Raw genomic sequence first — 72089 nt, 5'->3', positions numbered from 1 at the left:
ACACTTAAAGTCCGCACCTTAAGCAAGGAATGAACACCGAACTGATTTAGACGACTTGTCTTCGTCAACGGCGATAGAATACCCTAAAACAAGGATAGAAATGAGATACAACAACACCAAAACTAATCTAAGCTCTAACACGGGTTAGGTTTAGGTTAACTTACCCCAAAAGAACTCAGAACCGTCAGAAGAACGATTCAAAGTGAAGGTTCAAAGATGAAGAAGAACAAGGAAGAATCCGAGATGATTCACCAACTAATCTCTCTCACTATCTCTCTCTTTTCCACTCTCTTTCCAAACTAGGGTTAGAGAAAATTCGTATGGAAAAGAGAGCTAGGGTTTAAGGACTATAAATAGGCCTCAACTTGATGAAAATAACCCCAGGGTCAATGTATACTTAGCTTATAACCAAAGCATGCCTTTCTCGATCCAACGAAGCACTTCTGATGGGCCTATAACCACGAAAGGTCGGACTTAAGCTCATTGACCATGGATCTAGGTCGGGCTGAGTTTTCGTACCGACCGGCTCTTCAGATCAGCCGTGGCGCACCACACTCAATTCAACGGTCACGGAATCTCAATCAGGTCCATAAGCACTAAGATATGCCTGGGCCACCTTCCCTGATCAGAGGGTGAAATTGGGTCAGAATCCAACGGTCAGATAGCTTAAAATCGTCGCGCAAGCGACACGACTCAGATTTCATAAAAACTTATTAAATTCTAACCGTTCTCACACTCTTCACTCCGAGCTCAAACAAATCGACCCAGAACATCACATGGACTTGATTTTCGAGGTGATGGTCAAGCCCAACTCGGTGACGGCAACAGCTTAAGATCATCGCTATCGGACTTTCGACGCACGGTCCAGGTCTGATCCAAATCTTTCAAAAATTCTCCAGAACAACTGGATTTAGCGATGGATCCCAGGTTTCAAAGTAACGTAGTGCTAACTAATCTACAAGTTTGGAACCATGCAGATACAATTTAAAGTGATTGATGTGAATTTCACAAGCAATCGAGTATAACGCTAATTACCCCAAAAACAACTACTTAAGGAAAGATTAGCACAAAAATTCCAAGGTCGTTACAAAGTCAGAGTGTTATTTCCTTTTGCCACATGGAAGCATGTGGTGACCATTTTTTCGCTAAGAAAAAACCACTGCAAAAATCTTATTGTGTGGTTTTTACTGGCCCACCATGTTTAAAGACACCCATACTTTCTATGTTGCTTATGTTAGATGTCAAAGGTTGGGAAGAGTGTCCCGGCGTAATATGATGCATTTATCCCCAATTTTACTATTAAAGATATTTAATTGTTGGGGTATTGATATTATGAGCCCATTTCCATCTTCTTTTGGATTTCTTTATATATTGGTTGGTGTGGATTATGTTTCAAAGTGGATTGAGGCAGTTCCAAATAGGACCAATGACAACAAAGTGGTTATATGATTCCTCAAGGAAAATATTTTTTCTAGATTTGGAACTCCAAAGGCCATCATTAGTGATGGCGGGTCTCACTTTTGCAATAGGACATTTGAAGCTTTGATGAAGAAATATGGCATAAGTATAAAGTGAGCACCCCATACCACCCACAAACGAGTGGGCAAGTTGAGATTTCTAATCGGAAAATCAAACACATTTTAAAGAAAATTATAAGGCCAGATAGGAAGGATTGGTCCCTCAGACTATCTGACTCTTTATGGGTTTATATGACTACTTATAAGGCCCGTTTGGAATGTCCCCATACAGATTGGTGTATGGGAAAGCTTGCTACTTGCATGTGGAATTGAAACATAGAGCTACTGGGTAATAAAGAAATTAAACTTTGATATGGACCAAGCAAGTGGATAAAGGAAATTAGAATTAAATGAATTAGAGGAGCTGAGGAGAGACTCTTATGAAAATTTTTAAATCTACAAAGAAAGGACCAAAGCTTTTCATGACAAAAACATCCTCATGAAGAATTTTGAACCTTAGCAAAAGGTCCTATTGTACAATTCCCGTCTCTATTTCTTTCTGAAAAAATTAAGATCAAGATGGACAGGCCCTTTCATTGTGAAGAATGTTTATACTTATGGGGCTGTTGCAATCGAGAATCCACGTAATGGCAATGTGTACAAGGTTAATGGTCAAAGATTGAAACCTTATGTGGAAAACTTTCATTTGGGAGAGGAGTCTGTCCCTCTTCATGAGCCAGAATATTTAGATTAATGCTCTTAGTCTGACGGAGCATTTATGTAAGATTTGTATCATATTCAATTTTCTTTTTAGTGTCATCTAGCAGGTGAGTTCTTCATAGTAGGTACTATCCACCCTTTCTTTTATTTTTATTGTTCTCTGCATTACATTATCATTATATTGGGGACAATGTAGATTTTAGGTTAGGGGGTGTGGATAGTCATCCATGTGAGTTTTTATTTTTTTTTTCAATTTTTTTTAAGGTTTCAGTTTATTTTTTTATTCTTTTAAGTTTCAGTTTATTTTTTAGGTTCAAGTTTAATTTTTAGGTTTATGGGGAAATTTTTTCAACATTTTCCAAATAATATGTTTATATACAAGAATGTGAACATGATATTATGTGAATTCCAAAGGCAAAGTTAATACTTAGTCTAAGTTGATAGTAGTCAGAATTCTGATAACTGAAAATTATAAATTTGACTTTGATTATCTTATCACTAGTTTAAAGTGAGTTGTAATTTGATGTACTGAATTCACAATACACCCTAGCTACTAAGTGAGGAATATAATATGTGAATTAGAATAACAAATTTTGATTTAAACAAGGTTAAATGAACTAGTACCATTTATATGCTTAAAAGTGAGAATATTAAAGGAAAAAAGTGATGGAAAAAGAAATTTTTATTATAGAGCATTAATGTAATGATCGTAACAAGCGTGTCAATAATCCGGAGTAAGGATACCTAAATATCCATTACTGTTACCATTACAAGTATGATACCTTAGGTTATGAAGCAACCCGATGGGAATCTTCATCTAAGAGTAGTTTATAATAATGAAGATATGATGATAAAAGAAGAATGACGTGAAAGAAATGAGATAACTAAAGATTTCATATTCTTGGGATAATTGAAAGGAATTAGGATAGGGAACATGCATATTTCTCAAAGTTAGACTAGTGTCACCAAGCACCTAATTATATTAGATCATAACTATTCTAAATTTCGATTAGGTCTTTGAACTCAAGGATGTAATGGATTAGGAAATTGAGATTCTAACTAACTTTAGACTTAGGGTAAGTATTGTTTTGTTTTAGTATTCATATGATGAATAGATGCATAATTGTATAATTTTTTGAGTGTTGAACTATTTTTCAAGTTTTCAATGTTTGTGGGTAACATTTCTGGAAACCCTCACAAGACTATAACTCGTCCGCTAGGGACAACCTAGAGGTTTTAAGGCTTGTTGTCTATGCTAAATGCAATCGAGATTACATGCAAAAGTGGTATAGTTAGAATTTTTTTTACATTTTAATTTTGTTTCTAAAATTAGTTTTTATTCTTTTTTTTATTTTTCTTCACTTATTTTGCTCGGGACTAGCAAAATGCTTGTTGGGGGGGTGTTGAGACTCAAATAATACATTATCTCCCCCATTTATATCTTAGTTTTATGAACATGAATCAGCTTAATGTTCTATTTTACTCATGTTTGTGTTGTAAGGTGAATTTAAGAGCTTTGATTGAAAAGGGTGCTAAAAGCATGGATTTGATGCTCAAGAATCACCAAGGTAAAGGATAGATCTTAGGAAACCAAGATTGAAAAATTCACTTGCCAAATATCCAAAAAAACCAAGTGAGGAATGAAGAGAATTAAAGATTTGAAGTAAAGAATCGTGAAATTGTCATGAAAAAGTGTATTCTAAAACTTTAAAGTCTATTTTGGAAAACTGTGCAGAGTGAAGTCTATTTTAGCAAACTGCATAATTTTGAGGCAGTTTCTAGAGTTTTTCAACTTGTTGTGAAAGTTGGAGTTCCCTACTTACAAATAGGGTTTTTCAGGGCATTCCTAAGCATGATTAAAGGCATTCCAAAGCAAGATCTAGGGTTTTTAGAGAGTTTTATAGTTTTAATTTATTTTTCTTTACAAAATTTTAGATATTTATTCTTTCTTATTGCTTTCTTTCTCTATTCTAATTATGTTTTTCTAAGTTCCCTCTAGCCTAAGTTAGAAGGGAAGCACATTGGTTTAATGTTTTCATAGTTATGATGATTGATTATTTTAATAAGGAGAAGAATAATATATGCATGTTATCTACTGTTTAGGTTTAGTTTTTTATCCTCATGTGAGATTCATATATTTCCATTATATGAGATCCACATTAATGGGTAGGCTTACCTTAAATCAATTAATTTCCTAGATAGGAGAGGTTCTCAACTAACTACATTTCTTTGATATTCATTATCTTATAGATATGAATTCTTAAAATCACTGTTGCTTGAGAATATATTTAATGGTGCAAATCCATGATTTTCTAATCTTTTATATCATTTATTAAAATATTTAAACTGTCTTATTTTCCGATTAGGCCGACTATATTGCTCGGATCCTAATTGTATTATCCAAGTCATCATGATTTTAGAACATTAATTTATGTGTGGGACTTTGAAGCTTGGGTGTTGTTTTAATTCAATTGAATTACATCCATTTAAAACTCTCAAAATCAAATCATCAATTTAGTTTTTATTACTTAGTTTGTTTTGCATTTGATTTTTTCCTTCTTGCAATTCATCTTCTTGTGGGATCGACCCTGTATTCACTCTGCACTTGGAGGCAAGTAAACAAAGAGCACAAACGTGTCAAGCTAGAGCTTGACCCACCTCAACTCAACTCGACTTTAGTTAATGTACAACCCTAGTCGAGACCAACCTCTGAGGTCAGAGCTCCTGGTCGAAGCTGATCCTCGAGGCTATTGATCAAGGTTGTCCTTCGGGGTCGTATTACGAAGCCTACCTCCAAGGTCGTAAGTTGGGACAATGAAGTCATGGCTCAAGGCCAGTACTTAACTCCATTACTTAGGCTAGTCATGGAAGTCAGAGTTGGTGCTCGAGGTCAGATCGGTATTCCGAGCCTCCCTATGATATCCCCACCTCATCCCTGGTTTCATGTCAATCAGATTTCACTTATAACATATATATATATATAGATGTATACATATATATATATATATATATGTATATATATATGTACATATGTATATATACATATATATATATGTATATATACATATGTACACATATATATATATATATATGTATATATATATATATGTGTACATATGTATACACACACACACACACACACACACACATATATATACATATGTATATATACATACACGCGCGCGCGCATGCATGCACACACACACACATATAAATATATGGGAAATGGTATTATGAGGTCGACCTCATAGGAACTTGTTATGTGGACTGCACATGATGTGTGTCTAACATCAACACCGTGCACTTGATAGGTACCCTTTAAGTTATGGGATATGTCAAAAATTAGCCGTATGCTAAACTCAGGTAGGTTATACCATCTAAAACCATGTGAAGACATGCCTAAAACATATAAAAACACTTGGTCGGGCCCACCTGAGTTTTGGATGCGGTTGAAACTTGGTCTGACCCCTCATCCTAGTGGGACACATACAATGGATGGGCTTGATTTGTGAATCACATCTAGGTGAGCCCAATAAATGATTATGAATGTTTTAATGGGAGGGTAACCCCTGTCAACTGTTGTATATGGTGTAGCCCACCCAAGTCATGGATTGACTTGATTTTTAAACCCGTGGCCCACCTTCGAATGGTTCATCTGACTGATGGGGTAGATGTTCGACACACATCATGGTGGGGCCCACACAGCTCGATCTCATGGGAGATTCCCATGTGGTCGACCTCACATTACCATTTCCATATATATATATATATATATATATATCAAAAAGTTTAAATCTGAATTCATGATGAGAAACTATACAGACGGGAAGTCCCTTACATAAAACAGGAGCCCCACACAAAAACGAAAAGATACTAACAAAAAAGGCCCCACTTGTGATCACATCATTCTAATCGAGCCTAACCCAACTTTGTCTAGAAAAATCATACCTCGGACTTTCCATGGAAGCTCAGACTAGTTCTCAAAATAAGCATTAGATTCTGAGGCACTTCCTTCCCGAGCTAGAAAATCAGCTGGCGAGTTTCCCTCCCTTAGACTGTGCACAACATTGGTGATGCCCCTCCTTCTAAGTAAGTTAATCCTCATAAGCCATGCCTTCCATTTCCAGCTTGGCTGAGCTACACCGTTGATGAGGTCAACAACCAGATGCGAGTTAGACTCGATAGTGATATGGTGGAAACCCCGCTGTAGACCGAGAGAAAGGCCATCATGTACCGTGTGAAGTTCTGCCACCGTGTTAGATCCAAAACCGTAACTAGCTGAGAAAGCAAAAACAAAATCGCCCCCATCCCCTCTATAAATTCCACCTCCCCCAGAACTTCTCGGATTTCCTCTAGCGGAACCATCAACATTAATTTTGACCCAACCGGGCAATGGCCTCTCCCACTTGATCACCTTTGGTCAACATTTACTACTCGGCGAGGCAACATTTCTGCGAAAAGTCCTATTCCCACAGCTTCTGCCGATTGAGACAGTCAATAAGTCCGCCCACCATTTGATCTTAGCTACCACACGATAAGAATTCGCGAACCTATTTTCAAAGTAAGCAGCATTCCGAGCTTTCCACAGCTCCCAAATATTAGTGCATGGGATTAGCATCATAGGAACCGATGGGCATTGCATAGACTCGGCCGCCGTCCACCATTCCAAAAAGCCTGGCTTCAATCGAGGTTGCAGGCATGACATTAATCCCCAGCCAACTGTCAATCGCCGACCAAACTGACCACGCTAGATTGTCGCTCACGAACAGGTGAATGGGAGTTTCCATAGCAAAATTCTGAGAGGCCTAACTGTTATAAGAAACACACCTTGACGCGAGGTGAACACCTCGGGATTGCACAACATTATCCACCGGGACCGCACCTTGAATTGCTTTCCAGACGAACAGGAAATTTTGGGAGGAAGCTTCGCAGACCATACCCATCGAGACCAGCTACAGCCAGGGGAAGGGACTCTGGACAAAGACCAAGCTGATTTAACGGTAAAATGTCCAGACGGAGTTAACGGCCAAAACGGAGAATCCATTTCGACAGAAGTATAGAAACCAGCCTGAAACACGTGATCAATGATACCCTGTGGTAGGAAGAGGAGCACAGCTGAGGGGGGGAAAGGCCCAAGAGGCCCAATGACCTGACAGACTTGGATGTCCTGCAGCCCGACCAGCACTTCCGATTTAGCTAGGTCTAGGAGGGGACCTAGACCAGTCCAATTCACCCTCCAAAAGTTGCATTTACCTTCCTCGATTTGCCATTAGGGATGAGATTCAACCGTGGGAATAAGCTCCCTAATTCGCTTCCACATGGGACAAGTCAGCTGACTTGACATAACGGAGCCACCAGAAAGATCGTGGGGGTGATACTTCACTGTCATAAAGGATTTTTAGACATTATTATCCTTCCCAAATTTAATTGTCCAAGCCATTTTAAGACGAAAAGCCCTCATAATGTCATCAAGCTTTCTAATTCCAATTCCCCCCTCCTCCGTAGGCGTGGTCATCAACTTCCAAGATTTCCAGTGACACTTTCGATGCCCCTCTGACCAGCCCCAAAAGAAATTTGCCATGTGCCTCTCAATAGACTTTAAAACCTGGGCATGAATATGGACCGCCGTCATAGCGTGAACCGGGATACTAGATAGGACATTCTTTATGAGGACCACACGTCCGGCCTGGGATAAGATACGCACCTTCCACCTATTGATCTGCCCCACTACTTTGTCCACCAAAGGCTTGAATACACTTGCTTTAAGACGTCCTTTCGAAACTGGGACTCCCAAATAAGATAAAGCAGAAGAAGATTTACCAAAGCTGAGAATACATTCGATTAGATGGAGGCGTGATGGTGATAACTTTTTGGGGCAATAAAAGGAACATTTTTGCTTATTTATTCTTTGGCCCGATGAAGCTTGATAGGAATCCAAGAATTTCTTGAGCTCTTGGAGAGAGGATTTGCTCCCGTTCGAGAAAATTAAGGTATCATCGGTATAAAGCAAGTGAGAAATCAGAGGGCACCCTCTACTTAGCGTAAACGGCTGGCTAATCTGAAGAGAGAACATGTTTTTGAGACCCCTGCTAAGAACCTCGGCAACAATAATGAACAAACTTGGAGAAATTGGGTCCCCCTGTCTCAATCCCCTTGAAGACTTAAAAAAACCGGCCATCTCACTGTTAATGAGAATTAAGAACCAACAATTCGCCCAACATTTTTCCACCATCTCAATCCAAGATCGACAGAACCCAAAGTGATATAGAACCTGGAGGAGGAATTCCCAGCTGACTTTGTCATAGGCTTTGTCCATATCTAGTTTTAAAACAATGTTCCCCCCACGGACTATCCTATTCAATTCCCTAAATAACTCCTAGGCTAAAGCAATATTTTCAGCAATTGAACGGCCCTGAACAAAAGCCCCTTGTTCTGGTGAAATGATCGATGGTAGAATCTGACTTAGCCTTGAAGCAATCACCTTGGCAAAGATTTTATACAAATAGTTGCACAAGCTAATAGGTCAAAATTCAGAGAAATGCTTAGGGATGCTGCTTTCAAAATTAAACAGATGATAGAGGATGTTACTGACCTGGGGAGCTTTCCCCCTTGGAAGAAGAAAGAGACAGCCCTATGCACGTCCTGACCAACCACATCCCAGGAAGACTAAAAAAAAACTAGCTGAAAAACCATCTGGCCCTACCGCATTATCCACCAGGATGGATTGAACTGCATGCTGAACCTCTAAAATCGAAGGGAAAGCCATCAACAAGTCATTTTGAGCCTGAGTTACCGTATGGGGAATGCATTGAAGGAGAGCCCGATCCACCTGACACGATTCAGCAGTAAATATCTTTTGAAAATGCTCCACCGCTGCTGCCTTAATATCTGCTTGGTTAGCAGCTAGCTGTCCTGACTCCAGTTCCACCTGACGGATGATTGCGCGCCTCTGTTTATCGACAACCGTAGCATGAAAAAACTTCGTGTTTTTATCTCCCTCCTTTAGCCAATCCACCCTAGACTTCTGCTTCCAGAATATTTCCTGTCTAAGCTCCAGTAAAACTAACCTGTCTAAAAGAGTGTTAAATTCATGCTGCATTCTTCCTAACTGATCCAGAGGACCTGAAAAATCTTGCATCTGAACCTCCAGATCAACCACCTGCCGCTCTGTGGACAGGAGTTGCTCAAAGATGTTCCCAAATTCCTGCTTGTTCCATGTTTTAAGATTAGCTTTCACCTGTCTAAGTTTGGAAAGCATGTTGTAAATTGGGTGGTTAAAATCGACCTTGTTCCACGTTGTCCTGACCATTGTGATAAAGTTTTCATGTGTCATCCACATTCACTGGAAACGAAAAGGCTTTGGACCACTAATTAGCTGCTATGATAAAGAAAGGAGAAGAGGGGCATGGTCCGATTGAATACATGGCAAATGGGTCACCTGAAACTGCGAAAACTGAATGGACCACCTGCTATCAATGAGGGCCCGGTCCAGCCTCACCCAAACTCGAGAGGAACCTACCTGGTTATTACTCCATGTGAATCTATTTCCAGAGAAACCTGCATCTAAAAGGCCCACACAATTAATTGCGTCAGCAAATTCGGCAGAGGAGGCTCTATCAGCAATCCTGCGACTCCTCCTTTCTGAGTCATGCACTATCGCATTGAAATCCCCACACACCAACCAAGGCCCTTGTATCGAAGAAGAGAGAGAGGCCAAGTCCGCCCAAAGAGTTCTCCTTAGCACCCGAGCACACCTAGTATAGACAAAAGTGATGTAGAGCGGAGCCGCACCGCTTTGGTCTGTTGTGACAATCGACAAACACTGATCAAATTTAAAAAGTAAAGAGACAGAGAGAAGGGACTTATAAAAAAGCCAAATCTTGCCTCCCAATTTGAGAATGATGAATAAAAACCCAAAGATAGGCCTGTTTGCACACGTTTCTCATCACCCAGCATAGGCTCAAGAAGTGCCAAAAGCTGAGGATCATGCTTCCTGACAAGTCTGTTAGTGGTCCTAACCGACCCTAGATTACCAATTCCTCGAACATTTCACACAATGATGTTATCCATCCATCACACATCCTGTGTTTACGGCCTGTCTCTTCAACCTACGAAGCCTTGAACTCCAATTTCCTTTAGAGTAAAGGATTCTATTCCTTCTGGACTACTTCATAGGATTTTCCACGTCAAGCAGTGTCTCTCCCTCCTGCAACTGTTTGACATGCAAAACATGACTCCTGATTTTCGGATCCAGTTCCTAATCCTGCCCCACCCTCATATTGTCAGCAGGGCAAAGACAACCTTCCTCTAGATTTTCATCTATACCATTGAGAGGTCTGATAACTGAAGAAAAGTATGGTAAGAGGTCCACCTCGAGGGTTGTTCTCTCAAACTGATTTCTCCTGCCTTCATATGCCTTGATTGGAGCAGAGTGATGGCCACTTCCTGTCACTATTCTGCTATTTCCTGGGGTACACTCTGCTAATCTGTTATCAGCAAAGTCCTCCCCCGCGGCCCTCTGTGTCGATGAATCATGTCTTGAGTGAGGCGGAAAATTCTCCTTTCCACAGACCTGTACCCTTCCTTGTAACTGACCCTGTTTTTGTTGAAGCATCCTGATCTTTGTTATAGAAGGTCCTGCTGGAGCTGTATCTTCAATTTTATCCTCACCAACATGAGCGTGCTACTGATGGTGCTTGCCCTTCTTGGAGAATACCCTGAGTTTGCTAATTCCACGTTCCTAACCACAGAACCATCAGGATTCATCATAGGAGATTGTACCACTGACACAGTCTCAACATTCCTTTCCACCACATCTTCTGGATGAATTATATCCAAGTAGCTGACCAAAAGGCTCCTGCTGTGTGATGACTGACCGTATGGCTGCAGACCACTCAACAATTGAAATTCACCTTGACTGTCCCTGGCTTGTTCAATATTCTGCCTAAAGCCCTGTGTGCATTCCCCAAAATCACGAGGATGATGTTGATGATCCCTTTTCATCACTAAAGAGTGTCTTGCTGTTGCGGATTCAACATTCATGCCCACAACACCATCAGAAGATATCAGTGTAGATGGCACCGCTGGGCCTAATTCAACATTCCTAACCACAGCATCTTCTGGTAGAACCAAATCCAAATGCCTAAGCGAAAGGATCATGCTGTGCGATGATTCAATAAATGGTTGCACTCCACACAACTTATCCACATCCCCTTGACTGGAGAGAGCTTGTTCAGTAATCTGCTTAGATCCCTGTGTTTGAAGAGGAATAAGTTCAAGAGGACCGATCAGAAGCACCTGATGTATGTTTTCAGTTCCATCCCTTGCTTCCAGAGAAACAATAGTACCAACCTCTGTGTCCTCCTTACCATATGATCAGACTATGTGTCCCACCTTGTCTGATAGTGTGGTTGTGGCATTTTCACAAACACCTGATGAGACTACACTTGATGAATTGTCACAAATTACCGCAGATCCAGTGGCACAGACATTTGGGATTTGTTTAGGCCCCACCTCTGAAGTAACTAGTCCCCCCTCTCCTAGATTTACTAACATACCATCACCCACTTTGTCTGCCTTGCCTACACCAGACCTCTTTTCAGATATAGCATTCCCAGTATCTGGCTCTCTAGCTGAAGCATATCCACAAACATTTGATGGGGGCCCTGGATCAGCATGAAACCTTCTAAAAACCCAGTCCTTGGTGCTCTCTTTCGTAGCTTGCTTGATAGAGGGAGGGCTTCCAAGCTTGAACAGAGGTTCCATCTCAGCAATAATTGGGTATACCTTTCCCAACACATTTAGATGCAAGACATAGTTGAAGCTAACGCCCGGACGTGGAATAATCTTAATCCTCACAAAAGCCTAAAAATATCCGAAACACGAATTAGAGTCTATCTGAACAATCTTGCCGAAGTAGCTCGCCAGATCGATGATGACCGACTCAAACCAGGCGTGGGCAGGAATTCCAAACGGTCTGACCCAGATTCCATCAGCCCCTATAACCTCTTCTGGCGACCACCTTACAAAGGATTGCAGTCCCATATCCTTATGTAATGAAGCGTTATTGCTGAAGGCATTCATCTCTGCTTCCGATTTGAACTTGAGCAGGAATGTTAAAGCAGAATTCCTCACTATCTCCACATCTGATAGGTTTAGATTTGGGTTCTTCAACGATTCATCTAGCCGATCAATGCGAACAAACTGATCCACCACTGTTCCTACCAAGACGAGACTTAAACTTTGGAGCCGGTTCTCCACTGCTCTCGGATCTGCAAATGTCATGTCCCCCGAACGCCCTTCCATATGGGTGCTGATTTTCGGTTTTTCTTTAGTAATCACATCAAAAAATGGTCTATCCATGTCCGTTGGTAGCCAAGTTGGGAAAATGATGGCCTTGCTACCTGTACGCCAGAATGCCCTTTCGCCCAAGTTATGTGAGCAACCCTACCATCAATCTGTCGACCATGAAGACAATGGATTGCATTGAGAACATCCTATTCGTAGAAGAAACGGATAAATGCGAAACCACGGGAGTGATTGAGTTCGTGATTCCATGGAATAAAGACATCTCGTATTTTCCCAAATCGGCCAAAAATACGAAGAAGGTCCTCTTCCGAGGTATTGAATGTAAGATTCGCAGCAAACGGGGAGAAGTAGGGTTTTGAGACACGAGCTTTCCGAGATTCAACGGTCACCCACGTTTCTTCCTGATCCCGCTCCTTTTGCCCCATCAGAAATTCAAATTTTGATTCAATACACACACACACACACACACACACACACACACACACACCCCGGAATGCTCAACTGCGAACCAGTTCGCACGAAAGTCATATGAACTTTTTTGAGAACTCATCATACGTGATGAGTGTCAAAAATCTGAACAGTCCATGTGAAGCAGCACCTCATGAAACCTCCTGGTACCAATTTTTACTTTAATCCAAAACTTTGGTGGGCCATAAAAAATGAAAACAGTTTCCTCCCTTGATTTACATTTCTCTTTGCTATGGCCCACCAAAATTTTAGATCAGGGTGAAAATTCATCTCCTAGCATTTCATGGGATTCCGCATCTTATGGACCAGTAGGATTAGATGCCCATGACATGTGTGCATAGGTACGCAGTGAGCATGCCTCTATATATATATATATATATATATATATATATATATATATATATTTGTGTGTGTGTGCGGTCAAGCTCATGGGAACTTTGCATGAGGTTAAGCTTTGTGGGCCCCACTTTGATGCATGTCAAACATCAACACCGTACATTTGATGGGTCCACTTTAAATTATGGGATATCCCAAAACATCAGCCGTATACGGAACTCAGGTGAGTCATACCATCTAAAATCATGTGAAGACATGCCTAAAACATATAAAAGCACTTGGTGGGGCCCACCTAAAATTTGGATGCATCTGACCCCTCATCCTAGTGGGACACATATAATGGACGGGCTGGATTTGTGAATGACACCTCAGTGGGCCCAACAAATGATTATAAATGTTTTAATGGGAGGGTAACCCCTCTCAACTTTTGTATGTGGTGTGGCCCACAAAAGTCATCGATTGACTTGATTTTTAAGCCCGAGACCTACCATGGAACGGTGCATCTTACTGATGGTATATATATGTTGATGTTCGCGTCATGATGGGGCCCACACAGCTCGACCTCATGGGAAGTTCCCATAAGCTCAACCGTATATAACCATTTCCCATATATATATATATATATATATATATATATATATATATATATATATATATATATTTCAATGAGCTTTATTCAAAGTTCAGACTGTTTCCAGATAAGAGGATCAGTTACAAAGTCTTCTCAACATTTCTAGCTGCCCTTTGACCATTGAAATAAGGGGCCTCGAGAAGCATGAATGCAGCCCACAATTTGGACTGAGTTGATTGACACGTCACTTCAGAAATGAAATGTCATCATCATTTCATAAAATTAAAAATAAAACAAAATTGTTCTGACTAGTTTGCTTACAAAGTTAAATCTTCAGTTCTTCATGCTATCCTACTCTTTTACGGTTGCAGCCCACACAATTTGGACTGAGTTGATTGACACACTTGTATGCATAATCTGGAAGGGTTGGATGAAGAAGAAGCATTCATCACTCAATACTTGGTGCTGGCACATGGCAGGTCTGGCCGTGTATTCAAACCGTCCATCTAGTAGGACTAAAATAGTGTGTTCACTTTGTTTTTCAATCATGGGTATGGATGGTCTGGATCCAACTTGCTACTGGTCGCCCCATCCAAGTGCAGAGCTGAAGGAAAAAGTCCTCTCCAGTACATTTTCCAACAGTGATCAGAATCATTAATCTAGTGGGCCTCCATGTAGATGAGTCATAGATAGAGGTGGGCATCGAGTCGAGTCGGACCGGATTGGGTCCAACTCGACTCAATCTGATTTTTCAACAACCTGACCCGAACTTGATCTGATCCGGGACCGAGTCCAGCAGGGCTGACTCGATCCTATCCAAATCCTTCCTGGCCTGACCCGAACCAAGTCTCTCGGTCTGGAAAACCGAATCGAGTCACATCGAGTTGAGTCTAGGGAGAGAGAGGGAGAGAGGAGGAGAGAAAGAAGGAGATGTGGGAAACCAGGAGAGAAAGAAGGAGAGAAAGGAGGAGAGAAGGAAGGAGAGGAGGGAAATTGGGAGAGAGGGAGAGAAAGGAGGAGAGATGGGTCGGTGGGGTTCGTTCAGATTTTGGATTGGTCTGGATTGACCACTATCCGAACTTGATCCGATGTAGGATTGGATATGAGTGGTCCTACTCGATCCGCACCGATCCAGGCCTTCGGTTCGGTTTAGATCAAGTCGGATACGCCGAATTGGGTTGGATTCTGCCCAGCTCTAGTCATAGATGAAAAGAAAAAGTAAAAAGGAAAAGCATTAATCAATAGAACAAACATTCTCAATACACAAAAGAAGATTTCCTCAAATTGCATATTTCAAGAACTAAAATGATGTCGACTACAATTCTTTGCATGTTCAAACCCTTCTGCTGAACTTCCTGTATTTGTTGCCTCACATTAAGTTCATCTGGGCGATCCATATCAATACACACCTGTGGCAGTTCAATCTCATCTTCGTCTGCGATGTGGTATCTCTTCCCAATAGATTGCAGATGCTGGTAAACTGCATGCATCATAGGCCTCTCCTCCGGATCAAGCACAATGCAAGCAACCGCAACTCTTAGAAATCGGAGAAGCTCGTTATCACTACCCTTTCCTATCAAAGACCTGTCGAAGGCATGGCTAAGAAGAGACTTGTTTTTAAGGTAAGTAATCCACTCCACCAGATTCCCCTTGAAGCCTTTTGGGGCATTCGCCACTTTTGTAGGCTTTTGGCCCGTAATCAGCTCGAGCAGCACCACACCAAAGCTGTATACATCCCCAGCTCGACTGGCCACAACCTTGTTTGTGAATTCGGGAGCAACCAAACCCATATCATCATATTTGACATTTACATGAACACTCAGATGGGTGCCGAGCGGATGCATAAGCCCGACGGATCTGAATTTGGATATTTTTGGCTCGTAATCTTCATCCAAGAGGATGCGTTTGGAGCTTATCTTGCGGTGAATTATGCAAGGATCGCATTGGTGGTGAAGCCATGCAAGGCCTCTCGCCACCCCAATTGCAATTTTCAGCCGCAGAGGCCATTCCATGTGTCTCTCATGTAGCTGCTGATAAAGAGTTCCTTTGGGCATGTACTTGTATACTAGAAGCCTCTCATTTCTGGCAATGCAAAAACCCAGAAGAGGAACCACGTTACGGTGTTTTAGGGAACCCAGCATGGTCATCTCAGACATGAATTCCTTGTGGGAATATTCAGAATCATGAAGCCTCCTAATTGCAAGGGAAGATCCATCAAGAAGCATCGCCTTGTACATGATGCCTGCTCTGCCGGATCTGATAATGCTGTTTTCGCTGAAATTTTGAGTGGTTTTCAGTAGATTGGTCAACCTCATTTTCGGAACCGTCTTCTCGAAAATGGAGAAGTGGACATTGCAATACCTTCGAGGAGTACGTTGTGACTGAAAAATACATAAAATGTTAGTATTACAGAGGAGACGCTTTTATGCCGTGTGCATGTTTGATCAGGTATGGGTGTTTGTCAACCACTGCTTAAGATGAGAAAGGTGGGATTGTGGATCTAGATCACCCATCTTGTGGATCCTGTCATTGGATAGTCCATTGTTCAAAATTATGCAAAATTGACCAGTTGGTGTAAGTACAGCCCCTTGGAATCAGATCTCGAATAGGATTGGGTGGGCAACGATTCTTATATGATGTGCTAATGCAATGCACTCGAATTGATCTGCCCTCAAATCCAAACCATTCGTCATGTGAATCTCCGACAGCCACAGTCAACAACCACACGAATTAGATGCTCCCAACATCAAATTGGTTACCAACCTTCTTTCCTCGTGTCCTATGTTTGGTTCACTGACTAGATGGTTAAAATATTCCAATCAGTGGGATTTATCTAACATATCCGAAATAAAGCTAGACACAAAAGATGGACGGTCCAATCTGAATTGAATGCGCCAGATAAGGAATTTAGTGATTTGTGCACTAGTCATGTTTCCCTGAAAATGAAATGTAAATTTCATGGGTAATGGGAGAAAGGAAATGAGCTAACCTTGATGTCTTTGGTTCCTTCAATACTCTTCATCCCCTTGCTTGCTACCAACTCTTCGTCTTCTTTATTCTTCTTGTTAGATATTCTATGGAAACTGAATAAGAAAATAGCACTGAAAACTATAACTACAAGTAATATCGGGCCAACTGTAACGGCGATGATGACCTTGATATGTGACGTTTTCAGAGCAGATTCTTTACAAGCATCCAAAGACCACCCACAAAGTCCTGCATTATTCGCAAAGCTTGAGGGCATCCATAATGCAGTAAAGGGAGGAATTTCTCCTGACAATGAATTGTCTGAGACATTCAACATGGATAGCCCATGAAGCCGGCCAAGCAGCCAGGGGATCTGACCCGTCAACCGATTGTTTTGGAGACTAAGCGAATTCAGGAAGTTACAATTGACAATGGTTGCCGGAATATCACCCCTGAAATTGTTATAGGAGAGGTCAAGGATTTTCACGTATGGTATTATTTCACCGATGTCAGGAGGAAGGGTGCCGGAGAGCTCATTGTTTGATAGATCCAATACCCTCATGCTCGTGCAGTTCTTGAGAGCCAAAGGGAATCGGCCTTTGAGGCCCATGTTCAAGAGGCGTATGTTGTGGACCTTGCTTTCATCAGGATACTGGCATTCGATGCCGACGAATTTACAGATGAACCCTTCTGTCGTGTTGTCAAAAACCCACGAGGAGAGGGAACCGTTGGGGTCGGTCAGTGATGCTTTTAGGTCTCTCAAGCATTGAATATCACTTTCGACCCCGTTGCAAGTATCACTGCACATCAACAACCAGAGAAGGGTATGAAGAAATAAGACACAGGCTCTGCTTCCCACAGCTATAGACTTGAAAATTACCATTTTACTTCTCCTTCCCTCTTCAAAATCCATGAAGAACCTAAACTACCACATGCAATTTATAAAAGCAGAAAAAGAAAAAGTCAACATATTCGTGGAAAAGCGTTGAATGCGACCATCATAGAGTTACTAGGAATGGGATTTAATTATGAGCGTTCAATATTCACAATAATAGAGACCGCGGACCGCGTCCCGACCCCGGTCCTTCCAGGCGGCTCTGTGAGGGGTACGAATTAGGCACTACATCCGCCTGTTTGGAGCTCGCGACAGGCGGAGGCTCCGATGGCCACTGAGGGGTCAGTGGCCACCGTGATGTATGACTCTTATCCACACCGTCCATCCCTCTTTTCATATTATTTTATAGTATCGAGCCAAAAATAAGGAAGATCCAAGGCTCAATACGACCACACCATAGGAAGCAGCGGTGCTAAGAACGCTCACGGTTGAAACCTTCTTAGGGCCCATTTTGTCTTTTATTTTCCATCCAACCCCTTGATATGATCATATACACATGGTGAAGTGAAAAAACAAATATCATCTTGATCCAAAACTTTTGTGGTCCCTAAGAACTTTTCAACGGTAGAAATTTAATCTCCACGGTGTGGCCCATTTAAGACTTGGATCATCTATATGTTTGGGATAATATTCTAAAATAATATGAAAAAAATGGATGCACAGTGTGGATAAAGTACATACATCACAGTGGCCCCTCAGTGGCCCTCGGAGCCTTCACCTGTCCTGAGCTCCGGACAGGCTGGGGTAGTACCTAATCCACACCCCTATGTGAGGGCCACTGTCATGTACATGTTCATCAATTTTTCCAAATCAGTTTAAGATGTGAGACCCAAAATGAGGCAAATCCAAGGCTAAGTGGGCACACCACGAGAAGTAGTGGTAATAAAATTGTTGTATTTGATGTATTTAATCAAGTTTTATGTTTCCTTTTTCGGTTGTGATTCTTCCCAGTTTCCTTTTTCATTTGGGATTCTTCCCAGGGCTATATATATATATGGGTGTAAACGGGATTAGAAAATTATTCCTAGGGGTTTTCAAATTCGTACTAAGGGCTTAAAGGGTGTAGCAAGGGTGAGATTTGAGGTTGTTTGAATCAGGTAAGCTATTTCTCTTTGTAATTTTTGCGTTCATAGTGTTCATATGTCGCTTTGTGCCATGGTTTTTTCCCGCAAGGGTTTTTTCGCATTAAAATCATTGTGTTATGTTGGTGCTTGGTTTGAGCAATTGGATTACTCTCCTAGATTCATCTTTGTGTCCTTCCGTGGTCCCCCAACAAGTGGTATCAGAGCTATCATTGGGGCGCAGGCTTGAATCTAAAAGTGAGTATCAATAACTATCAATCCTAATTTTAATGTTGAGAAATGCTCCGGGAAAAATATTTTTAAATTATGGAAGGTCAAGATGACTAGCCTGTTGATTCAACAAGGATTGGATGAGGTCCTTGAGAAGCGATCCGAATCTATGGATGATGATGAATGGAAGAAACTTGATAAGAAAGCAAAATTCTCAATCCAATTGTACTTAACGGATGAGGTTCTCTATAATGTCTTGAGGGAGAAAACTATAGCAAGTTTGTAGTCGAAGTTAGAGGACATCTATGCTAAGAAGTTCCTTGAAATCACCTACACTTGAAGCTGCAACTGTTCAACTTCAAAATGGTAGAAGGAGGAGATGTTGAAGCCTACATTAGCAATTTTAACAAGAAGATCTGCAAATTGTTTGATGTGGAGGTAACGATCGATGAAAAAGATCAGACGTGTATCTTATTGTGCCTCTGTTAGTGATGTAAACTCATCATATGATTGTAGCCTCTTTCCATGACCCATCCCAATGGATATGTTAAGTTGATCCATCTATTCTGAAATTGGTTCTCAGTGATCCACATCGTTAATTTTGTAGGACCATCTTCAATTCTATACACAATTCAAACAGTCGGGTTTCTTTTTACAAGGATCCAAATTCATATGATTTGGCCCATTTCTAGTGATCCAAACCTTTGATATGGGCCATTTCGATGGATAAAAAACATTAACATGCTTTGGCCATCTACTAGATCGAAATTGTTCATATGATTCAGCTCATTTGGCGATCCAAACTCATCATACGATTGAAGCTGCTTTTCATGATCCAAACTCATCATATGATTGAAGTTGATATTCATGATCCATGGTAATGGATATGCTAAGTTGATCCATGCCCTAAATTTCATAGGACCATCTTTAGCTTTACAAATGATTCAAACAGTTCATATGATTTGGCTCATTTCTAGTGATCCAAACTTTTGACATGCTTGGGCATTTCAATGGATCAAAACCTTTGATGTGCTTTGGCCATTTCAGCGGATTTGAACTTCTTAAACGATTCAAAACATTTAGCGATCCAAATACATCATATGATTCGTGCTGCTGTTAGTGATCTAAACTCACCATATGATTGAAGCCTCTTTCCATGACCCATCCCAATGGATATGTTGAGTTGATCCATCTATTCATAATATTTGAGGTTGGTTCTTAGTGATCCACATCGTTAATTTCAATAGGACCCTCTTCCGTTCTATCCACAATTCAAACAATCAGGTTTCTTTTTACAATGATGCAAATTTATATGATTTGACACATTTCTATTGATCTAAACTTTTAACATGGGCCATTTCGATGGATAAAAAACATTGACATGCTTGGGCCATTCAATGGATTCAAATTGTTCATATTATTCGGATCATTCGGTGATACAAACTCATCATACGATTGAAGTTGCTGTTCATGATCCAAACTCATCATATGATTGAAGTTGTTTTTTATGATCCATGGCAATAGATATGCTAAGTTGATCCATGCCCTAAATTTTTTAGTACCCTCTTAAGCTTTATAAATGATCCAATTGTTCATATGATTTGGCCCGTTTCTAGTGATCCAATCATTTCACATGCTTGGGCCATTTCAATGGATCAAAACCTTTGACGTGCTTGGGCCATTCCAGCGGATTTGAACTTCTTATATGATTCAGCCCATTCAACACTACAAATACCTTTCAATCTTTATAAATGTTTTTCATCCTGCCCCTCACGTGTTGCCACTGCTTTTCACTCTTTTAAAATGTCATTGGCTTCCTCCTACTTTATGGGATAAAAACATATTGACTAACTTTGTAGAGATACTTAATGCTAATTGATGGTTTATTGTTTTATCTTGTTAATTTCAAGCAATATTGTGCTTATGAAGCTGCTGTACTATATGGCTATGTATATTTGTTTACTTGCAGGTGCTCTTCTTTTAATAACTTATTTCTTTTAAAAGAAATTACCCTAAATAGGGTATCAATAGGATGAATCCTAGAGTACCATTACCCCAGGCCTACTGAGGTTCTCATTGTTCTGGGTTTGGGCCTCTTTCATGTAGGACCTGAACCCAGGCATAATTGGGATTAGAATGATGCATGAGCTGAACATGGCATGCACTCGTGCTATTACATTAGTTAGTTGTCATCATATTTGTATTAATCAGGCCCTTGTTGCAGTCTTGCTTTTAGTATTTAGCTTATAGATGTTTCCAAATAACTGTAGACATCTTATCTTGCGTATGATGATCATGGCATTGTTAGTTCCTGTAACTATGCATATCAAATTCTATTTTGATCTTCTGTTTTTCAGCCAAAAAGTTACAGTTTTTAGGATCACACTTATGGCACTGTAGTTCCCGTAATCGTCTCTAAAATTCTATTTTGATATTCTGTTTTTAAGCTGAACAGATACAGTTTTCAGAATCACACCCGGTTTCTCTCAACAGATCTAGTTCCTATAAAATACACAATTTGTTTTGTCTTTGCATGGTCTGGTCATAATCACTCAAGAACCATACATCTACATTTGAATTTTAAGGAGTACACTGCTTGGCCCGAATTACCGTTGTTTTCATTATACCAGCATTCCATGCAGGCTGGTCCATTTCTCACTTATATACCAATACAATAAATAAGTCCGGTTGCTTGAACCATGGATGAATGTTGCACAAAGATTACCACATCGAGCAGTTCTAATCATTCAATGGTCAGCTTGCAAGCTTTAGGTGGTCTAGGAGCTGGTATAATAGCTCTGAGGTACCTAGGGATACTGTACTGGGGCTTTACAAATGTGGATGAAATCCTACGCATGGGGAAGAGTGCTTCAGCACCTGGAATTTGGTTGTTGACTCAATTGGTGAGGGCCAAAGTTGTGGCAACTGCTCTTTGCAGGGGATCTGGGCATGTGGGTGCTCTTTATGCCCCAAGCTTGATGATCGGTGCTGCTCTTGGTGCCGTGTTTGGGGGTTCGGCTGCAGAAATCATCAATTCAGCCATCCCAGGAAATGTTGTTATTGCCCAGCCACGGGCCTACGCTCTGGTAATATTTTCTAGTTCTTGTTTGGTTGACTCTAAACGGACATTCATCCATGCAATTTGTTGTTTATTGGTATGAGCACGTGCATATAGATTTATATTTCCTGACCTCTCCATGCAGGTCGGGATAGCTGCTACGCTAGCTTCAGTTTGTTCAGTTCCCTTGACATCAGTGCTACTTCTGTTTGAGCTGACAATGGATTATAGAATTTTGCTTGCACTCATGGTAATTTTCAGCCCAGAACTTGTTTAGAGAACTGGCATTTCTTTGTATTTTTAAAAGCTTCCTGTCACAATCTAAATCTGGTCAAGGATGTGTGAAGTTGTTTTAACTTTGAAAGCGCCTAGAGTAAATTGATTCTTCTTATGGAAGCTGGTCACTTGTTTTGAAGTTCACTTGGCTAAATTTAACTTCCTAACATGGACAAGGTTGGCTGCTACGATTTTGAGTGCAAAAATAAATTGTGTAATCTGTAAGAGATTTTTATGATGATCAATCAAAAGGACTTCTGCTTTTACCTTCAAACCTGTACAACCTATGACTAAAAAAAAAAATTTACACTTATTTGATTAGCTGACTATATGATTGATGGACATTTATTGGAGGTTAAAAATGAAAAGATCTAACTATACTATTTCAACAAGTCTCCACAATCAGTGGTTAGAATTTGTCGACCAATCTGATTCTCAGAGTGTGACAGTCCCTATTCTTTTCTTCTTCTTTCTTTCTTTCGTCTTCTTCTTCTTCTTCTTCTTTTTTTGTGTGAGACCATGTTTAACTCAAAAGGTCAGCACTGTACCAGCTATTTTCTCTTTTGTATCATTATTGACTAATGGAAAATAGGCACGCCTTCAGGTTCCTGAAACAGTTGTCCAGCAGATATTTTTGTTAAACAGCCTTGATGTGGAGCTTTATAAGCATGCGTAGGAGGACATCTTTGAACAGCAGCAGACACATCTTGCCGAGAAATTGGATAAAGTGGTAAGTCCGGATTCCTAAGATTGTGTGAGGTCACATATAATACAAATCACTCGTATTCAGTTGGCTATCTTCCTGAAGATCCACCACATGCTTCTCTCGGAGATTGTAAAATTATAGCGTATCTAGCAAAGCTGTTCCAGCCCCCTGCTTTGCCGTTCTGTTTAGATGATCAGTTTCAAATATATTGTAACCATTAGAATGGAAAACTAGCCAGAAGATTAAGACGTGTTTGAATGTACAGTTTAACAGAATCAGAAAAGTTCAATGACAGAGAGCGAATGGCCAGAAGTGGAGGTGGGGGCATTGTGGTCTGTAATAATAACCAACTGCCAATTGCAATTCCTCTGCACCCTTTCCATGAAAATCTCTCTCTACACTCTAAAAACACCTAAACCCCCCAGAGAATGCCCAAAAGCTTCTTCTTATTTCTCTGAGGAGCGATGGAGAAGACGATGCTCTAAAGGCTACTTGGGATGGTCCAAATCGGTGAGATCTTACCCTTTGTTTCTTTTCTTAGTTAGCTTAATCTTAGTATTAGTTTTGATCTCATATCTTTCTTTTCTAGTTCATCCCATTTCTTTTCCTTTTGCTGGATTCATCCATCCATCCATCTTTTCAAAACTCTTTGCATCTTGCTCCCCTATGGAACAAGCTTGTATTGTAGATCACTAGCAAAATTCCATAGGGAGGCATTTAAGAAGTCATTCATATTTTTGCAATCAAACGATCCCGCTGATCCCATGAAGGATCGATCTAGAGTTATTTTAAGTATCGAATCATGACTTTACATGCATCATATTAATTTTGTAAATATCAGCCTTCAAACCTTGTTTTTAAGATCAAGGGAAATGAAGGGAGTATCCAGTGAGACAAACGTGATTCTCTTGTTGTGTAGTTGATCGACCATCCCTTTGCTTTGGCTTCTTTATTATTTTATATTAAAATTCATAGTTTGTTTAATCTGATTTATATAGGATCTTCCATAATTCTCTTGTTTTCTCTTCATTCTCTTTTCTTCAAAACCCAGAATGTGAGAATAAGCAAATTATGAGAATTTCTTCTGAGGTCGCTTTTTGTTTCTCTTCTTTGTAAGGTTCTTTTCTGTCGCGTAGATTTGTTTAGTCTATATTTTAATTGCGTTGATTTCACTATCTTGATAGGGATTATATTTGAATAAATCAGGATTAATTGCTGCTTGAATTAGATTTGTATTCATCTCTCTTATTTTTGAGTCCTCTCATTCTGAAATATACTTCTGTGCATCTCTGAAATCTGGAGGAGAATGAAGATTGGCATCACCGATACTGATGCTGGTTTGTCAAAGTCAAAACATGTGTCACCATGTCCAATGCCAATACCTTCAATTTCTCATCTTGTTTCCCCTTATTTTGGCAAGATCATTGTTATAGATATGTCCCATTCAGTCTCTGTTAGTTCGATTCTGGTACTGTTTCGTTTATTGATTAATTGAAATCCAATTTCATTTGATTAAAAAAAAAACGTAGCTATGAACCTATAGCTACGAATTTAGTCTGTAGCCTTTTCTCCTTTTTTGGTAGTGATCAATAAGATGCTGTAACTATTAAGAGGTTGTACTATTGTTCAAAAAACATAGTTGGATACTAAAATATTTTCCAACCCCTCACCTTTATAATTCATGTTGCTGAACTACTGTTCCATCGTTTTTTATTTTTTAAAAAAATATATCTGAAAAAGTCGTATTGTTTTTGTGCATTTCTTCAATGTTGTTGTAATAGTAAATATCTACTCCAATTGTTGTTTTTTAATGCGTTTGAGGAGGACAGGTTTTTCAATGATCTGCCCACCACATTGCATAAGAGTAATGCAAGACTGCCCATTTTTGGAAGTTTGTGTCCTTATCTCACATATGATGCTCTTGTGCATCTTTGGAGGGACATGTCTAATTTTGTTTCAGATCTGTCACACAAGAAATGGTTACTATAATCGTGGATGGTTCTGTGCTTGATCTAATATCCAAAATTATGTTGTATCTTTGCCTTGAATCACCTGGGAAGTTTTTGAAGGAAAAGAAAAGGGATAGAGATGTAGACGGTATATGTATTATATCACCAATATATCCCTTCTTCTCTTTAGTTATGTATATATTATATCACCAATATCACCCGTCATCTCTATAGTTCTGTAGTCTGTATACATTGCAGCACTTTATCAAGATTTTTGATGTCATGAGAATAGCCTTATCAGCCATGAAACTATGAATACCCAGTATCCATATGAGATAGCATTCGCTGTATTTCAAGACTTGATGAAAATTTGTAATTTTGCTAGGCATTTCAATTGGAAGTATTGCTTTCTTACTTTTTTTTTTTTTTTTTTAAATTTTTTAAAACAAAAAGAGGATTCATTCATGTATTCAATGGGAACATATACAGCTCATTCGGGCCTAAGCCAGGCAGACAAAAAGATACCCCGACGAAGGCCTATCATAAAACAGAAAACAAAAGAACTATCAACAAGGGGCTATATCCAGAGCCAGGGGGTTACCTCAACCGAAGATTTCCCAAACCAACTTTATCAAGAAAAATGGAACCTCTCACCTGATGAGGCAGCTTTGAAGGCCGATCGAACCACGCACCAGATTGAGAAGCGCTCCCTAGTCGAGCCAAAAAATCCGCCGGCGAGTTTCCTTCCCTTAGAACATGCACAAACCTGATTCGGCCATTACCCTGCAATTGATAAATCCTATGCAACCACCTCCTCCATTTCCACCCCGGCGTTGCCACTCCATTGAGCAACTCGACTACCAGATTAGAGTCCGATTCTAAGATGATTTGGCTATAACCCCTTTGAATACCCAAAGCAAGACCATCATGCACTACTCTCAATTCTGCAATGGTATTAGTGCCAACTCCATAGCCACCTGAAAAAGCAAAGAGAAAATTGCCCATCTCTCCTCTGCAAATACCACCCCCTCCCAATCTGCCCGAATTGCCTCTAGCTGACCCATCAACATTAATTTTGACCCATCCAGTCGATGGCCTCTCCCATCTAATCAAACTTGCACGACCACGCTTTCTAATGGCACTAGACAAGACAGCACCTGCCGTTGTAGAATCTGACCGACCTGACCCCAACTTGTAGCCCTAGTCAGATGAATTGCAAAGAAGAGTGTCCCACCATCTGATTTTCGAGAGAACACGATCACAAGTTACCGGTACATCATCAAAAACTGCCGCATTACGAGCTTTCCATATCTCCCATATAACAATACAAGGAATAATCATTTGGTTCACCGATTTATCCTGCCTAGAACGGACCGCCGCCCACCACTGAGAAAGCCTTGCTTCAACCAAGGAAGCAGCCATGACACTAATTCCAAACCATCCACCCACAGCTTGCCATACCACCTGAGCAATACTGCTGTTGACGAAGAGATGTAACAGAGTCTCAATGTCATGAGGTTGGGATCCAGGAAAAGAACAACAGACACATCTGGAAGCTAAATGGACACCTCGAGATTGGACCGTACTATCCACCGGGACCGCATTTTGCAGCACCTTCCAGAGAAGAAGGGAGATTTTGGGTGGCAGTTTGGCATGCCAAACCCATCTTGACCAGCTCCGACCCGGCCTAGGAGCTCTGGTCAAAGACCACGCCGATTTAACTGAAAAAACCCCTGAAAACGTGAGCAGCCAAAATGGCACGTCAACACCTTCTGTGGTGCAATACCCTGCTTGAAAGATGTGGTCAATGACTCTCTGAGGGAGAAGAAGGAAAGCCGCAGAGGGAGGAAGAGGACCACAAGGACCTATCACCTGACGCACCTGGTCATCGAGCAATCCAACTAGCACCTCGACTTCAACCAGCTGCTCGAGCGGCCCTAGCCCAATCCAATTCGATTTCCAAAAATTGCAGAGGCCAACCTATTTGCCATTGAACCCGGGATTCCACCATAAGGATGAATTCCTTGATTCTCTTCCACAGGGGGGATGATAACCGCCTTGAACGAGCCAAAATCCTTGAAGACAAGTCGTGGTGATACTTAGCTATCATGAATGAATTCCACACATTGTCCTTCTAACCAAATTTAATCGACCAGGCCATTTTAATAAGAAAAGCTTTCATAATGTCCGCAAGTTTCCTAAAGCCAATGCCTCCCTCATCCTTTGGCGTGGCTAGCAAATTCCAATTCCTCCAATGACACTTTTGTTTCCCTTCTGACTAGCCCCAGAAAAAATTCGCCATATGTCTCTCAATTGATTTTAGCACCTGAGAAGGAATATGTACAGCCGCCATTGAGTGAATCGGAATACTAGCTAAGACATTCTTCACCATAACCGCTCTTCTAGCCTGGGATAAAATGCGGGCCTTCCACCCATTAATGCGCCCCACAATTCTGTCTACTATCGGATTGAAAGCTGAAGCTTGGAGCCTACCATCCGCCATAGGAACACCCAAATAAGAGAAAGAAGCTAACGATTTTCCAAAGCCGAGGATAGACTCAATCATGCTAACTCGAGCACTTGACAATTTTGATGCGCAATAAAAGGAACATTTCCTCAGATTTATGCTTTGGCCAGAGGATGCTTGGAAGGAATCCAGGAATTTCTTGATCACTAGCAGCAAGGATTTGCTCCCATTAGTGAAAATTAAGGTATCGTCAGCATATAACAGGTGTGTGATTGGAGGGCATTCTCTACACAAAGCATATGGCCGGCTACCCCGAAGATATAACAAGCTTTTGAGCCCTCTGCTCAGGACCTCAGCTGAAAGAATAAACAAGCTTGGAGAGATGGGATCCCCTTGCCTGAGACCCCTAGAGGATTTAAAGAAGCCCTCTATCTCACCATTTAAAAGAACCGAAAACCAACTAATCGCCCAACACTTTTCTACCATCTCAATCCAAGGCATGCTAAAACCAAACTGCTTCAAAACCTGCTTCAGAAAATCCCAATTAACCCTGTCATATGCTTTGTCAATGTCAAGCTTCAAGATAATGTCCCCCCCCCCCCGAACCGGCCTGTTCAGTTCCCTGAACAACTCTTGAGCTAAGGCAACATTTTCGGCTATAGAGCGGCCTTGAACAAACGCCCCCTGTTCTGGCGATATCATCAATGGTAGGAGTTAGCTAAGCCTAGAAGCAACAATCTTAGAGAAAATTTAATAAAGGCAGTTACATAGACTAATAGGACGATAATCAGAGAACCGCTTAGGTGAAGGAGATTTCGGGATTAAGCAAATAATCATAGCCGATACTGACCTGGGAATATTACCTCCTTGAAAGATATAAGAGATTGCCTTATGAATATCCTGACCCACCACCTCCCAGCTAGATGCGTAAAAGCTGGCTGAGAAACCATCAGGCCCAGCCGCGCTATCTTTTGGGATGGAAAGAACCGCCGAGTGAACTTCCAACAACGACGGGATCTTCAACAACATGTCGTTGTGAGCCTGCAAGACCGTCTGCGGAATACACCAAAGAAGTTCTTGATCTATCTGACAAGAATCTGTACAAAATATCTGCTGGAAATGGGCGACCGCTGCTGCTTTTAAATCTGCCTGACCTTCCGCAATATGTCCAGCGTCCAGTTCTACCCGATTGACATTTACTCTCCTCTGTTTTTCCTTAGCCATTGCATGAAAAAACCGCGTATTTCTGTCCCCCTCCAACAGCCAGTCCACCCTTGATTTCTGCTTCCAGAAGATTTCCTGCATAAGTTCTAAGGAGGCTAACCTGGCTACATTGGAATTAATTTGATGCTGCAAGCTGACTGATTGGTGTAGCGAACCTCAAGAGGCTTGGATTTGGGCCTCCTACTCGACGGCGCGATGCTCCATTAGCGTTATCTGCTCGAAAATATTTCCAAACACCTCTTTGTTCCAAATTTTTAGATCCTGTTTCACTTGCTTAAGTTTGGAGAGCACATTATAGACTGGATGAGAGGACTTCACCTTGTTCCAAGCTAACTTGACCACATTGAGAAACTCCTCATGCTGGGTCCACATACGTTGAAAACGGAACGGTTTAGGCCCCCCAGACAACAGACGAGGCAAGGAGAGGAGCAGCGGAGCATGGTCAGAATGAATACGAGGCAAATGGGAAACTTTGAAATGAGGGAATGACATGGACCAGCTTGCGTTAATGAGAACCCGGTCTAACCTTGCCCAAACGCGAGCATTCCCGGATTGGTTATTACTCCAGGTGAACTGACTCCCAGAAAAACCCGTGTCTAACAAGCCCGCGGAATTGATCGCATCAGCAAATTCAATAGAAGAGGCTCTGTCCACAACCCTTCGGCTTCTTCTTTCTAAGTCGGCCACTACTGCATTAAAGTCACCACATACTGCCCAAGGGCCCTGTACCGAGGAGGAGAGAAGAGCCAGATCTGTCCAGAGAGATCTCCTCAAAACCCGAGCAGACCTGGCATAAAAAAAAAGTTAGAAATAGATGGGAGTCACTATTCTGAACAGAAGCCACTATCGTCAAGCATTGATCCGATTTGCCGACTATCGAGCAGGAGAGAATAGACTTGTAGAACAGCCAAATCTTGCCATCCTCATCACAGTTGGAAAATGAAGAGTGAAAACCCAGTGCTAGGCCAGTACGCACCCGCTTCTCATCACCAAGCATCAGTTCTAACATCGCCACTATCCAGGGGTCATGGGTTTTGAGAAACCTTTTTGCAATCCGCAATGTTTGATTGTTGCCAATTCCACGCACATTCCACACAATGATCTTATCCATCAGTCACACAACCTGTATTAACGGCCCTTCTCTTCAACCGGCGAAGCCTTGATTCCCAGTTCCCTTTAGCATATAAAATTCTGTGTCGTCTTATCTTCTTCAGGGATTTATTGACTTCGAACTCTGCCTGTCCTTCCTGCATCCCCCGTTCAGCAAAGTACCAATTCTGAATATCCCACTCCTCGACTTCCCCTAGGTCAGTATCCTGCCCTTGTTCTGGCTCCTCATACAGGTTGGTATCCGGGCTTCTATATTCATCTACTTGATATCTGTTTGTGCAACTGATTGCATTGGTGACTGGCAAAAAATATGGAGATAGATCAACCTCCAGAGCAGGTCAGTCCTTCACCTTATTTCGCCTTCGATAGACTTCCTTCGGGGCTGAATTTGAACACCATCTGGGTTCAGATCTGCATTCTACTACGTCTACCTTTGCACTGTTAGCCCCAGTCACAGTTTCCTCGACCCTGATTCTCGCCAAACCATATCTGAGGCCTGGTGGGTGGTTCTCCTTTTCACCAGCACACCTCTGTGAAAGACCCTGAACCTGGTTATGAAGGTGATTTCCAACTATCCCAGATTCCACAACCTTCCCAGCATTCACATTCACTCCCAGCTCAGTTCTTCTTTCAACTACCACATCAGCCTCTTCATTGATATCTCCTATTCCAAACTCCTCAATCCTATGGCTTGGCAGGCCATGACTGAGATCTAGATGGTGGGTCCCCTCACCACCAGCAGACCTCCCCCTGAAATGTTGCTCCTGGTATTGCAGTGGTGATCCTATATTCATTGGAATTATAGCCTCAGTTTCCGATCCCACCTCCCTATTCTGGGGTCTCACTGTGGGTAGAGCGAAAGGGTGGAACATCTCCAGGTGACCAACCGTCTGATTAGTGTTTTGTTGGGGTTGAGAATATGGCTGCAGTCCACCCACTAAATCCACCTCACCTTGCTGAACTAGTAACTGGCTTTTACCCTGCTCTACTTGATTGTTTTCCAGCTCATCCTGGGTTCCATCCTTCTGATACTCCACTGACTGGTTTCCAACGCAAACAGCAAGCATTTCTCTAGAGTCAAAGAGTGAAGCTGGCTGTCTGGGCAGCAACACCTGCCTAGAAGTCGCACAGTCGGTGCCACCTAACTGAGACTGACCGTGGTGCCCTCTGCTATCTGTTCCAACCTCAGTAGTTGGTCGGCAAACAAGTGGATAACCTGGTTCACCATCTACAACCGTTTCACCTTGGATTGCTATTGCGCAGACTGCTTCAGAGGAGCTAAGATCTTCTCCCATGGAAGCAATTGGATTTGCGCCCAAATTCGTAGCAGCATTGTCCCCCTGATTGGCATTTTTACGATCATCTGATTGATTTCCAGAGATATCAAGCTGAGGAGTTTCAACCACTGTTGAGACCTTTTCACAAACAGGTGCTGGGGGCCTCAACTGACCATGAAATCTTCTGAGCACCCACTCCTTGGTGCTTTCGTTGGTAGTGAGCTTGATGGACAGAGAGTTAAACAATGGTTCCATCTGCACCATAATGGGATAGGCCTTCCCCAAAACCAGCAACTCCAAGACAATGTTAAAATTTACACCTGGATGAGGAATCACCTTAATACGAGCAAATGCCTGGAAATAGCCGAATCTGGAGTTTGAATCTATTTGAATGATCTTGCCGAAGAAACTTGCCAGATCCAGAATGACGGACTCAATCCAAGCATGGGCTAGGATGCCAAATAGTCGAATCCAAACGCCATCACCACCGATTACCTCTGCAGGAGTCCACCGTTCAACCGTCTGTAGCCCCATTTCCTTGATCAAAACAGAGTTTCTCCAGACCGCTTCAAGCTCTTCCTTGGATTTAAATGTCAGAAGGAATTTCTGGCCTGAAATCCTAACTACCTCCACATCCTTCTCTTTTAGACTCGACTCCTTCATAGCTCCTATCAGTCTATCAATTCGGACATCTGGATCCGACGCAGTCCCCACCAGAGCAAGATTTAACGCCTGCATCCGGTGCTCCACTGCTCGCGAATCAGCAATGGTTGTAATCCCTGATCTCTCCGTCATCTGATTGGAAGCTCCCTTTTTAGGCACTCTGACTGTTGCCGCAAAAGAACGATCTGGAGGTGGGCCCTCCGCCAGGGTTTGGGGTCGAAGGGGTCGAAGAGGGAACGACAATGATGCCCTAGGGCGAGAATGCCCATTCGCCCAATCGATGTGAGCAACCCTGCCATCGATTCTCCGTCCGTTCAGACATTGAATCGCGTTGTAAGCATCCTGCTCATAACAGAATCGGATGAAAGCGAAACCCCGGGGACGATTTTGTTGTCGATTCCATGGAATGAAAACCTCCTGCAGTTTCCCAAATCGGCTGAAGATGCGATGAAGGTCTTCATCCGAAGTATCATAGGTAAGATTCGCAGCAAAGATGGAGAAAGAAGATGGAGACGATCGAGATTTCCTGGGCAGAACCGTCTCCCACGGGGCATCCCGCACCCGCTCTCGCTCTTCCATTTCCTGCAGAAACAATAGACTGCCTTCTGTGGTAGCCCCCAAAATTCACATCCATTTCTCTAGTTTCGAAGGTGACATTTCCGGGGCAGAACCGTCTCCCACGGGGCATCCCACACCCGCTCTCGCTCTTCCATTTCCTGTAGAAACAGTATTGCTTTCTTACTTGCAGCCCCTTACTCTAACTCCTTACTCATGTGAACATGTCTCATGTTTGTGAAATACTGCTCATTAGGAGGGCCTCACTGCCTCTCTATGGATGTAATTAACCATTTTCATATAAAATTAAAAAAACTTTAAAAAAAAAAAAAATAGGTAGGTCGAATGATCCCAATCCAATTGGTAGGATTGTCCAGTGGGGTGTGAATTTTGGGATATGGCCCATCCATGGTACGACTTACATGATGGTTGGTACAGATCTCATTTACATTTGCCACTTGTACGAAAAGTGAGTTCCTATATAAAATGTCCTTACTTCTTTAATGCAGGTAAGATTTCTGTTGTTGGCAATGAATACAATAAGGATAGCAAGCCCACCTGCTCCCCAAAAGAATCACCTCAATTCAAGAGGAAACAAGCTGCACCTATTACTAGAGCGGAAGAGGATGACATACTTGTGGGGTATTGATTATGAGGTTTCTGGCAAATGCCTGAATCAAAGTCCTATTTCCGAAGACATGCAAAACCAGTTTTAAATGAAGCACTGAAATTAGCCAATATGTGTGGCTAGCTTGAATCTCACTAAGGTCTCTCTCATCACTATTTTGTTTAGAGCATTATACCTATGAACTTTAGTCATACTAATTTATTCTAATGAAGCATAAATTTATAGAAAGAATTTAATAATTGATTTTACATCTTTGTAATTCTCTTGATCTTATTACAGGTCCAAGGAGTTGCATTAAATCAACATGTAACAATTCTTCTCAATAGCTCTTTTCATCACTCGATGGTCATGGTAAGAGAACATCATCCCACTTTTGAACTTTTCCTGCTACCTATTTACCTTACAGGAATTCTACCTTGAATTGGGCAAGATTGGCCTATGGGTTTGAGACTTGACCTAAATGGGTTGGACTTGAGCTTAATATAGACCCACTCACTGGCCTAGCCCTAATTTAAAATGGGTTGGCCTAAAGTGTGGGTTGGGTCAGCCCACAGTTTAACTGACTCAACCTAATTTTGAGGCAGGTTTCAACTAAACTAATTGGGTAGTGGGTCAGGTTCAAACTAGAAATATGGTTGTTTAAGTAAATGGATCAGGCTTGTGTTGAACCTTACATTAGACATATAATCTCACGTTAGGGCCAGGGATTTTAAAAAAAAAAAAAAAAAAATCAGTTTTACATGTGATTCAGGTGGGCCACACTGAAGAAAACAAGACATCCACCCTTGATTTTTATAGGGCCCACCATGATGATTATATAAACCCTGGTCCAAACATTAGATTCTACACTAAAATTTAGTCCTAGGGCCCAAAAATCTATACGTGATTCAAATGGGCCACACCAAGGGTAACGATTTGAAGAGTGGACATGGGCAATGTTTCCAATCATGTGGTCTATTTGAATCATAGATGGAACTGAGTTTTGAGTCTTGGTCCTAACATGGGGTAATGCACCAAGTAGTCGGGATGGATTTTGACTATGGGCCCTAGCTTCCAATGATAATTACTTAAATTAATTAACGGGGTAGGGTAGCTTATTAAAAAACTTTTTAAAAAAGGTACTCGTAAATACAGTAGTAATAAGGTATCTTGTAAAATTCTCTTTCAAGCTTGTGTGGTATATAATATGGGGCTGGCCCGTCAGGCTTTCAGGCCTGGCTCACTTTCGGCCATACTTGGACTATGGTATCAGGCCCGAGGGTCGGGCTTAGACTTAATATGCAGGCCCTTTTTCAATTGGGCTGGGCATGACTGTGTACAACCTAGTCCTTAATGTAGCCTGGCCCACCTATGACTATTGGAAGGGCAATCCTGTGATACAAGAAAGGTGTCGTGTAGGTGGGCTCTAAATCTGTATTTATGTTAAATCCACCCCTACCATCAGATGCATGGTCCTATTTTAAGTCCAAGAATTTAAATCAACTCCATCCATTATTTAGGTAGACCACAATTATTTCATACATGGCAACCTTCATCTTACAAACTGTTTCTTTTGATGTGGCCCACCTAAATTATATATTTGCATGAATTTTGGGTCTTGGTTAAGTTTTGGTCTGGCATCTAATGGCTAGAGTAGATTTTATATAATCATCATGGTGAGTTCTATAAAATTTAAGGGTGGACATTCCTCCCAACTCTCTGTTGGTGTGCCCCCACCTTAATTACAAGTCAGCCTAGTTTTTTTGGCTCTCTGATTAATGTGAGACTACACGTCTAATGGTTTGAGTGGATCTCACATATACATTACTATGGGCCCCATCAAAATCAATGTTATCATGATCAAATTCATTTTTGAAGGTGTAAGTCCAACCAGTTGGACCACAGTAACGGTAACTTCTAATTTATTTAGTGAATGGGACCTGCAAGTGATTCAATAGACTGAACTATAGTGAGCTTGACCTCCAAGCCATTCAATAGACTGAACCCATAGTGGGAAACATTTGTCATGAAAATCATCCCTATCCAATTATCACAAGTAGCCACTTTTATCTTGTTATTTATCAATTGTTATATGTTTGTTTTCATGGTGTGGTGTGGGTCACTTAATGAGTAGATAGGATGATCTTTACACTAGTTGATCCTCATGGTGGGACCAATTGTAATGCTTGGTAGCAAAGGGGTCAGGACAACCCTCACCCTCATTCACGATTCAAGTGTATCACACAATTAGAAACAGTATATAGGGAAACCCTTGCCCTCCTAGTTGTTTACCTTGTTATGGTCCACCTGAATCACGGATTTTGGTGTAATGTCTGATGGATGGAGAGGATTTCATACAATCATGGTAGTGAACCCTGTAAAAGTCAAAGGTGGATGTCTCTCTACCAACTGTTTCTTGGTGTGGCCCACTTTTCTTTTTTGAAAATTCAAAGCTAATGCTACTTGCACGAAGACTGATTTAAGAAAATATGCAAGCTGCAAACATGTGGAAGGTATGGGCCGGTCATCCATGTCACTATCATTCCCTCTTGGCTAATGCAAACCGTGGAACTCAAATTTTTATTTTTATTTCCTTATTCATCTGTATCATACACGTGGTCCACTGGACATGTGGGCCAGCCTGATTTTTTGGTCCAGGGTCCCAAGGGGGGAAATCATAGGGAGCAGTTAGGACCAGTCTACCAGAGTAAAACTAAGTTCGGTCTGACCCACATCAATTTGTGTTGTATATCTGCACCATCCATTCGTATTTTCAACTCATTTTAAGGCATGGACCTAAAAATGAAGCCATCCAAATCTCATGTGGACCAAATCACAGGAAACAATTGTGATTGAATGCCCACCATTAAAACCTTTATGCGGCCCACAAAAATTTTGGATCAAGCTGGTCTTTTCATATTCATTTAATCCAGGTCTGTGTGACTGTATCAACCAATTTATGGAAGAAAAAAAAACATTGTGATGGGCCTTCGGAAGTTATTTTATAGTCGGCATCCAGTCACCCTTTTATTTTTTGGCATGATTCACTGGAGATATGTATCTGCTTAATTTTAGACCCATGCCCTAAAATGACATAATAAAATGGCTGGACGGTGTAGGAGATTCAAAACTTGAGTGGGTAGCAAGGTAGGAAACAATGAGAATTTAATGTCCGCCTACGTTTTGTATTAGGCCAATATTTTGGTTTTTTCAGTCTATCCTAACAGGAATGGATGGCGAATACACATCACATTAGACATGGAAACGTTTCAAATTAGGCATTTCCCTACCCACTTTTTCTTGGAAACGGATTGGCTAGTGACCTTACCACTAGATCGGTAATCTGTGGGCCCCACCACCATGATGTATATGTTTCATCCATGCCATCTACCCATTTTCTAGATCATTTTATGGCATGAACACAAAATGAGGTAGATCAAAATCTCAAGTGAACCGCACAATGTAGATTAAACTCTCACCATTAAAAACTTCTTAGGTGCTACAAAAGTTTTGGATCAAGTTGATATTTATTTTTTTCTTTCATCTAGGTACGTATGGCCCAATCAACAGGTTGGATATCAAATAAACAGTATCCTCCGGCTAGGAGATTTTAAACTGTGGACATTCAATCGCTACTTTTTTCCAATGGTGTGGTCCACATGAGATTTATATCTTCCTCATTTTTCGGATTAAGACATAAAATGATATTTAAAAATGAATGGACAGTGTGGATCAAACAAATACATCATGTTGGGTCCCACGAACACCGACCACTAGCCACCTGGCTAGTGGCAGTGTCACTAGCCAAACCGCGACCCTTTTTCTTTGATATGAGACCCACTTGGGTTTTGGATCCACTTTAATCATTGCGTCATGCCATAAGACGTCCTGAAAAAATGAATGGATGGTGGATTTCTCACAAAAATCACAGTAGGCCCACTTAACCTAATATTGCTTAATGCACAAGCAAAGGCTTCTAACGGTTGAATTTTTCTCTCATGTTTTTCTCCACGTTCCTTTTTCTTTCACCCTTTTAAACCCATTCCAAAAAAGCACCGACTCTCCTCTCTCTTTCTCTCGCTCTCTCTCGACCCGCTGCAACTCTCCTCTCTCCCTCTCCCTCCTTCCCTCCCTCCCTCCCTCTCGATCGACCCACAATCTCTTTTTTCTCGACCCTCTCTATTCGTGTTCTCTGCCAACCCCCTCTGTACCTCTTCTGTTAGTATTCATTCTCTAACCCTCTCTCCCTCTCTCTCGTTTAAGGACCCTATCCGTCTAGACGGGCCCCTCCAATGGTATGCCTCGGAGAACCTCGTTGAAGGCCTGCCTGCAAAAGTTGGCATCCTAGATATTTCGAGCATCTTTACAACACAAGAAAAACTGGGCTACATGTCTAAATCGCTAGATATCCTAGCCTGTGAGTAGAGATGGGATCTGGAAAATCAACAGCATCTCCGTCATTGATGTATGTGGCTCCATCTCAAGATGTCGTTGCTAATGTATCGATTTTCAGGTTGGCATCTCGTTTCTTTGATCTACTGTGTCACAGTGCTTTTAGGGCTGTTGATGGTTGAATTGCGATGAAGTTCTGTTTCTAAAGTATTGATTTTTCGCTTTATTTGGGTTTAAAGGTGTTAGGTTTAATCGAACTCTTTTTCTTTTCTTTTTTTGGTGTTGGGAAATGTGATCGAACTAAATATACGTTAATACTAGTGTGTGAATTTTGGATGTTTATGAGAAGTGAGGGACTATATGATCCCCTGCCTTATACGTATTATCTCCTGGAGTCTAGAGTTTAGAGCTGTGGGTCCGACATTTTAATGATTGTAAAATGTTGGTTTTATTGTCCCAATCGTGGGGAAAAGTTCCTCAAAAGAAGAAGAAAAAATAAATAAAAATAATCCCAGAGTGGAAGATCCTCGCATCCAATCTTTCAAGTAAGAATGTTTGCCATGTTATTTTGTTGATTGTTCATTTAGTGGCCACCATTGTAAGGCTTAGCATTGTCCCATCTGGGGAATTTTTGTGGCCTCATCCATGGTGGTTGATAGTGTGTATAACTGAGCCATGGGTCTCACTTGTATGGGCGTGGGGCCTGATGCCGCTAACTATCTTTTTGATAATATAATTGTTGATGAGATGGAGCGGTTGATTACGGAACCTACATTGATCTCTATATGGGCATTGGAAATAATTGGTCACTAGCTCTAACCATTGAAGAATCAATTTGTTTGTGCCCGTGCAAAAATACAAGGGTATTATTTGAAGGTTTTATTATGGATACACAACTTCAAATCATCATCATCACCATCTGCCTTATCCCAAGCAATTAGGTTAGCTACAAGAATCCTTTTTGGCTACCCAACATAAAATGCTGATAGTGTTTTCCAGTCGGGTGTTGAAATTAGGATGTTGTACCATGCTAGTTGGATGCCAAGATCTATGTCCAACAATCAAATCTATTGATGTTTTACAATGCTTGTTGGATTCGATATCCACTAAAAATTGTTGTGGGTGGAGGAATTTATTCATAGAATATTTTGACATTTTGCCATTGAATGCAGATTGTTGAGGTATTTCCCTTCTTAACTGTCAATTTGTTAGCTACTAAGTTTAGACTTGCAATCTTTTCTTATTCAAGATAGTTGGTGCCTAGGTCAACTACCATTGGCCGGTTTTCATAGGGTAGGCATCGCATTCAATGATCTAAACATTTTATATGATTGAGCTAATTTTTAGTAATCCTTAGTGGTCTTATGATAGGGCCGTTATTTTGTATGCCAAATCTTTTACACAATTGGGCTTGGTTTCGATGATCCAAACCTTATTATCAAATAGACCATTTCCAGTGGTCAAAACTACATCCATAAGTGTCCAATTTGAATGATCCAAACCATTGATATGATTGGGCTCATCTTCTCCAATTTTGTCTGTTCATATGGTTGACCCATATTAGTGATACAAACCATTAATATGATTAGGTCTGTTTACGATGATCTAAATTGCTTGTATGATTTGCCCTATTTCTAGTGATCTAAACCTATGATATGATTTGGCATTTTCAGCAAGTCCAAACCATTCATATGATTGGGCTCCTATTTGTTTATCAAAATGCTTAATATAATTTAAGCCTCCTTTAGTGATCCGGACTCATCATATGATTGAGTCCGTTTTTAGTGATCGAAGGTAATTGATATGCTAAGTTGATCCATATCTTTCATTTGATTGAGTTGGTTCACATTAGTCAATATTTCTATATTGTAGGGCCCTTATTTAGTGCTATAAACTGTTCAAATGATTGGAGTTGTTTTCAATCCAAACCATTCATTTGATTGCTTCGTTTATGTGATCCAAACCATCTATATAGTTAGTCTTGTGCTCAACAAATCATTCATTGGGTGCCATATGCGCAAAAATCTATAGTGATTCAAATTATTCTTATGATTGGGCCCGTTTTCAGTCACTCAAAACTTTTATACGAGTGCACCTATTCAGGGGATTAAAATCATTAGTATGATTGTCTATTTTAAGTGATCTAAACCTCTTCATTTGTTTGGATAAAAATCAATTGGTAAACTTAGGCCTCTGTTTACAAGGTCAATGAATGAATGTTTTACATTCTTTGTTGGGTTAGACAAGAACAAAAAATCGTTATGGGAGGAGAGGAATCTTGGCATATCATTGTGCTTTTCAACAATCCCTGCTAATCATACAATTGACAAGTTTTTAGTGATTCAAATTGTTAATATGGTAGAGTCTGTTTCCGACAATCAAAACTGTTCGTATGGTTTGGCTTGTTTTGTGACATAACCCTTTTTGGATCTGTAATTGTGGTTGCGCTCATTAGAGACAATTGAATGCATGTGTCATGCACAAGGGGCCTATTTTCAATTATCCAAGCCAAATAAAAAACATTGACATGCTTGGGCCATTCAGTAGATCCAAATTATTTATCTGATTCGCCTCATTCACCGATCTAAACTCATCATACGATTGAAGTTGCTTTTCATGATCCAAACTCATCATATGATTAAAGCTGCTTTTCATGATCCATGGTAATGGATATGTTAAGGTGATCAATGCCCTAAAATTTGTAAGACCCTCTTTAGCTTTATAAATGATCCAAACTGTTCATATGATTTGTCCCATTTCTAGTAATCCAAACCTTTGACATGCTTGGACCATTTAAATGGATCAAAACCCCTGGCGAGCTTGTTCCATTTCAGTGGATTTGAACTTCTTATATGATTCGACCCATTCAGCAATTCAAATGCATCATATGATTCATGTTGTTGTTAGTGATCTGAACTCATCATATGATTCAAGCCTTTCCTTGACCCATCCCGATGGATATGTTAAGTTGATCCATATATTCGTAATATTTGAAGTTGGTTCCTAGTGATCCGCATCATTAAATTTTGTAGGATCCTCTTCAGTTCTATACACAATTCAAACAATCAAATTTATTTATTTTTTACAACAATCCAAATTCAAATGATTTAGCCCATTCAAAGATCCATACTGTTATTATTTTAAGGCCCTTATTCAGTGCTACAAACCGTTCAAATGATTGGACTTGTTTTTAATGATATAAACTATTCATATGATTGCTTCTTCTTTTTTTCTGTGATCCAAACCATCCATATGGTTAGTCTTGTCCTCAACAATTCAATTAGTGGGTGTTGCATGCACCAAAACTGTTAGTGATTGAAATTGTTCTTATGATTAGGCTCGTTTTCAGTGACACAAACCTTTGATATGTGTGTGCCTAATCAAGGGATCAAAACTGTTCATATGCTTGGCTGTTTTAAGTAATCTAAAACCCGTCATCTGATTGGATGAAAACCAAATGGAAAACTTAGGTTTCTGTTTACCAAGCCAATTAAGTAATGTTTTATGCTCTTTGTTGGGTTACACAAGCACAAAAGTTCATTATGGGGAATCTTGACATATCAACATGCTCATTTTCAACAATCCAAACAATGAATATGCCAAGGCCCATGTTAGTGATCCAAATAGTCGGTGCGATACAATCATTAGTAGCTCTTAAATTGTATTTTCATCCATTTGAGACAATTAGCAGGTGCATAAGTCATGCATAATGTGCCCATTTTCAATTATCAAAACCATTAATATCTCTTATTCTGTCTTTACTGATAGAAACCGTTCTTATGGTTGGGTCCCTTTGCTGTGACCAACACTATTGATCACTCAACTCGTTTCTAGGTTATGTGTATTATTTATAGGAATGGTCCCATTTTTAGTAACCAAACCATTTGTAGGATGGGCCAACCTTTTCTAATGCTTAGGTCATTCGAAGTGATCCAATTGCGTTAACCATTTGAAATGCATGGGTTGTTTGGAATGATCCAAATTACTCATATTACTGGCTCTTTTTAAGTGACATAAACCTATCATATAATCTAGGCTCGTATTATTTAGGCCGTTTTCATTGATCCAAATCAATTGATATGCGAAGGCCCATGTTTTAACAATCCATACAAAGTGATCCAAACCATTTATGTAACTTGGGCTATTTTAGTCATCCAAAACCTTCATATTGTTGAGGTCGCTTTTGGTGATCCAAATTAATTGATATGCCAAGGCTCATGTTCAACAATCCAATCAACTGTTTTATACATAGTTTAGTACATTGGTCTCCCATTTCTTTTTCGTATGGTCATACAGAGCTCCACCAAGGGTGGTGGTGTTTGCTTGACTTGTGGGAAGAAAGCTGACAATCAATAACTTTCAAACAATATCCCTTATCCTAACATATGTATAATGTGTGTGAGAGATGCGAAGTCATTAATTACCTCTTCATTCACTGCATGTTTACTTAAAAGGTGTGGAACTACTTTCTGAATGCTCCCCATACAAGCTTAGGTGAGGTCGAATTCTTTTGTGGACCTTCTATGGTCTTGGCATGTAGGAGGGGTGGGAAAAGTGGGGAAAGCTTTGCAAAGATTGCTTTTTTATAGGAGATGTTTTCAAAGTAGGAGCTCTTCGCATGTTGTGGTTGTTAGGGAAATAAAATGTAATGTTCGGGTTGAGCTTTTTATGTAAAGGCCATTAATCCCGCTAATATCTTATCCGATTCCCCTCAATTGTAGAGGTGGGTTGTTTTCTTTAGCACATTTTGGCTGCCTTTAATAGGGTTTTATTTCAAAAAGAAAAAAGGAAGAATGCAAATTGAAATGAGCTATCGCTAAAACTTTTTTTAAAAATTTTTTTATCATAAATTATTGGGCCTTTTTTGTTATCCATGAAAGCAAAGAGAAAACGATTCTGCTTTGGTTTTCTGTATTTCAGACAACCCTAAAAGGTTGAATATATAGAGATATACAACATCTATTCAAGGAAAAAGATAAAATCAGAATCAACTATACATGGAAAAAGATAAAATCAGAATCAATTATCTATACATGGAAACAAGACACGTTTCCTGTCTAACAATCCAATCCACTAATGTCAACCATGAATATTTAATGAGGTCCATGTTTAGCTATCGATGTAATTGATGTTATACAACCTTTGCTTGATTTGTAAATGTGTTTTCACAAATTTGAAACAATTGAGTGCATGAGTCATGCACAATGGGTCCCTTTGCAATGACGTAAATCTAATCACTCGGCTCTCTTCTAGTAATGCGAACGATTTACAAGCATGGTTCTATTTTTGCTAACCATACCATTTATAGGATGGGCCTACCTTTTGGATTATTGGTGCCATAAGAAGTGATCTAAGAGGGGCAACCTTTTGAAATGCTTGGGTTGTTTGGAGTGATCCAAATTTATCATGTTATCAGCTCTTTTTAAGTGATCCACACCATGTATATAATTTGGGCCATTTTAGTGATCCACACCCTTTTGTATAATTTGAGCCATTTTAGTGATCCACACACCTCACATTATTGATGTCATTTTCAGTGATCCAAACCAAAGCAATTGATATACAAAGGCCCATTTTTAACAAGCAAGCAAAGTGATGCAAACCCTTAATGTAATTTGGACCATTTTAGTGATCCACACCCTTTATATAATTTGGCCCATTTTGGTGATCCATACGCTTCATATTATTGAGGTCATTTTCAATGATCCAAATCAATTGATATGCAAAGGCTGCAAAGTGATGCAAACCCTTCACATAATTGGGGCCATTTTAGTAATCCACACCCTTTATATAATTTGGGCCATTTTAGTAATCCACACCCTTTATATAATTTGGGCCATTTTAGTAATCCACACCCTTTATATAATTTGGTCCATTTTAGTGATCCACCCGCTTCATATTATTGAGGTTGTTTTCAATGATCCAAATCAATTGATATGCAAAGGCCCATGTTTAAACAACCAAGCAAAGCGATCCAAACCCTTCACATAATTTGGGCTATTTTACGGATACAAATCCTCTCGTATTATTGAGGTTGTTTTTAGCTTGTGTTTGTAGGATTGATATGCCACTACTGTCAAACCATGAATATGCTAAGGTCCTTGTTAGTGATCCAAATAGTCGGTGTGATACAACCCTTAGTGAAACTATAATTGTATTTTCACCCATTTGTGACAGTTTAGTACATAGGTCAGTACATTGGTCACCCATATCTTCTTCGTATGGTCATATAGAGCTCCACAAAGGATGGTAGCGTTCACTTGACTTGTAAGAAGAAAGAGGGTATGACAATCAATAATTTGCAAATCAGATCCCTTCTCCTTCCTAACATATATATAGTGTATGGGAGATGCGAAGTCAATTGATCACCCCTTCATTGACTGCATGATTGCTTGACAGGGGTGGAACTACTTTCTCAATGCTCTCCATACAAGCTTAGGTGAACAAGAACAAAAGAAGAAGAAGAAGAAGCAGAAGAAGAAGAAGAAGAAGAAAACTAAATAATGCCACAAATTTTTGGTTGGAATGACCTTTTATCAATCAATGAAAGTCCATACATAGATTTACTTATGATCTCTTAAAATTAGATTATTTGAAAATACCACTTATGAATGGTATTTTTGTTCGAGGCAAACTAATCTTCATGCTAAGGGTCTTTCCTGTTTTAGGAAACTCTTAATCTTAGTAAGGTTTGACAGTTTACACATATAGCTAATTACACCCTAAACACACAATACACAACTTCACTAAATGCAATATCATTCACCTCCAATAGAAGGATAGTCAAATCCATACTCGAGGATGAGCCTATCCTAATCCTTTTCTTTTCACCTTTTACTTAGATCTAAGGATACAAAAGATGTGAGGTTTTACTTCCCAAAACCCGTCACGAGTTTGGGCGAACGACTTTGGTCGTGGGTTTGCTCCCCATAAACAAGAGTTTGATTTTCCCTCCCCTGGTGGATTACCTGTCACAAGTTTGGGAAAATGACTTTAGTCCTAAGTTTTCTCCCCACAGACACCAGTTCGATTCCCCTCCCTATGGAGATTACCTATCACGAGTTTGGGCAAATGGCTTTGGTCGTGGGTTTGCTCCCCACAGACACTAGTTCGATTCCCCTCCTTGTGTGGATTAGCTGTCACAAGTTTGGGCAAACGACTTTGGTCGTGGGCTTGCTCCCCATAAACTTGAGTTCAATTCCCCTCTCGTGGATTACCTGTCACGAGTTTGGGCGAACAACTTTGGTCGTGTGTTTGCTCCCCACAGACACAAGTTCAATTCCCCTCCTCGTGGATTACCCATCATGAGTTTTGGCAAATGACTCTGGTCAAGGGTTTTCTCCCCATAGACACGAGTTTGATTCCCCTGCTCATGGATTATCTATCATGAGTTTTGGTGAACTGTCATGGGTTTGCTCTCCACAGATATGTGTTCGATTCCCCTCCTCGTGGATTACCTGTCAGGGCGAACGACTTTGGCCATGGGTTTGCCGCCCATAGACACGAGTTTGATTCCCCTCGTGGATTACCCACTGCACGTAGTTGGAGGGTGATTGCGTGCATCTACAGGGAATAGTCTCGCCTTAAAGAAAGTTTAATTCTTTAAAAATAAAAATAAAAAATCCTCACATCTAGAGACTCCTGAAATCTTAACCCTCAATTTCATTATCTATCCTCATTGACGAAAGGATTAGGGTAAGTTCCCATGAGTGTGCACACGGCTTCCCTTTTATTGGACTATTTTCAATAATTAAGCAAAATCACATACCACTTTGCACAAGGGTTGATTAGCCATGGAATCAAAGTAATAATGGTCGATCCTTAATTAGGATCAAGACTAAAGACTCCTGAAATCTTAACCCTCAATTTCATTATCTATCCTCATTGACGAAAAGATTAGGGTAAGTTCCCATGAGTGTGCACACGGCTTCCCTTTTATTGGACTATCTTCAATAAGCAAAATCACATACCACTTTGCACAAGGGTTGATTAGCCATGGAATCAAAGTAATAATGGTTGATCCTTAATTAGGATCAAGACAAATAAGAACGGTCAGACTCTTATCCAAAGATGAAGTTAGGCTCAAAAAAGGACACTACTTGGATTAGGAAGTTACTCATAACAAAATGTTTCTCTAGCTAAAAATATTGAGTCATCATTTAAAATAGACAAATTTTATGCATCATCGACAAAAGGATTTTGCACTAGAATCAAACACTAGAAAATTTTGAACAACTAAGAAATAAATTGATAAGAAGAATACCATTCGACTATATACTCTGAAATAAATCAATACATCAAAGTCTTCGCTCCATAAATTCCAATCTAAACTTGTATTCTCGAAGTGACTAGCTGACAATGAATAAAGATAAACATGATTATATATACATATATATAGCGAAACGCTCACCTGCAAACCAGTTCGCACGGACTACCTACGAACTTTTTTGAGAACTCATCATATCTGATGATTCTAGAAAATTTGAACGGTCCACATGAAGTAGAACCTCATGAAATCCCCTGGTACCAATTTTTACTTTGAACCAAAACTTTGGTGGGCCATAAAAATGCAAACAGTTTCTTCCCTTGATTTGAATTTCTTAGATCAAGGTGAAAATTCACCCCCTAAGGTTTCATGGGATTCCGCATCTTATGGTCCATTCAGATTTGACACCCATGACACGTGTGGAAAGGTGCGCACGTGTGTAGGAGAGCATGCCTCTCTCTCTCTCTCTCTCTCTCTCTCTCTCTCTCTCTCTCTCTATATATATATATATATATATATATATATATATATATAAGACTTTGAGAATATGCACTCCTTATTTCACTGACAGGCGATTGTCTCACTGTACTGATCTGGAGGGCTCTGGAATGTTCAAACCTTTTTCAAAATAACAACAAGGTTTTGTGCCACTTTGATAATTTGCATATTAAGAACCCAATTAGACATGATTTTTGATGGGGTCGAAAATGTGAGACATGAACATGACCTAATTTAGTAATCTGCCCAATAAAGGAGGCCTATACCCATTAAATCGTGTCAGATTCACTAGGAAAACCCAAACACCCTCGGGGAGCCTACTATTTAATTTTTAGTGAGAGTATCTTGATAATTGGACATAAATGATGCACAACTTTTATATCCCATTGGTCTACGCATGCGATGCCTAGTAGACAACATTGCCTTAGCAAACCTCTTGGAAAAGTTTATTGATATGGCTGCAAATGGGTTGGGTTTGGGTCGGTTCCTAGTGCCCATTCCTAGGCTTAGCTAACCAGGTTTGGTTCTCCCAGAACCGCTATAGCATTGCACTCGAGTTTTGGTACCCATTAGGTCTTTGGATCTTGTTATTGAGTTGGGTACAGGATTGGGCAATGGCTGAACATTGAGTCAGCTGAGTTTTCAGATTTCTGAACTATGCTGCAACATAAGAGGTTTTCTAATAGTTGTTGCAAGGTCTTTAGGATGAGGTGGTGTCGGAAAATAAGGCGGTTGGTGGGATTCTCAAGGAAAAGGCAAAATTGGTGTGGGTGCTGCTTTTAAACCATGCTTGCTTGTATCCCTGAATCCAAATGCTTCCAAGTCTTGCCATAAATCTTCTATTTCTCTGTGCATAATAATATGGTGCTCATACGATACAGGGCATTTTGTATTGCCATAAAGGTTTTATCTCATAAGGATGATGTATCTGATACTAGAAATTTGTTTTGCCTCAATCGGAATTGCATAATGAAATTTATTATAGTAGTATGAATTGTTTAAGCTCTTAGCTATATGAATTGTGGTGATCTAATATGCTGATTATGTTCTCACACAATGATGGTAACTAATGTATATTCTGTTTTAGGTAAACTGATTTTATTTTCAATTTATGGTCGGTCTGCTCGAATTGAAACTTTTAAGATTAACCTAAGTAGTTGATTTTTATCCAACTTTTATGATCCTGCCCTACTGAGTAGTTTATTTTGTCCAAAATGCACAAGGACAGTGAAGATGTTCTCTATCAAGTAGACATAGATAGATTTTCTTTTCACAAATCTTGTTGCCTAACTCGAACTTGCAGATACTAGTGGAGGATTATGTTTTCAGATCTTAGCTAATAAGTTGTTTTGATATTTACAACCAATGTGGATGTTTCCAACACAATGAAAATGGCCATTTGGTAATATTCTGCAGATTCAATGTAGTTTGGCTGTAGTCCCCTATCATCTTTGTATTTGACAGTATTTAGTTTCATTTGTTGAACCTCTTCTTTTACAGGAGAGGCTTATCTGAATCAGAAATACATTTTCCTGAGGAACTATTCAGCTTACTTTTTAGCTGCGAGTTCCTTTATACATTTTTTAGGTAGCATCTTTTTAAGTTTAGAGTCATGAATTCATTATTAGAATATGGGATAACTGTTTCAGTTTTTCAGAATTCTGATGAAAAGTTTCTGTATGTTGATTAATTTGTGCCATATCTTCAGATTAACCTAGAGACAAAATTGTATAATTCTTTTACAGCAAAAAAATAAAATAAAATTCTCATATTCCTAACCTACTATCCTAGTCATCTTTTTGCTTGCCACATGACTGATAAATTGAGTGGAAGTTTTCTCAAGTATAATTCTTTTATAGCAAAATTAAATTTCTCAGATTCCTATGCTAGCCATCTTTATTGACTGCCGCATGACTGAAAAATATGAGCAGAAGTTTTCTCGAGGTGTTTTTCTTGACCCCCTCTTTTCTTTCATTCTCCTACCTCTGGAGGGTGGCCTCCACACTCCATAGCATTTGGAAAGCACCAATCTTTATAAGGCTATCAACGTTTAACAGGAACAGTAAGGTAGTGGATGGTAATGTTGAGGGTCAAATATTGCATATCAGACCCAGTTACTGCCTGGATTTACGAACATAGTACGGTTTAACAGCCTGATTTAATCATGTTTGTGATGCAGGGCGTATTCACGAGCACGGACTGGAAAGGATGCTAAAAGCATGGATTTAAAGTTCAGGCATCACCAAGACATTGGACGGGGCCCCATGGGACCACGATCGAGGATTTACACGTCAGAGATCAGAGAAAGTCCAGCCACTCATCTTAAACAGGCCGAAAAGACGTCCAGAATACAAGATCATAGGGTTCCCACCATCTGATCAGTTCGAAACTTCATACGTGGCCTGAGGACCATGAATTAACCGTACACATCAAATTTCAACCCTCGGATCCCAATAAAAGTGGTTCAACGTATAGATCAGCCCATTAAACTCCAATTTGGGGCCCACTTGATAACAGGATATGCTTCAATTTTGGTATCAACCCCTTAAATAGGGAGGCAAAACAAATGGATGGAGTGGATTGGAAAAAATCATCGCAGTGGACCCTGTACGTGATGCATATACATCATGCACATTAGCGCCCGCGCCACATCAAAATCGGGAGACGGGTCAGCAGACGCTGACCCGATTTCCTGCTTAAACACGGAGTCCGTTTTCTGCTTCGCAACAGGGAAGTTGCGGTCGACGTCAGTGGGCCACCACCGTGCATAAAAGGTCCAATCCGGACCGTCCATGACATTCATATGGCCCATGCCACTCAGGCCTAGGTGGAGAAATTTTACAATATAATCGGAGATTGTTTTTGATCGTCCAAACAGAAAATGGATGGTGACTTGAAAGATAACATGGGCCACACTGAAACAGACCCAAAACCGATTCTGATCTACCGGTTTTTCACGAAAAACTCGGTGGACATAGTGGATTTCTCAAAAGAAAATCAAAGTGGGCCCCACCAACTTCGACAGCGAGCCCCGCGTGCGCAGGCCCTGTTTCCGCGTCCGGTCGAGGCCGGGATTTGCGGGGGATAGTGGGCCACGGTCATCAATAATTTGAGTGATCCATACCGTCCAATGTGTCAACAGGGAGGCCAATATTCTAGCTAAGATCTCAGAAATGACGGATGGTTTGATATCCCGCCACAAATACAACCCAAACGCAAGATATTTTGTGTTTTCACTGCGAACGCGAACGCGGCTGCGTAAATAGCTATCCTTCTCTCCCTACGCAACAACTCAGACTTCGGCATGAAGTCTTTGATTCGCAGGGGACGAGGATATAAGGAAAAACAGAAAGAGGAACCGGGGAGCTCTCGTTTTTGGGACGATTGAAGGGATTTTTCTGGTGTAACGGGAGGTGGTTTGTTGCTGTAATAGTTTGGAGGCCGTGGGAGAGGAAGGTGGTTTTGCTGCTGCAGCATGAGCATAGGTTTGGGGCTTGGAACGTGGAATTTGGCATGATCTTGGCGGCATGTGAGCTCGGTTTTGGAGATGAGCATGTGGAGGAGGCATTAGAAGGAGGGGCTGCTGAAGGCTTGAGCTGGACCTGGACCTGGTTGTTTTCCTTTTTCCTTTCTCCTTCTTCTGTTGTTGACTTTTAATTTAGCCCATTCATGTGTGGCTAAACCTCTTAGCTAGGGCTAAGAGGTGAAGCCTGTAGCGAGATGGGAGATTTTACTGTGTGCCTTTAATTCATAAACTGAATTTGATATAGTTGATTATTAAAGGAATATTTTTCTTAGTCCTTTATGATCTGTTGTGACTGAAATTACAATGGGTTTGCAATGGCTTTGAGTATTTCTTTTCCCTTTTCATGTTTATGAAGTCAGGAATTCCTGTTGTTCATCATTGTCCCATGGGCATGATAGGATGACAGTACCCTTCCTGATCCTCATACATTGTTGGTTGGTTGGTAATTAGTTTAATTCTGTTGTTTACTTTGTCTCCTGGGCATGGCTTGGTGATGGAATCCATTCTAATTCATATACCTATCATCTTTTGAAAACTAGATCAAGTAACGTTCAGTTTAAATTCCATAATTCTTGATGCAGGCATAAGATCTCCCTGATCCCTGCAAGTGGATCCTCTGAATCCCTAGTTTCCTTCCATTCAATTCCTTAAAGTTTTACATTAATCTCTCACCATTATTCATTAATTTATATTTGATTTAGACTGCATCTTAGACTAGTTCTATTTCTACCTAGTTCCAGGAAACGTACAAGTTTCAGTCCCTGTGGATTCGACCTCGGTCTTACCGAGTTTATTACTACATCACAACCCTATACTTGGGGAGTGAATAGGTAACGCATTAGGCAGGAATTTTCATTCCGTACTTAATCTAATTACCTCCGTTGAGATACCTCTTAAGGATTTTAGATTCTGGTACCTTCCATTAGATTGCTGTAATGAATGCTAGTTGAAATGGCTGGTTTTTTTTTGGGTAAATGACGAAAATGCTTCTCTACAAGGACAAACTTGAGTAATTCGATACGTCGTATATCCATTAATCGAGTAGTTAATGTGCGCCTATTTATCAGACTATGCCACAACTATTCCAGGGCCTGAGAATAAAAAAAATGTCGACCTGCTTCAATAACATAACCTATTCTCAATCTCTCTCATGGGTATCAACTAGTTCCAACTTGTAAGAGGTTGTACAGCTGGAACTTTTGTGTATAAGAGAAGCTATTGATACGAAGGCAGAGTGTGATGATCCATAATAATGTGCACAACCACCACAATCTAGACCATTCAAAACATGTGCCTAATTCATCCAAAAGTGAGTCTGAACATGGTCCAAGTTTAACAAACAATTCTATGAGGTTTTGCATGTCCCTAGTCAATCTGATTTTGGGGTATGTTCCATTTATATTGAGGTCCATGACTTAGGCCTTTTGAATTGATGTATGGTGGGTTAAAAATTGGTAGAGTTTTTGGAAATCCTCCAATCTAGGGTCACTGAGTGTATGGCCTTGGTTCTTGGGCTGGGTGCATTAAGTGATACCACACATTCATTATTAGAATATGGCATAATTGTTTCAGTTTTCCAGAATTCTGATGAAAAGTTTCTGCATGTTGATTAATTTCTGCCATATCTTCAGATTAACCTAGAGACAAAATTGTATTATTCTTTTACAGCAAAAATTAAATTTCTCATATTCCTAACCTAGTCATCTTTTTGGCTGCCACATGACTGATAAATTGAGTGGAAGTTTTCTCAAGTATAATTCTTTTACAACAAAAATTAAATTTCTCAGATTCCTAAGCTAGTCATCTTTATTAACTGCCGCATGACTAAAAAATATGAGCAGAAGTTTTCTCAAGGTGTTCTTCTTGACCCCATCTTTTCTTTCATTCTCTGACCTTTGGAGGGTGGTCTCCCCACTTGAGTTTTGGAATATCTTTGGTTTTTGGACATGCAGTCATCCTTGTAAATTGCACTTTATGAACATACAATACACAGCGGACCCTAGCGTCACCATCCCAACTGTTCCCTGTGTGGCCCGCTTGAGTTTTGAATCAGCCTGACTTTTAATATCTAAGGAAAAAATACATGGCACAAATGATGGTCATAATAAATGTCACAATAACTTTATGGTGGTCACACATGTCGATTTGTATGTTAAGGTTAAAGTAGAAGCGATTATGTTGGATGCAACCGCACATTAAATATTCTAAAAGTGTATCACTACTATGTTGCAGTGTCTTTTCAATTTGATGAAAGCTATGAATGCTCTAAAATGCTGGCATCCAATGCACGTGGAATGTATTCATGTGATGGCAAAGCATGGGCGGTACACGCCTTGATTTTCCTCTTTTTTCCCATTATTTTGTTCCTATAGCACTTGGGGCAAAGAGCTTAGTACAAATTTCTTAACTTGTGTTTTTCCCAACAGATATTCATGTCCAGTATGCCAAGTCCAAGTATTAGAAGAGAATAGATGATGAGGTAAGTACCTAGTACTTAGAAACCGGGCACCCCTTCATAAGACCTATGGTTATTTAAGGATACAAAGAAAATTCTTAAATTAAAAATTTTCAGCAATTGCACCTACTGGTAGCATCACGAAGATCTTAGCTAGACAACTCTGTCTCTATAAAATCAACTCTCTTAGTCAGACAATATATCCCTATAAAATCAACTCCATGTACACATAGGTTGACCACAACCAGATCTGCACTATCAACCATCCAATGGCTTCTTGGAGGACCTTATATGAGCGATTGTGCAAAAAGTAAGTTTGGTCGATTTCAGTGTGGCACCCAGACAAGACCTTATATTGTCCACAAAAAGATATGATTGTTGAGGAAAAATCTCTAAGCATGTTAAATTCAATTAGAGAATCCTATTGAAGAAGTTATATCAGATAACTTTCCACATTCATTCACTAGGAACCTTCAGCTATCAAATGTTGAGATTATATTACCAGATGTAAATGATATTCTCTCATCTTAAAATCAAAGCTTATTATTTGAATCATGCGGAGTGAACCAGGAGTACTTAAACCTCATTTGATATTTCTGTATTTGATACAAAAATGCCATTTAGCTGCATATCTAGATCGAAGTATTGTACATAGGCCGCAACTTTCAACGGTTTTTTTTTTAACGATACTATTGTCGAGATTTTCCCCGCAACATTAGTGAAGAAAGTTGCAGGATTCTTCTTCCTTCTTGCTCCTCCCACTTTGAACTTGTGCTCTATCTCACTCCCAGATGCCTTTCGACATTTTGAAATAGTTGCTTTGCCTTTCCAAATCTTCTATCGCTTCTGTTCATGTTAAGGGAAACTATAGATAACAGTGACGTTTTTTTTCGCTTGATTTGAAACCAAAAAAATAAAATTAAATTAATCTATCATCCAAAGACAGTAAACAAGAAGACTAAAAAATGGGAAAGAAAGAAAACCCAAATCTCAGAAAATGTAAAAGAAAGAGATTTACAGGTCAGGGAGATGTTTATTCAAATGAGCGTTTATTCAGATGTAAAAGAAAAGAAGACCTCCATATATATCTATTTTCCCCTATTTGTGGAAAAAATATTGATGCAAACTATTTTCTATTTTCAAGCTTTTCAAGGAAATTATAGATATTGGCTTCTTTCAAAACGTTAGACTTTCAAGGTGTTTTTCATTTTCAAGCTTTTGGTGAAAACTGTGGTTTCTTAACTTCAATATTTTCATGAAAAACAGAAGTCCAAGCTAAATAATAGAATTTCTGTTAGAATATGCAATTATTTATTTCCTGAGGATTCATGTTAGGTTTCCACATCCATGTTTTAGTTGCTCTCTATTAAAAGTAATGATTTTCATTGACTGATTATATGAAACTCTTGTAGGTGATAGTTTGATTGGTTTGGTTTGAGATATAATTAAATAGCCTATGTTATGTTATATGTTGTTTCATTTAACTTCTTTTGGTGATCTTAGAACCAATTCTAAAACCCAGACCCAACTCCTGGGTGTATGATCGGATTGGTTTTAGACTATATCAGTCAAAGCAGAAACAATTTGTGAAAGAAAAAATAAAAAGAACTATATCGATCAAAGCTTATGCATAGGACTTGAAAATCAGACAGTTCCACTATGCTAATAATGGAATACTTGTTATTTTTTTCTGTTTCTATGATTTTGGATTGAGCAGATTTTCAGGCTAAAATGAAATAGAGTTGGGTCTAACCAGATGGACTGGCGGTTGGATCGAACCACCGCCTAAGTCCAATCCATGTTTTAAACCATTGCTTAGAATAATCTTAGGATGTCATTTAAATAGTTCAAAAAATAAACAGATAAATAAAATGAAGTACAAAAGGAAAAAGAAAAAAATAAAATCACTTGGGCTTCAAATGGAAAGCCAATGTATGGTTCTAGACCCAACATGTCTACTTTTATTGGGTCTAGATATGAGCCTCAAACCAAACTATGAATAAGTTGGTTGGATCCAACTTAATATAAGCTGGATCTGGTAGGGTCAGGATTTTTTTAGGTGAAATCTGGACCAAAGAGGATCTAGATTTGGATCTGGACATAGGTAAGGTCTAGGTTAAGTTTTCCTAATTTTGAATCGCAATTTAATATGGACATAGGAGGCTTTTGGATAGTGTGAGTAGCAATTTTTGCCTGTGTTTTGCATGTGAATATGTACAAACTTTTTTATGTGTAAAAAAATGTAGGTTTTAATCAAATTTAAACAGTGGCCATCACATATACCTGCACTTTGGCAAACCTTTACCGGCACTTCGAAATCCCTTTACTGGCGCTTCAAAATATATTCACCGGCGCTTTTAACAACTTTACCGGCGCTTTCATGATGGCCGGTAAAGCCCTACATTATAGTGGCATCCAACAGAAATGCCGGTGAAGGCTACTGGCCGCCGGTAAATCCTTTACTGACGGAGCCTTTACCTATAATCCCTACATGTATAAAAACGTATTAAAAGCATTGAATGATAACATGTGCATATAGGGAGGTAATGATGTAAGTAACTTTAGAAATTTTGAGTAGTATCTAGATTATAATAATCTTTTTTTTTTTTTTGATATCACCTCATTTCACTTTGACAAAATCCAAAGTATTCTTGCATAGTCATCCACCACAACCGACTAAGAAAGCACCAACTTCTGACTATTCTAACAAGAAGCCCCTGAATAATTTATAGACTGACCAAGATGAAAAGAATCAACTGAGCCAAATTAGAGAAAATATTTGACACGCCACACCAGAAATAACTATCATGCAATACAAATAAATATTGTGAGTTGCCTAGCTGGAAATATAAGTAGAAAGTGTACGGTCAAAGGATGGCCTTAATAATGAATGGTGAAACAAGATGCATAGACTATAATAATCTGTTTGTTTTAAACTATGCTTACTAGTTATCATGCATTAGACAATGAAAGGGCCAAATTGAATTGTGGGTTTTGAGTTTTGACTTGAACAGGTTGGGCTTGGGCCTGTAAGGACCCACTAATGAGCCCGGGCCAAATTTAGCCTAGGTCAGCCCGGCCTATGGGTCAACTGACTCAACCTGCTTTTGAGGTGGGTTCAGACTAAGCTAATTGAGTGGCATGTTGGGTTCAGGCTAGACATATGGTCATTTAAGAAAATGGGTCAAACTTGGCTTGAACCCTACCTGTCCACATAGGTTGAAGGGTTGGGTGAGATGACCTGGCTTGACCAACCAAAAACTCAAAATAAAATAAAGGAAAAAAATGGATAAATATGTTGTCTAGACTAAACCCAACCTGATTTTTCAACGGGTCTAATTTATTGAACCTGAACTTGGTAAAATCAGGTCGGGTTCATTGGGTACCTTTGACTTTAGGTACCCATTAATAGCATTACCCTTGCCTTCATTTTTAATGACCCAGACCAAGACTGATCGAGTTTGGGTACCCATTAGGTACTCATTGCGTCTTTGGATCTACTTTTTGAGTTGGGTTTAGGGAAAATAAGAGTATTTACATGGTTCAGCCCACCTGATGGATGGATTAGATCACGTACACACATCCCACTTTGATATGGGGTCTCTTCATCATTTAATCTATCGGTTCGTGTCCAGGGTTTTGGATCAAGTTGATATATGTGTCCAGGGATTGGGCTCTCAGGGACCACAGAAGTTTTGGATCAAGTTGATATATGTGTCTTCCTGGCATGGAGGGAAACTAGAAATCACCTTAAAGAATAGGTTGGATGGCATAAGAACATCATGGTGGCCCCAATAATGTTTAAATTTTGGGCATTCAATCCCTTCAATTTCCTGTGATGTGGCTGACATAAGTTTTGGATCTGCATCACTTTTGGGATCACATCTTAAACCATGAGCTGGAGAAATTGATGGACAAAATGGATGTCACACAAATATTGTAGTAGGCCCCATAGAATTTTGTGTTGCTTGGGTTGTGTAACAAGTTATTTCATGAACCCACGACCCAATTTAAATGAGCCAGGGTCACCCATTCCAAAAAAACCGAGATGGGTTCAGGTCCTACCATTTATACTAGTTTAGAAAATGGGTACAATAGGGTTGGTGGTACATTATGATAATTATACATCCTAAACAATTAATAGGGTTGTTTTTTTATGAGGAAATGTACAAGTGGGACTGTCCACGGTTCAAGTTGGAGTCAGGTCCTAGGTACTCATTAGGTATCCATGGAAATGTTTTTGAAGACCTGGACACGAGCTTGGTTGTGTGCCCAGGATCCATTAGGTATCCATTGAGTTCTAGGATTCGAGTTGGGTTTGGGGCAAATAAAAGCATAACATGGTGCAGCCTCCAATGGTTATATTAAATGGCACACATATCACTTCGAAATATATATGGAACAGCTTCTTATTCAGGCCGTGAGATTTGGATTTGAAACTTGCATGTAATGTGCTCCAACACTTAGATTTTAGAAGCTCGAGATGGGTCATTCTACATGTATGGTATATAGATCATAACCCACGTGTATGGTATAGATTCTTAGGCTTGTTTGGATGCCACCAAATAAGTTACTTTTTTAACTTAAAAGTCACTAAAGGCCCATATGGATATGACCAAATAAGTTATTTTTTCAACTTACAGCAGTGGATAAGTAACTTATTTGAGATAAGTAAGTTTGGTTTAAGATCAAAATATGTAACTTTTTTACTTAAAGGTACCTAATCACTTTAGCTTAATAAGTGGAGGCCAAGATTAGCTACTTGAGGCATAAGTCACTTAAGTGCCGATCCAAACGGCCCTTAAGATAAGCTACTTATGCCTCAAATAGTTTATCTTAGTTTATATTTACTAGGCGGGTAAGTATGTTTGGTATGCAACATACTTATCAGCTTCTTCTCTCTTTCATCTCTCCTATCCCTCTCTTCAACAACTAATGAAAAGTAGAAAAGCTTTAAAAAATTTATTGAATTCATTAAGTAATTTAAGTAAAAAGTTACTTATAGCTAATCATAAACCTAAGTTACTTTTACACTTACGTTAGTTTGATAAGCATTATGTAAAAGTAACTTAATGTTAAAAGCTACTTATTTAAAAAAAAAAAAAAAAAAATTAGTGCTTTTCTACTTTTATGCCTCAGTCACAGTCCTTGTCAAAGAACCCCATGTGGATTGTCCCCATCAAAGGTGGGGTCCACATGATGGACAGTTCACATTAAATGTGGGCCCCACATGATGGATGTCCCCATATTGATGTGGGCCCACAAACGGGTGGTCCACATTAAAGGTTTGCCCCTAGTGATAAATAGCCACATCCAAAGCGGACCGGTATAATGCACAACTCACTTCAAAGGTGGGGCCTACATGATGGAAGGTCCACATCAAAGGTGGGCATCGGATAATGGGCACTGGATATTGAAGTGGGGCCTAACATGATGGATGGCCCACATCAAGGTAGGCCTTAAATGTTTGACAATCCACATTGAAGGTTGTCCCTTAAAGATGAATGGCCTACATCCAAGGCAAGTACTCGCATGATGGACAACCCACATTGAAGGTAGTGCCAGCATGATAGACAATCCACATTAACGGTGGGCTTGATAGGATGGATGACCCACATCAAGGTGGGCCTCACATGATGGATGATCCACATCAAAGGTCGGCCATAATGATGAGTGGCCCACATCCAAATTGTTTCCCTTTGTATGGCCCAATTGAATCATAGGTAGGGTTGATTTTCAGGCCCTGGGCATAAATTTAGTGTTTCCTATAATGGTTGGAGTGGATTTTAAAAACACGTGATTGTGGGCCCATCACAAATGGGTAATAAGTTTATATAAATGGCTTTTATATCCACAGGATTGTACAGAGGACCTCACCGCCCTTTACCATGTGGTTTGAAGATTTTGTGGGGCCTACAGTAGTGTATGTGTTTTTCCATGCTATCCATCCATTTCTCTAGGTCATTTCAGGGCATGAGCGTAAAAATGAAGCATATCCAAAGCTCAGTGGACCACATCATAGAAAACAATGTGATGATGGCATCCACCGTTGAAGCCATCCCAGGGTCCACAATGATGTTCATTTGTCATCCAACCTGTTCATGAGCTTTCACAATTTTGTATGAGGAGAAAACAAAAATGTCGGATGATTGTGATTCACTGAAAGATGGGCCCATCATATCAACAATTCAGCTCACTGAAAGATGGGCCCCACGTGTACCAACAATGGATTTAAGTAGCGATTTTGGATTGTGATTCACCTGGGGATTGAAACCAGATGACTTGCCCCAACTTGGTCTATTTTGGTCCTGTCTCAGTTTGCTGACTAATTTCATTTCAGTTTGAAAACCGATGTGACTCGGACAATGCCTGAGTCGTATCGGATGATTTTTTCAAACCATCGCACCAACTGAGAATCCGAGCACCTGTACTAACTCTAGCCCGAGTAGTGTACATTAAAGAGATTGTTGTGAATTTGTAATCATGTCAATGGCTAGGTACCTCCATACTCATATCCATATCATGGATATCCCGAAGTTATTTGTTTTATATCCTCCAATCAACGTGATCTTTAGTCTTTGCCCCATTCACTACCACAATAGCTGAGCAAACAGTTCAGATCTCATCCACAATTTTCCACACATATACAGTACAGTGGTCCTTGCAGCATGAGATTTGCCACATGTTCCATTTCATGCCATAAATGACTAAGTGTTAGTAAGTTAAAACTCTAGCAAGATCAGTCTTTTCATTGTGTGTGTTTGTGATCAAACAGTCTCTTTTCAGAATCATGTAATAGTCATAGCATTTTTATTTTTTATTTTCTTAACCTATTACTTTGTTTGTTCTTTGTGATTGATTCTATCTTGAACATCAACTAGTTTCTACTGATTGTATTAGGTTATTAATGGTTTGTGCTAGATGATCTAGGTTATTCATACGTCTTTAAGCCGACCCAAAACCTAAAACAAAATGGAAAAAAGTTGTTTTAATTTCTTGTAGCACTATTCATCTAGGAAAGAGGTTTACAATAAGCTCAGGTATTCAAGCACGGTTAGCTTTTCACTTCGTAAAAGTGGGATCCCTTGGTTTAGTGGTCCAAACAGTTTCTATGCCTAGATCCACTTTGCACTGGCCCACAACAAAAAACCCCCATATGGGAAAATCCTAACCCTTCAATGTGTGTCTAACATATGTTGTTGAGAAAAGAAGTATAACAACAATCCACATTCAAACAATAAAAAAGCTAGAGATCAAATGGATATGATCTTCTAATCTGGGGGATATTGGTTGTATAGACCATCCACATAGGTACCCATCAAATCAATAGCTTGGGTAATTGAAACATAGGCCTCACGATGCATACAAGTCACACCTCCATCAAAAGGGGGTCCTAAGATGGGCCATATAGGTCACAACTGGCCAGTGGCAGGTCAGATTGAAATCAGTCATCTGACTGCATTAGGGCCTACAAATCCAATTGGATCACCAAAAGTAGCGATTGATTGGACTTTTTATGGCTATGTACAAACCATATGAGTGAAAGAGGGCTTTTGTACAAACAATACATCCCTAGGGCCATGCACTTGTATAATTGGTCTTCGAGTAGTATTTGGACTCTTTTATTTGGTTTAGTTGTTTAAGTTTCTTCCCTTCTTTTTTGCATCTTTAAATAGGTTAAATGAGTGAAGGGAGTATGTGTGCCGACCAATAGGATTAGAGTATTTATTTCCACTTGGGTTTCTTGTATGAGTTATATGATACTAAGTGATGCAGGACAACTAACCACTTGCTCTAAAAGCTGGAACTAATAGAGTGTGGTGAATCAATCCCTTTACCTCATAGCCTGAGCCCTCAGGCAAATCCCCCTTGTGGGCCCCACATCACATGGGTCTTACCTCCCACGAGCCACCCACCTCACACTGGCCACCCACCCCGAGTGTTCCCCCGCATCTCACAAGCCACCCCACTCTAGCCCGGTGTGAAAATGCCCCCGCATTACTAAGGCTGTGTTACACTTAATACCCAGGCACTCAGAAATTGTATTTGTGTTGTATATCAGTTTAAATAAAACCAACTAGATTATGCAGCCCACTATTGCCAAGTCACAATCCTAAGATTGTATTTGTATTCAATGATCCAAACCCTACGACGCTTGATCCGACTTGTTACCTTGTTCTACATGTTTGATCCAAGTCACAATCCCCAGGCACTCAAAAATTGTATTTGTATTCAATGATCCAAACCCTACCACACTTGATCTAACTCATTACCTTGTTCTACACGTTGTGTATTAGGGAAAGTTTTTATTTTTAATCCTCACATCTGGATATTCCTGAAATTTTAACCTTCAATTTCAGTATTCACTATTAAGCCTATGCATGTCCATTCCTTTCAAGCTTGATCCCGCTCCTATAGGTGTATGCTCATGACGCTTAATGACATAGTTTGATTCCCTGTCCATGGATTTTTCTGATACACGTTGTTGGCGGGTGATTGCGTGCATCTGCAGGGAATGGTCTCGCCTTAAAGGGATGGGGATGCCCTGTCGTTATTAAAAAAAAAAAACTTCCCAAAACCCGTTATGAGTTTGGGCGAATGGCTTTAGTCGTGGGTTTACTCCCCATAGACGCGAGTGTGATTCCCCTCCCCGTGGATTACATATCACGAGTTAGGATGAACGACTTTGGTTGTGGGTTTGCTCCCCATAAACATGAGTTTAATTCCCCTCCCTGTGGATTACCTATTATGAGTTTGGGTGAACGACTTTGGTTGTGGGTTTGCTCCCCACAAACACAAGTTCGATTCCTCTTCCCGTGGATTACCCGTCATGAGTTTGGGTGAACGACTTTAGTTATGGCCTTATGGGTTTGCTCCCCACAGACACGAGTTCGATTCCCCTCCCCGTGGATTACTCGATGCACGAGGTGTAATAGGGGATTTAAAAAAAAATCCTCACATCTAGAGACTCTTGAAAGCCTCAATTCCGTGTTCACTATTACGCCTACGCCCATCCATTCCTTTCAAGATCCATCCCACCCTTATAGGGGTAAGCTAGTGATGCTTAACGACTGAAGAAGAGCTTCGTCTGTCAAAGAATAACGGATTGACTCCGTTGTTGGCATTGCTCTATCTTTCTCTCCTTTCCTATCAGCCTGTTCCGAAGCACGCTGTCACTAATAGGGGGACATCATATCTGCTGAAAAACGGAGCCCCAATCTAGTGGGGCACACTATAGTGCACTCCACGCAGCCAATCACACACCACTTTACACAAGGGTTGATTAGCCATGGAGTCAAAGTGATAACCGTCGATCTTTAATTAGGATCAAGACAAAGAAGAACAATCAGACTGTTACCTGAAGATGAAGTTAGGCTTGGATAAGGACACTAGTTGGATTAGGAAGTGACTCATAACAAAATGTTTTTTTTGGCTGAAAATACTTGGGCATCATTTAAAATAGACAAATTTTACACATCATATTCAAAAGGATTCCGCGCCATAATAAAAAACTAGGAAAATTTTAATCATATTCAAAAGGACCCTCTTTAGTACTAGACACAATTCAAACAGCTAGGTTTCTTTTTATTACGATCCAAATTCATATGATTTGGCCCATTTTTTGTGATCCAAACATTTGACATGGGCCATTTTGATGGATAAAAACATTGACATGCTTGTGCCATTTTGTGGATCCAAATCATTCATATGATTCAGCTCATTCGGCGATCCAAACTCATCATATGATTGAAGCTGCTTTTCGAGATCCATGGCAATGGATATGCTAAGTTGATCCATGCCTTAAATTTTGTAGGACCCTCGTCATCTCTACAAAGGATCCAAACTGTTCATATGAGTTGGCCCATTTCTAATGATCCAAACCTTTGACCTGCTTGGGCCATATCAATGGATCAAAACCTTTAACGTGCTTTGGCCATTTCAGCAAATTTGAACTTCTTATATGAATCGGCCTGTTTAGCGATCCAAATATATCATATGATTCGTGCTGTCATCAGTGATCTAAACTCATCATATGATTGAAGCCTCTTTCCATGTCCCATCCAAATGGATATGTTAAGTTAATCCATCTATTCATAATATTTAAGGTTGGTTCTCAGTGATCCGAATCGTTAATTTTGTAGGACCATCTTCAATTCTAAACACAATTCAAACAGTCAAGTTTCTTTCTACAAGGATCCAAATTCATATGATTTGGCCCATTTCTAGTGACCCAAACCTTTGACATAGGCCATTACGATGGATAAAAAACATTGACATGCTTGGGCTATCTACTGGATCTAAATTGTTCATATGATTCAGCTCATTTGGTGATTCAAACTCATCATACGATTGAAGTTGCTTTTCATGATCCAAGCTCATCATATGATTGAAGTTGTTATTCATGAACCAAGCCAAAGGATATGCTAAGTTGATCCATGCCCTAAATTTTGTAGGACCATCTTCAGCTTTACAAATGATTCAAACTGTTCATAAGATTTGGCCCATTTTTAGTGATCCAAACCTTTGACATGCTTGGGCCACTTCAATGGATCAAAACCTTTGACGTGCATTGGCCATTTCAGCAGATTTGAACTTCTTATACGATTCGGCACATTCAGCGATCCAAATACATCATATGATTCGTGCTACAATTAGTGATCTAAACTCACCATATGATCATCCCAATGGATGTGTTAAGTTGATTTATCTATTCATAATATTTAAGGTTGGTTCTTAGTGATCCACATCGTTAATTTTAATAGGACCCTCTTCCGTTCTATCCACAATTGAAACAGTTAGGTTTCTTTTTGCAACGATACAAATTTATATGATTTGGCCCATTTCTATTGATCTAAACCTTTGACATGGGCCATTTCGATGGATAAAAAACATTGACATGCTTGGGCCATTCAATGGATTCAAATTTTTCATATTATTCGGATCATTCGGTGATACAAACTCATCATACGATTAAAGCTGTTGTTCATGATCCAAACTCATCATATGATTGAAGTTGTTTTTTTTCTGATCCATGGCAATGGATATGCTAAGTTGATCCATGCCCTAAATTTTGTAGGACCCTCTTAAGCTTTACAAATGATCCAAATTGTTTATATGATTTGGCCCATTTCTAGTGATCCAATCATTTCACATGCTTGGGCCATTTCAATGGATCAAAACCTTTATCGTGGTTGGGCCATTCCAGCGGATATGAACTTCTTATATGATTCGGCCCATTCAACGATACAAATACATCATATGTTTCTTGCTTCTGTTAGTGATCTAAACTCATCATATGATTGTAGCCTCTTTCCATGACCCATCCCAATGGGTATGTTAAGTTGATCCATCTATTCATAATATTTGAAGTTGGTTCTCAGTGATCCACATCGTTAATTTTGTAGGACCATCTTCAATTCTATACACAATTCAAACAATTAGGTTTCTTTTTACAAGGATCCAAATTCATATGATTTGGCCTAATTCTAGTGATCCAAACCTTTGATATGGGCCATTTTGATGGATAAAAAACATTGACATGCTTTAGCCATCTACTGGATCGAAATTGTTCATATGATTCAGCTCATTTGGCAATCCAAACTCATCATACGATTGAAGCTGCTTTTCATGATCCAAACTCATCATATAATTGAAGTTGCTATTCATGATCCATGGTAATGGATATGCTAAGTTAATCCATGCCCTAAATTTCATAGGACCATCTTTAGCTTTACAAATGATTCAAACAATTCATATGATTTGGCCCATTTCTAGTGATCCAAACCTTTGACATGCTTGGGCATTTCAATAGATCAAAACCTTTGATGTGATTTGGCCATTTCAGCGGATTTGAACTTATACGATTTGGCACATTCAGCAATCCAAATACATCATATGATTCATGCTGTTGTTAGTGATATAAACTCACCATATGATTGAAGCCTCTTTCCATGATCCATCCCAATGGATATGTTGAGTCAATCCATCTATTCATAATATTTGAGGTTGGTTCTTAGTGACCCACATCGTTAATTTCAATAGGACCCTCTTCTGTTCTATCCACAATTCAAACAGTCAGGCTTCTTTTTACAACGATGCAAATTTATATGATTTGACACATTTCTATTGATCTAAACTTTTAACATGGGCCATTTCGATGGAAAAAACATTGAGAAGCTTAGGCCATTCAATGAATTCAAATTGTTCATGTAAGCCCCGTATCCTAGACTGTACCATTTCGTAGACTTCCGCGGTCTTCTCGGTCGAATTCCGGCAACCTTCAACCCTTAATCGACATTTGCGTACGACCCTGATTCACATCAACCTGAATCGACTCAACCCGAGACTTGTACCCTAGCGACCGCGCCGTCGCCGCGGTTCCGATGCCGCGACTCGCGCGCCGATCCGATACCCTGGTCAGGAGATGTGGGTCCGTGTTTGGTGCGAAGAAAATGCCACACATGTGAATTCTGAGAGAATCTCTATGACTTGTCACATCAATCAATCCCATCATGTCAAGTACATGTCAAGTACACATCACCTTTCACCCATTCCCAAGCAACCCCCTAAAGTCAAAAAGTCTCTTACACACCCATGCCTTTCTTACACCAAGCAACCACAAAAGTCAAAAAAAGCTCTTACACACATCACCCACCACATCCATCATCCATCACCCATCTTTCACTCTCTCTTTACAACCCTCTCTCTCATTTTCATTTCTCAAACTCTCTTTCCCAAGCAAGAAAACACCACACGTCCAAGCCATTTCTCTCCTCCATGAGAACTTTGTGTGTGGCCCATTTCCTACCCCCTCATCTCCCATCTCAACCATCCAAACTCCATCTCCTCCGTTGGAATCGAAGCTAAGGAGCTAAGGAAGCCTAGGGTGCAAGAAGAAGCCGGTGGGTGATCTTAGATTTTATTTTTCATTCTTTTTTTTTTTATTTAAGGGTCCATGTATGTGGGACCCACCTTGATGTATGTTGGTATACAAGAGGGGCCCATAGTGGCGGGCCCCCTCCATCCTTGCCGATCTCTCTCTCTCTCTCTCTCTCTCTCTCTTATGTATGATGGCTTGTGGCCCACCTTAATGCATAATATCATCTGCCCTGTCCACCCATCCAAAACAGTGTGGCCCACCTTGATCATGCCGTTTAATCGGCGTCATTCACCCGTTTTATCTAGGCCATCCAGTGGGCCTAGAGGGTAAGAAACACGAGTATTAAGATCAAGTGGGCCACGTCTGTGTGGAACCCACTTTGATTTGTAGGTGAACCTAGTCCGTCCAGCGTCCTTGGACGCTGGACGTGTTCACGAAGTGTAAGCCGACAATGAGGTATACTCACAACAGGCATTTAAATTTTTTTAGCTTTTGGGTGGGCCACTTATACAGGCCCCACCCTGATGTGCAGGCTCAATCCATGCCGTTCATCCTTTTTCCTAACTCGTTTTAGGCGTTGAGCCGAAAAATGAAGTTGATCTGCTAAACAGGCAGGCCATACCATAGAAAACTGCATTTCCTACCACTTAAGGTTAGTAGGACCCACCTTTCTGTTTCTACATGCCAGACATGCCGAACATTAGACTTGTTGGGTGTGTTTTGGGCCCTAGAATCCATTGGATGGAGTGGATTCTCAAGACGTAGGCCCCACATGTGAAATACCGTGGAATAACAAAAAAAAGGGATGCAGCAGCAGCAGGCGCTGCTGCTGTCAGAAGGCAGCAGGCGCTGCCTGCGCACTAGTGGATGAACGGACGGACAACAGCCCACGGGCCCAGCCGTGGGCCCCACCATGATGTATATTTGCCATCCAACCCGTTCATTGGGTGGGCCCCTTCTTGAAGTGGGCCCCTTCAAAAAAATCAGTCGTATATGTTACTCAAGTGGCCCACATCACAGGAAACAGTGATGATGAACATCTGCCATTGAACCCTTTTTGGGTCCGTACTCTCAACGGATTGGATGGAAAATAAACCTTACGATGGGCCCCATGTGGGGCTACACCAAATGTGTGTGCTGTCCAGGCCATCTAGGGCCTGGACGATCATGATTTTTTAATATATTATATATATAGTACATATTACATATAGTTTGTAGTACTGTCCAGGCCGTCCAGGGCCTGGACGTGGATATATCATATTATATTATATATAATATACTCTACATTATATATGTTATATTATACAGTATATACATGCTGGTGGGCCCTATGTGGGATCCAACTATATCCTTCTAGTGCAACAACTGCACGTATAATAGTCATATAGCGGCCCCTTTTTAATGGCAGCAAGCCCGCATGCCCAACATTGATGTATGTGATTTACACCATTCATTGTTCGAATGGTGGGGTCCACCATGATGCATACGTTGTATCCAAACCATCCAACCATATTGAGATATCATTTTCATGACATGAGCAAAAGGTTGGGATAGATCTAGAGTTCAAGTGGACCCTACCATTTAAATTGTGGACCGTGGCATCCACCGCTCAACTTCTAAGGGCAACATTGGTTTCCAATTAAATTGATATTTGTTTTCATTTCATCATCTCTATGTTAGCTTGAGAATAGGTCGGATCTCAAAAATATATGAGGGTGGGCCCGATTTGATATGCCTGAGGCCCATTTGATTCGACCCATCCGACTCAGCCCATATGATTAGGCCCATCTTGATGTAGTTATGGCCCATCTGTTGAGGCCCACCTTGATATATATGAAGCCCATGTTATGAGGCCCATTTGATGTAACTAAGGCCCATGGGTCGAGGCCCAATTGGATGTACACAAGTCCATTACTATGTATAACTCTATCATGGTTTGTGTAATGATGTTTATGACAGTCGTGCCTTGGGAGCAATGTTGGTTTGACGTCCACATTGTAAGAATAATGTTGGTTAAATGTCCGCATTATGACTCTTCATAGGGCCCATTGTTAGGCCCATACTTGTAGGCCATCTAGGCCCATCTTCGTTATGAACAAAATCCACCACCATATAACATGTTTAGTATAGTTCCATGATTCATAATCATACGCATCATATGTATGCTTGATATGAGAAGTGACTGATCATAGCACATGCCTTCGGGCAGATTGTTTAGGGACTCCCAGATAGGCGGTGTTGCCCTACATGAGCACACGATACGCGCAGGATTGCTGTATGACTGGATAGTGTAATTCATGCATTCGCATTGTGTGATATAGTTACTGTACGCCCTAGCGACATCAGGGCCGTAACCTCCACAGACGTATCGTGGTTGGCAGGATTGGATACCAAAAATCTTGTTCTACATGGGGTGCTATAGATATCCCTGGGTGAAAGTCCCTAAACCCTTATGGTACTAGGAGGTTGCTCCAACGTCTAGACCGAGTGGGTGCATAAGCGCCGAGTGCCGATTACCAAACGGTCGCGCTTTCCACTGTGTAGTGGTCGGTTGGAAGGGGATGCGGCCTTACCCGCCCGAGAGGAGGGAGCAATGCTAGGCTGAGTTTGACCAGCTCAAGGAATGGGTCCGCTATCGACGACTCAAGCCCAATATTGACAGGCGGATAGTGAGATCTCTTCCACTCGCCTTATTGCGCACGATGGGGCGGCAATCTGGTTTGGAGTGTACTAGACCCCGGTGATATTCCAGAGTTGAGCTGTATTGATATTTGGACTTAGATGAGGATTCGCATGCTTGAGTTACATTTCACACAGCATGGCCTTGTTATGGCCGACATCATTCGTGCCTTGCACCGCACGGCCTCGGCACGGCTAATAGCATTCATGGATTCATTAGCATATTCCGCAATACTTTGATACTGCATAATTGTATTAATACCTTTCGCACACACTTTCACCACCCTCTAAGCTTTCCATAAGCTTATGCACGACCGTTGTGTGCAGGTGACGTTGGAGCGCAGCAGCGCTAAGGCAGGAGCGCTTTGCAGATCATCTAGGAGCTTTTTATTCACTATCATTGTATTTTCCTTTATGCTCATTGTACTTGTAAAGTTTTTTATCATAGTGGAAATGTGATGGAGTTTTTTGTTGTTGTTTGTGGGTTATGCCTTTGGTTATGCTTATTACGAATCAAACTGGTGTTGAAAATCCTCCTCGTAGCATCCCAGGATTGGAACTTGGCGAATGGGCACTGGGAGCCGAGAATGGGGTTCTACGGAGGCTGTCGGCACCGGATTCGGCGATCGAAAATTTTGTGAGACCGGTTTCCGAGTTTGGGGCGTGACAGTTCATATTATTCGGATCATTCGGTGATACAAACTCATCAGACGATTGAAGTTGTTGTTCATGATCCAAACTCATCATTTGATTGAAGTTGTTTTTTGTGATCCATGGCAATAGATATGCTAAGTTGATCCATGCCCTAAATTTTTTTAGTACCCTCTTAAGCTTTATAAATGATCCAAATTGTTCATATGATTTGGCCCATTTCTAGTGATCCAGTCATTTCACATGCTTGGACCATTTCAATGGATCAAAACCTTTGACCTGCTTGGGCCATTCCAGCGGATTTAAACTTCTTATATGATTCGGCCCATTCAACGATACAAATGCCTCTTATGATTCATGCTGCTGTTGGTGATCTAAACTCATCATATGATTCAAGCCTCTTTCCATTACCCATCCCAATTGATATAGTATGTTTATCCTTCTATTCATAATATTTGAGATTGGTTCTAACTTATCCACATCGTTAATTTTGTTAGACCCTCTTCAATTCTATACACAATTCAATTAGTCAGGTTTCTTTTTATAAGGATCCAAATTCATATGATTTGGTCCATTTCTAGTGATCCAAACCTTTGACATGGGCCATTTCGATGCATCAAAAACATTGACATGCTTGGGCCATTTAGTGGATCCAAATTGTTTATATGATTCGGCTCATTCGGCGATCCAAACTCATCATACGATTGAAGCTGCTTTTCATGCTCCAAACTCATCATATGATTGAAGCTGCGTTTCATGATCCATGGCAATGGATATGCTAAGTTGATCCATGCCCTAAATTTTGTAGGACTCTTGTCATCTCTACAAATGATCCAAAATGTCCATATGATTTGGCCCATTTCTAGTGATCCAAACCTTTGACATGCTTGGGCCATTTCATGGATCAAAACCTTTAACTTGCTTTGGCCATTACAGCAGATTTGAACTTCTTATATGATTCGGCCCGTTTAGCGATCCAAATACATCATATGACTCGTGCTATTGTTAGTGATGTAAACTCATCATATGATTGAAGCCTCTTTCCATGACCCATCCCAATGGATATGTTAAGTTGATCCATCTATTCATAATATTTGAGGTTGGTTCTCAGTGATCCACATCGTTCATTTTATAGGACCATCTTCAATTCTATTCACAATTCAAACAGTCAGTTATTTTTACATGGATCCAAATTCATATGATTTGGCCCATTTCTAGTGATCCAAACCTTTGACATGGGCCATTTCGATGGATAAAAAACATTTAACATGGTTGGGCCATCTATTGGATCCAAATTGTTCATATGATTCGGCTCATTTGGCGATCCAAACTCATCATACGATAGAAGCTACTTTTCATGATCCAAACTCATTATATGATTGAAGTTGTTGTTCATGATCCATGGCAATGGATATGCTAAGTTGGTCCATTCCCTAAATTCTGTAGGATCCACTTTAGCTTTACAAATGATCCAAACTATTCATATGAGTTGGCCCATTTCTAGTGCTCAAACCTTTGGCATGCATGGGTCATTTCAATGGATCAAAACCATTGATGTGTTTGGGCCATTTCAACTGATTTGAACTTTTTATATGATTCGACCCATTCAACAATCCAAATGCATCATATGATTTACAATGCTGTCAGTGATCTAAACTCAGCATATGATTAAAGACTCTTTACATGACCCATCCCAATGGATATGTTAAATTGATCCATCTATTCATAATATTTGAGGTTCATTCTCAATGATCCACATCGTTAATTTTGTAGGACCCTCCTCAGTTCAATACACAATTCAAACAGTCATGTTAATTTTTACAATGATCCAAATTCATATGATGGGCTTCTGTTCGGTGACACAAATCGTTATTATGCTAGTGTGTGTTGGGTAACTAAACCATTCATATGATGTAGCCAGTTTTGATTATCTTAAACTTTTAATTTAATATGCATGGATCATTTCAATTGATCCAATCCATTCATGTGGTTGGTTTATAGTGATCCAATTCCTTAATACGATTGGGGCCATTTTCATTTTATTCAAATTCTTCATGTGATTTAGGTTGTTTCTAGTGATTCCTATGATTTAGGTCATTTCTAGTGATCTGAACTAAATGATATAATAATATATCTGTTCAACAATCAAATCTCTGACTAGTCACATGATCGAGGTTGTTTTCAATGATGCAAGCCGATTGATTTACTAAGTTGATTTGTATCATTCACATGATTGACTATTTGTAAGCTTGTTCAAATGATTGTGCCTATTTTCAATGATCTAAACTATCCATACGATTGTTTTATTACAATGATTGTGTAGATTTTTAGTGATCGAAACCGTTGGTATGGTTGGGACCTTATTTAGTATTCCAAACTGTTTTTGTGATTAGGCCATTTTCGGTTTCAAACCAATTGATATGTTGTATTTTGTTTTCCGTAATTGAATCAGTTAGTTCATGTTTTGTAGCCTAGGTGGATGCCACATACAACCAAGTTCTTTTAGGGAGGAGGAAGCTAGTCATAAAATTTGTCAACATTTTGCAATTGAATGTAGATTGTTTAGGTATTCATATTCCAGTTCTTAAGTATTTATTTGTGAGCCGCTTATTCTATAGTTACAATATTTCCTGTTTGTGATACTTAGTGCATGGGTCAACCTTGCCTATGATTGATTCAAATCTCAGATATCCTATATATGATTGGGGCCTTGTTCAGTGTTTCGAGCCTTTTGTATAATGGGGCATGTTTTAATGGTCCAATTCTTATGGGCCTTGTTCAGTGTTTCGAGCCTTTCATATAATGGGGCATGTTTTAATTGTCCAATTCTTATAATTGGTCTGTTTCCAATGATTGATGTGTTAAGGCATGTTTTTAGTAATCTAATTGGTTGATGTGATACGTCCCATGGTGGATGTTGAATTGTGATTTTGCACATGCAAGAGATCGATACATGAATCATCAACGGTGGACCATTTTCAATTATCTAAGTTAATGTTTCCCAACCCACTATGAATGCTACAAATTGATCATATGATTGGGTCCAATTTTAATAGTCCAAATTGTTGAAATGATTGGACTCATTTTAATTATCTAAGCCATTCTTAATGATTGGGCCTACATTTTGTGATTCAAATTGTTAATATTGTAGGGTGCCTGTTATCATTATAACAAATTAAGGTAGGGCCTATTTTCAGTGATCCAATTAATATGGTAGGGCTTGTTTTCAATGATCCAATGGTTAATATTGATTAGGAACATTTTCACCCATACGAATATTTGATATGGTTGTGCCATTCCAAGTGATTCAAATCATTCATTTGATTGGGCCTATTGTAAGTGATCCAAACCCTTTATATCATTGTGGCCATTTTAATGATCTGAACCAATATATGTTGAGGCCTCTATTCACCAATCAATTCTGTTGATTATTAATAGCCCTCATTCGATGTGGTAAGTGTCACGACCCTAAATCTAGTGTTGGTAATCCATGATTACTATACACCAAATTTTGGTTGACAGCCTCCGTAGAACTCTGATTTTGGGACTTCCAATTATCACATCCTAAGTCCCATAAGCGGGGCTCCACAAGGAGGATTTCTGAAAGTAAAGACGACAAACACGTAGCATTTCTCAAAATTTCATCATATATTACTGTGTACAACTGAGCACATCAAGGCAAAACCAAAACATAAACCACGTCATATTTTCTATACCTGATGTACATATTCAGGGTATTACAAAAAAATATATATACACTGATATGTACAAAACAAAAAGGACAACTGGAGTCTGTAGCCTCTACTCCTGTAGCTCCCTACTCTCACCTGTAAAAA

The 72089-nt window shown here is 40.1% G+C and overlaps 4 protein-coding genes and 1 long non-coding RNA gene across 5 annotated transcripts; 2 read left to right on the top strand and 3 right to left on the bottom strand.

Moving 5' to 3' along the window:
• Positions 1–15116: 15116 nt before the first annotated feature.
• Positions 15117–17701, bottom strand: LOC131238938 (probably inactive leucine-rich repeat receptor-like protein kinase At5g48380). Its single transcript, XM_058236516.1, has 2 exons — positions 16850–17701; positions 15117–16241 (listed from the first exon to the last, which is right to left on the bottom strand). Exons 1-2 carry the CDS (start codon positions 17633–17635, stop codon positions 15117–15119), a joined length of 1911 nt encoding a protein of 636 aa, XP_058092499.1. The 5' UTR covers positions 17636–17701.
• Positions 17702–20962: 3261 nt separating this feature from the next.
• On the top strand, positions 20963–23392 carry LOC131238568 (chloride channel protein CLC-f-like). Its single transcript, XM_058236241.1, has 3 exons — positions 20963–22100; positions 22218–22322; positions 22941–23392. Exons 1-3 carry the CDS (start codon positions 21714–21716, stop codon positions 23022–23024), a joined length of 576 nt encoding a protein of 191 aa, XP_058092224.1. The 5' UTR covers positions 20963–21713; the 3' UTR covers positions 23025–23392.
• A 923-nt stretch (positions 23393–24315) lies between these two features.
• LOC131238937 (uncharacterized) lies at positions 24316–28775 on the bottom strand. Its single transcript, XM_058236515.1, has 5 exons — positions 28334–28775; positions 27330–28159; positions 26273–26983; positions 25605–26203; positions 24316–24388 (listed from the first exon to the last, which is right to left on the bottom strand). Exons 1-5 carry the CDS (start codon positions 28773–28775, stop codon positions 24316–24318), a joined length of 2655 nt encoding a protein of 884 aa, XP_058092498.1.
• A 99-nt stretch (positions 28776–28874) lies between these two features.
• Positions 28875–29703, bottom strand: LOC131238936 (uncharacterized). The gene is made up of 2 exons (XM_058236514.1): positions 29591–29703; positions 28875–29481 (listed from the first exon to the last, which is right to left on the bottom strand). The coding sequence occupies exons 1-2, from the start codon at positions 29701–29703 to the stop codon at positions 28875–28877; spliced, it is 720 nt and encodes a 239-aa protein (XP_058092497.1).
• A 7253-nt stretch (positions 29704–36956) lies between these two features.
• Positions 36957–52152, top strand: LOC131240039 (uncharacterized). Its single transcript, XR_009168580.1, has 3 exons — positions 36957–37419; positions 46767–46826; positions 51821–52152. It is a non-coding gene; the product is annotated as an uncharacterized LOC131240039 (long non-coding RNA).
• The last annotated feature ends 19937 nt before the right edge of the window (positions 52153–72089 follow it).

Source organism: Magnolia sinica, chromosome 3 (genome assembly GCF_029962835.1).
Source record: "Magnolia sinica isolate HGM2019 chromosome 3, MsV1, whole genome shotgun sequence".
Classification (NCBI taxonomy): Eukaryota; Viridiplantae; Streptophyta; class Magnoliopsida; order Magnoliales; family Magnoliaceae; genus Magnolia; species Magnolia sinica.
Note: the sequence above shows the minus strand (reverse complement) of the source record. Positions and strands in the feature narration are given on the sequence as shown.

Bases quoted from the DNA above. Each gene is read 5' to 3' on its own strand.
- LOC131238938 (XM_058236516.1), bottom strand. From the start codon at position 17,635: ATGTGCAGTGATACTTGCAACGGGGTCGAAAGTGATATTCAATGCTTG. The intron at 16,242-16,849 runs GTTAGCTCATTT...TGTATTTTTCAG, and splicing joins AAGGAACCAAAGACATCAAG to TCACAACGTACTCCTCGAAG.
- LOC131238937 (XM_058236515.1), bottom strand. From the start codon at position 28,775: ATGCAGGAAATCTTCTGGAAGCAGAAATCAAGGGTGGACTGGCTGTTG. The intron at 28,160-28,333 runs GTAATATTCCCA...TGATATCGCCAG, and splicing joins CTCTTATATCTTTCAAGGAG to AACAGGGGGCGTTTGTTCAA. The intron at 24,389-25,604 runs GTAACCCCCTGG...TTGACAAACCAG, and splicing joins TTGGGAAATCTTCGGTTGAG to CATCAGTATCGGTGATGCCA.
- LOC131238568 (XM_058236241.1), top strand. From the start codon at position 21,714: ATGGATGAATGTTGCACAAAGATTACCACATCGAGCAGTTCTAATCAT. The intron at 22,101-22,217 runs GTAATATTTTCT...CTCTCCATGCAG, and splicing joins AGCCACGGGCCTACGCTCTG to GTCGGGATAGCTGCTACGCT. The intron at 22,323-22,940 runs GTAATTTTCAGC...AATGGAAAATAG, and splicing joins GAATTTTGCTTGCACTCATG to GCACGCCTTCAGGTTCCTGA.
- LOC131238936 (XM_058236514.1), bottom strand. From the start codon at position 29,703: ATGTTAGAACTGATGCTTGGTGATGAGAAGCGGGTGCGTACTGGCCTA. The intron at 29,482-29,590 runs GTCTATTCTCTC...TTTTTATGCCAG, and splicing joins AAGATTTGGCTGTTCTACAA to GTCTGCTCGGGTTTTGAGGA.